The sequence below is a fragment of the Artibeus jamaicensis genome, unplaced genomic scaffold, assembly GCF_021234435.1.
Source record: "Artibeus jamaicensis isolate MK-2021 breed Jamaican fruit bat unplaced genomic scaffold, CSHL_Jam_final contig_240, whole genome shotgun sequence".
Classification (NCBI taxonomy): domain Eukaryota; kingdom Metazoa; phylum Chordata; class Mammalia; order Chiroptera; family Phyllostomidae; genus Artibeus; species Artibeus jamaicensis.
The window spans coordinates 15,289,407-15,361,495 of NW_026521506.1; the positions used below are offsets into that span (position 1 = coordinate 15,289,407).

General features: G+C 38.7%; 1 protein-coding gene and 1 pseudogene across 8 annotated transcripts; one reads left to right on the forward strand and one right to left on the reverse strand.

The window, feature by feature from the left end:
* Nucleotides 1-6,132: 6,132 nt before the first annotated feature.
* Nucleotides 6,133-31,611, reverse strand: MOSPD1 (motile sperm domain containing 1). 8 transcript variants are annotated; one of them, XM_053662362.1, is made up of 9 exons: nt 31,509-31,605; nt 30,756-30,881; nt 29,792-29,864; nt 21,087-21,229; nt 19,574-19,827; nt 19,388-19,463; nt 17,257-17,474; nt 12,328-12,489; nt 6,133-10,701 (listed from the first exon to the last, which is right to left on the reverse strand). In XM_053662362.1, exons 5-9 carry the CDS (start codon nt 19,725-19,727, stop codon nt 10,670-10,672), a joined length of 642 nt encoding a protein of 213 aa, XP_053518337.1. In that variant the 5' UTR covers nt 19,728-19,827; nt 21,087-21,229; nt 29,792-29,864; nt 30,756-30,881; nt 31,509-31,605; the 3' UTR covers nt 6,133-10,669. The 8 variants fall into 8 exon arrangements, with proteins under 8 accessions (XP_053518337.1, XP_053518339.1, XP_053518341.1 ...); XM_053662364.1 differs by lacking the exon at nt 21,087-21,229 and adding an exon at nt 31,254-31,297; XM_053662366.1 differs by lacking the exon at nt 30,756-30,881.
* A 34,382-nt stretch (nt 31,612-65,993) lies between these two features.
* On the forward strand, nt 65,994-66,107 carry LOC128626941 (uncharacterized; annotated as a pseudogene).
* Nucleotides 66,108-72,089: the final 5,982 nt, after the last annotated feature.

A 72,089-nucleotide genomic window follows, 5' to 3' on the forward strand; every position in this document is an offset into this window, starting at 1 on the left:
CTATTTTAAATAATTTCCTTTAGGCATGTTCTCTCAAAATGTTGGGGATTTAGGTGCTACTTAAAATCTTCAATCTATTTCACAATAACAAAGTTTTGAAGCCTCAGCATTCTGTTTCAATTTTCATGTTGAAACCCTGGATGTATCCTCTGGGCAGATGCTATATAGTTTTTTCACTCAATTGTTTGGTGAATTGAAAATATCTCATAGACACTCATTTCCAGTATCCCTTGAGAAGGCTGAAACTTTATATGCTGACTTTGTACAACTCCTTTGGAAGTGAACTCAGGTTGCAGAATTGTGCAGGACTAACAATTTTGAGGTGGCAGAAACACCTGCAGTGAGATAATTATAGCAATTGCCATGGCTCTTGCTGTGTGTTTCCTGTTTGCTAGCTCCTTTTTAGGGTGAATCATAATTGTTTTTTATGATGACAACTACCTCTTTACCTTGTCCTTGATTAAACTTTGTAATGCTTGTGGCCCCTTAGTAAGCTTGGTTCTTTCCTCACTACCCTATGTTCAGCTCCTTTAGTCATGGCAGGAAAAAGTTTTCTTCATGGTGGACAGATAACAATGGCACACACATCACAATTTCAAATATCTCCCTAGAAAGTCTTTCAAAGCAACTGTCTTTACATTGTAACCTCTTCTTGTGAACCCAACTCCTTTCTGTATATGAATCAAGCCCATCCATTAAGAGTCAAGTTAGGTACCTCCAACTCCTGCAGCATTTATGGGAAATGCCACACACTTCAGCATGGAATTGGACCAAAGGCTGTCTGAGTTCCAGGTTCTTTTCTGCCCCTTCCCCAACACCATCACACGCTCAGCTGTGGACTGTAAATAAAGACAGTGCAGAACCACAGTATACGATCACATGCCAAGCACTCAGTTCTTATTGACTACAGCTTGTCAAAATGCATCAGATTTTGAATTAAAGAGAAAGATTTAAATGAGTTCAATTAAGTAGGAAAATCTAATAGGAAGATCCAACTGTTTTATGATGCTGGGAATCTACTTTGGAAATTTTTGCAGAGGATCTTTTACAAAACTGGGAAATTACATAGAACAGAAAAGGAAAACAACTGCTAAGGGAAGAGATTAGTTACAAATTTAGTAATTGAGCCCTCAGTGGTGTGGCTCAGTGAATTGAGCACTAGCCTGTGAAGTGAAAGGTCACCAGTTTGATTCCCACTCAGGACACATGCCTGAGTTGCGGGGCAGGTTCCTTGTTGGGGGCATGTGAGAGGCAACCGATCCAAGTACTCTCACACATTGATGTTTCCCTCTCTTTCTCCCTCCCTTCCCCTCTCTCTAAACGTAAATAAATAAAATCTTTAAAAATTTTAGTCATTGATATGAAATAGTGCTATTCAGTCATCAAGAATTAACTCCTGAGATTGTACAGAAATTAATGGTTCCATACTGCTGGCTAGCACCTTTATGGTTTCATTATTTATACACTTAAATTTTTTATTCTTTTGGCGTTTATCTTGGTGAAATGCAGCAATCAAACTTCATTTTTTCCTAGATGGCTATCCAGTTGTTTTTGTGCTGTTTATTGACCACTGCTTTGAGAGGCAGCTCTATCATATACTAATTCCTGGGTGTATTTAGGTTTGTTTCTGTAGCTTTCAATTCTTTGCCATTGGTCTGTTCATGGGCAAGTGCCACACAATTGGCATTTTTGAGTTATATGTCTTAATTTCTGAAAAAATTTCTCCCTTTACTCTTCTTTTGAACAGTTTTCCTAGCTATGCCTATTTCTCCATATGAACTCTAGAATCAACTTACCTAAGTAAAAAACAAAAACATCTTATTGGAGGAATCATGTTAAATTCATATAACTTAGGAAAATGGATTATGTCAAGAATACACATAGTCAAGAATATCCCACATATCTTCTATTTGTTAAAGACTAGTTTTCTGTTAGAGGTGGGGGCTGATGTAGGCCTGCACGACCTGGGAAACCTGAGGGCCAGAGCACCCAGTGGACAACACAGACTATGCTGAAGAACCACCATCCTGTCCCTGCACAGCTGATCCTCCACAGAACACAGAGGTTGGTGGTCAGTGGTCACAGCCAGTCCTTGCAACTGACTGGCCTAGGTAAATGCCTCCCATTGATCTGCCAACAGGAATCAAAAGCTCAACTACATAAGGAGGGTGTACTCAACCCATATGAAAGGCACACCTCAAGTACCCAGCTTGGGTGATAGGGGAGGCTGTGCCAATGGACCCTATAGGACACTTACTACATTAGGCCACACTGCCAAGACACAGAGTCAAAGCAGCCTTACTTAATACATAGAAACAAACACAGGGAGGCTGCTGAAATGAGCAGACAAAGAAACATGGCCCAAATGAAAGAACAGATCAAATCTCCAGAAACAGAGCTAAACAAAATGGAGACAAGCAATCTTTCAGGTGCAGAGTTCAAAACACTGGTTATGAAGATGCTCAAGGAACTTTGTGAGGACCTCAGCAGCATAAAAAAGACCCAGTCCAAAACAAAGGATGAAGTAATTGATATGAAGAACAATTTACAGGGAAATGGCTTTAGAGTGGATAAAGCCAAGATTCAAATCGGGGATTTGAAACATAAGGAAGCAAAAAAACAACCAATCAGAACAAGAAAAAGAAAATAGAATACAAATAAAGGAGGATAGTATAAGCAGCCTCTGGGATAACTTCAAGCATTCCAATATTCGCTTCACAGGGGTGCGAGAAGGAGCAAGAAACTGGAAATCTATTTGAAAAAAATAATAAAAGAAAACTTTTCTAATCTGGTGAAGGAATAGACATGCAAGTCCAGGAAACATAGGGAATCCTAAACAGAATGAACCCAAAGAGGCCCACTCCAAGACACATCATAATTAAAATGCCCAAGGTTAAAGATAAAGAGAAAAGCTTAAATGCAGCAAGAGAAAGGAGGTTAGTTATCCGTAGGGGAGTTCCCATAAGACTATCAGATGATTTCTCAAAAGATACTTTGCAGACTAGAAGGGATTGGCAAGAAACACTGGAAGTCATGAAAAACAGGGACCTATACAGGCAGGATTGCTGTACCCAGCAAAGCTATTATTTAGAATCAAAGGGCAGATAAAGAGCTTCCCAGACAAGAAATAACTGAAGGAATTCATCATCACCAAACAGTTATTATATGAAATGTTAAAGAGAAAGAAAGATCAAAACTATGAATAAAATGGCAATAAATACATACCTGTCAACAATGGAATCTAAAAAATGAACTAAGCAAAGAACACAGATAGAATTATGAATATGGAGAATGTGGAAAATTATGAATATGGTTGCCTGATGGGAGAGGCATGTAGAGGAATGGGTGACAAGATTAGGGGATTAACAAGTACAAATAGGTAGTTACAGACTATCCATGGGGATGTTAAGAACTATATAGGAAATGGAGTAGCCAAAGAACTTACACGAATGACCCATGGACATGAACTAAGTGTGGGTATTGCCTGAGAAAGTAGGGGATGCTGGGCAGATCAGGGCAAAAGGGAAAATATTGGGACAACTAAAATAGCAAAATCAATGAAGTATAATAAAAAATAAAATATAAAACCTGTAAAAAAAGACTATGTTTGTGTTTATCAGGAGTGTCTTTTAGTTTAAAGGTTTGGGTACTTTTAATTTTTTTATTTTTATTTTTTGAATTGGATTTATTTTTTAATTTATTTTTTAAATTATTTTTCAACTACAGTATTCTTTCTTTTACTCCCTTCCAAGGCCACCCACCTGTGCCCCCCTTTCTTTTACTCCCTCCCCTTTCCACCCCCCTTAGTAGTTGTCCATGTGTCCTTCATGCTAGTTCCTGTAAATCCTTCTTTTTCCTAAAATTCCCTCACCTCTCCCACTTTTTAAAGTTTAAACCTAGGTTTTTAAAAATTTTTTGCTATTGTTTTATTAACTCTTCTAAGTGGAGTTTGTGTATATATATATTTATCCATGATTTATAACCTTGGAGTGGGGTAGGGTTTTCTACCTATGATTCAAAACACAAAAGTAATAAAAGATTAATAAATTCAACTACCCCAGGATAAACTTTGCATGCTAAAGACACCATAATCCAAGTCAAGAGAAAAATTATAAACTGAAAGGAAATTAAAAAAAAAATTTAAGCCCTGGCTGGTGTAGCTCAGTGGATTGAGTGCGGGCCTGCGAACCAGACGATCGCGGTTCGATTCCCAGTCAGGGCACATTTGTGGGTTGCAGGCCAGTTCCCAGCAGGGGCCAGTTCCCAGCAAGGGGTGCACCAGAAGCAACCATACATTGATATTTCTCTCCCTCTCTCCTTCCCTTCCCCTCTAAAGGTAAATAAATAAAAAATTCTTAAAAAAAAATTTAAACATTTTTTATTGTTGTTTAAATTCAGTTTTCTGCCTTTTCCTCCTACCCCTCCCCACCATGCCTGTCCTCCTCACCTCCCTCCTGTTTCCACCTCTGCCATCCTTGTTATTGTCCATGGGTCCTTTATGGTTCCTGCAAACCCTTTACCCTTCCCCCCCTATAATCCCCTCCCCTCTCCCTTCTGGTCACTGTCAGCCTGTTCTCAATCTCAGTGTCTTTTGTTATATTTTGCTTGCTTGTCCATTTTGTTGATTAGGTTCTTGTTAAAGGTGAAATCATATGGAATTTGTTTTTCACTGCCTGGCTTATTTCACTTAGCACGGATGGAACTGGAGAACATTATGCTGAGTGAAAGAAAATATTTGCAACTTACATTGCAAATAGCTCCTACAAGTCAATAAGAAAAAACTCACCCACCCACCAGAAAGAAGGGATTGAGGGGTGAAGGATGCAAATAAATAGCCCTATGAAAAGATATACTCAACCTCACTTATAAGTTAATAAAAATTAAAGGAATACTGAGATATGATTTCTTGTCTATCGGATTGGAAAACACATGGCTGGTGAGACTATAAAAGAACAGGCACCCATGCATTGCTGATAGAACTGGTCAGGAATGAACTGGTGAAATGCATTATACTACACACCATACAAGAAAATACTATGCAGCTGTAATAAGAATAATGAAGATACTCTTCAATTACTGATATAGTGTTAAGCAAACAACAACAAAACCTAGGTGCAATATTGTAAATAACAGGTACCACTTTTATATAGAAGCATAAAAATTTCCCCCACTATTCAAAACTATTCTCATTTTTATACTTTTAAGGAATCGCATCTCTATTAAACCTTTCTTACCCTGACCAGTATGGCTCAGTTGGTTTGCTGTCATCCTGCAAAAGTTCCCTGGTTCAATTCCCAGTCAGGATACATGCCTGGGTTGAGGTTCAGTCCCCATCAGGGTGCATATGAGATGCAACTGATTGATGTTTCTCTCCTTCTATTTCTCCTTCCCTACACCTCTCTTCCCCTGTCTTTAAAAAATAAAGTCTTTAAAAAAAATGACTCCTAAAAAAAACTTTGGTATGCTGAAATGGCGTCAAGCAAAGAAACAATTACCTTAGGACACATCTTGCTAACAGATGTAAGATAAATCACACATGCTTAGAGTTCAAATCTGTGGTGACTTGATGCTGACACACTTTGAGTGTAATTCCCAGGGAAGAGCTTGCTGGGCCTACTCTTGCTTCTCACGGTGTGCCCTGCAAAACAAACACTGAACACTATTTTTGCTTTTTGCCTATTTTCATGAAAGTGAAAATCCTCTTCAGATTTTTCAGTTAGGGGAAACAGGTACTGCATAAAACTTTTGTAAAAGAGAAGTGGTGTAAAGCAAACTTTCTAAACACAGGGTATACCAGTATATATGTAATTGGATAAAGAAATAAAAGCATATTTAACTAATAAAAGTGGTCACTTGAAGGGGCTGGCTGGAGAAGGAACTGCGTAAACAGGCATGGAGAGGAGTAATTTTTCACTATATACCTTTTTACTTCTGAAGAATATGAATTAATTATTAAATACTTTTTTAAATTAACTGCCTTGGTGAATTAAGAAAGTTAAGATATTTAAGCTCACATACTTCATTTATTTTTCCTATTTAACCCAGAGGAATAAGAGACAGCTTTAGAAATTAGGAGAGCTAAAACTGAGTTCCTCAGAGTAACCCCCCAAAATGTGTAAATCAATGTGAAACTTGAGTTTCCATTTTCTTTTATTTTTTAAAGTAATTGTTTTACAATGTGTTAACACATACATATGCACATGGGAGTGCACTTTCATGTGTGCACACACACACACACACACACACAGGACTTGAGATGAACAGAGAAACAAGGATAGCCTCCAAACAGGTGTTTTTTACAAAGTTCAAAATAGATTACATTAACATTTATGTACTTTCCAGTCATTACACGATGTACAGACATGATCCATTTAATGATTTATGCTCCCCAAATGGTTAAACCAATAAAGATTTTCTATGAAAAAGTATATGTAAAAAGCTTTTAGTTTAGAAGCAAAGTGCTGTTTCCAGCAAAAAGCAACCTCAGGGATACATTTTGTGTTTACATATACTTCTTGAGAATACCAGAGTAGCAGTGCATAATTTCATTCTTTAAAAAGATCTCAAAAATGAATTTCAAGACACTCTTGATGAATTGTGCTTGCTGATAAAAATCCTAAGTATGACAATAACAGTTAAAACTACATATATATGTAAAGAGATCAGAAGAGGCTCTAAAGAAATGTAAATAGTTGTGCTTCAGGGACTTTTTTCATAAAGTTGTTTTAATAATAAACATAAACTTAAAAAATGTCTCACTGCCTGATATAAAATAGACAAAGATACCAAGGATTTTCTATAGCTGGCTTAGGGTTTAAAGGTGAAAAATTATCTCCATATAAACCACCCAGCAACTGATAATTCCCAATCTGGGCTGGACATTTACAGTTAGGCAAAAGGCTGGGGAGAAAAGATTTTTTCTCCTATCAAAAGCATTATTCAGAGGTAAAGCCAGGGTGAACCAACTAACTAAACAAATGTCTACCTTCCTTTAGAGTCCTTAGACCAAATAGATCATATTACTTTTATGAGGTTTAAAATAACCACACATGCTTGGTGTTTAGACCACAATCTATTCTGTAATTCAGAAGATGAATTAAATATGCCCTGTCTTCTGTGAGTCCTAGGATAGCCATTATTCCTCAGTATTTTGTGTTTTAAAAAGCCTCCACACATTAACTGTGAAACTCATTTTAGAAACACCATGGCAACTGTTTATAATGATAAAGGCCACAGTATAATTTACATAGTAACAGTGATGTTCATAGCTGGGAAATAAATGCAATTATACTCTTAGGATGGTCAGTTTGCTATTTTAGGCCTTCAACTTTGAAGGACACATGAGCCTAACAATTAAAGTATATTTAATGTAAATTAGAAAAAAAGATGAAAAAATATTTTAATTGAAGTCTTTTGCACAATGGGTTTAAATATAAAGACTTTTTTATTGTTCAATTATAGTTGTCTCACTTTTATTCCCGCTGCTTTTCCCAGCCCTGTCTGCCCCCAACTCCCAGTCAATCCTCACCCTGTTGTCCTTGTCCATGGGTCCTTTATAGATGTTCGTTGACTTGCCCCTTCCCTTCTTTCCCCCATTATCCCCTCCCTTCTCCTTTCTGGTCATTGTCACTTCGTTCTTTATTTCCATTTCTCTGGTTCTATTTTCCTCACTTGTTTGTTTTGTTGATTAGGTTACACTTACAGGTGAGATCATATGATATTTGTCTTTCATTGCCTGGCTTACATCACTTAGCATAATGTTCTCCAGATCCATCTATGCTGTCTCAGAGAGGAGTTCCTTCTTTCTTTCTGCTGCATAGTATCCCATTTTGTGAATGTACCACAGCTTCTTGATCCACTCATTTACTGATGGGCACTCAGGCTGTTTCCAGCACTTAACTAATGTAAATAATGCTGCTAAGAACATTGGGGCACATACGTTCTTTTGAGTTGGTGTTTCAGGATTCTCAGAATATAACCCAGCAGGGGAATCAGAGTCAAAAGGCAGTCAGATTTTTAGTTTAGTTTTCTGAGGAAATTCCATACTGTTTCCCACAGTGGCTGCACCAGTTTTCATTCCTACCAATAGTGTACTAGGGTTCCCTTTTCTCTACATCCTCTCCAACACTTGTTGACTTGTTTATGGTCATTCTGAGCAGTGTGAAGTGGTATCTCATTGTGGTTTTAATTTGCATCTCTCTGATGGCTAGTGATATTGAGCATTCTTTCATGTCTTATGGACCCTCTGTATGTCCTCCTTGGAGAAGTGTTCAGTTTCTTTGCCCATTTGTCTTCCTTTTTTTCTTCAGTGTCCTGTAGTTTTCTGAGTACAGATCTTTTACCTCCTTGGTTAAGTTTATTACTAGGTATTTCACTTTACTTGTTGCTACAATAAATAGGATCTTTTCCTAATTTCTGTTTCTGATATTTCATTGTTGGTGTACAAAAATACCTTTAATTTCTGAATATTGACTTTGTATTCCACTGTTTCGCCAAATTTACTTGCTGGGTTGAGCAATTTTTTAGTGGATTCTATAGGGTTTTCTATGTACACTATCATGTCATCTGCAATCAATGACAGTTTCACTTCCTTCTTTCCAGTTTAGATACCTTTTATTTCTTTTTCTTGTCTGATCATTGTGGCTAGAACTTCCAATATCATGCTGAATAAATGTGATGACAGCAGACACCCTTGTCTTGTTCCTGATCCTAGGGGAATAGCCTTTAGTTTTTGCCTGTTGTGTATGATGTTAGCTGTAGGTTTCTCATATGCTCCCCCTACTCCCACTTTGCTAAGTGTTTTTATCATAAAAGGGTTCTGTACTTTCTCAAATGCTTTTTTGGCATCTATTGATAAGATCATGTGTTGTCTTTCATTTTGTTTATATGATGTATTCCATTTACTGATTTGAGAATATTGAACCATCCTTGCATCCCTGGGATGAATCCCACTTGATCATGGTGTATGATCTTTCTAATGTATTACTGGATATGGTTTGCCAATATTTTGTTGAGGATTTTAGCATCTGTGTTTATCAGCAATATTGGCCTGTAGTTTTCTTTCTTTGTTGTATCTTTATCTGGACTAGGGTGATGCTGGTTTCACATGAAGAGTTTGGGAATTTCCCCTCTTTTTAGATTTCTTGGAATAGTTTGAGAAGGATAGGAGTTAGCTCTTCCTTAAGTACTTTGTAAAATTCTTCTGTGAAACTGTCCTTTCCAAGGCTTTTGCGTATCAGGAGTTTTTTTATTACCCCTTCAATTTTCACTAGTTGTTATCAGTCTATTCAGGCTTCCTGCTTCTTCTTGACTCAGTTTTGAAGGATTATAGGTTTCTAGAAATTTGTTCATTTTCCTCAGATTTTCAAATTTATTGGCATATAGTTGTTCACAGTAATTTCTTACATTCCTTTGTATTTTTGTGGTATTAGTTATAACCTCTCCTCTTTCATTTCTGATTTTATTTGGTTCCTCTCTCTTTTTTTCTTGAGTCTGGTTAGAGACTTGTTGATTTGGTTTATCTTTTCAAAGAACCAGCTCCTGGATTTATCAATCCTTTGAATTGTTCTCTTAGTCTCTATGTAATTTAATTCTGCTCTGATCTTGGTTATTTCCTTCCTTCTGCTCACTCTGGGCTTTGTTTGTTATTGTTCCTCTAGTTCTTGTAGATGTAGGGTTAGGCCGCTTGAGATTTTTCCTTTTTTTTTTTAGGTAGGCCTCTATTGCTATAAACTTCCCTCTCAGGATTGCCTCCACTGTGTTCCATAGGTTCTAGGCTGTTGTGTGTTCACTTTCATTTGTTTCCAGAAACTTTCTGATTCTTCCTCGATCTCACTGTTAACCCATTTGTGGTTTAATAGCATGCTATTCAGTCTGCATGGATTTGATTGGTTGAGTTTTTTCCTTGAGGTTGGTTTCTAGTTTCAAGCCATTGTCATCTGAGAAAATGCTTAAAATGATTTCAATTTTTTTTGAATTTGTTGAAGGTTGTTTTGTGTCCTATCATGTGGTCTATCTTTTAAAATATTCCATATGTATTTGAAAATACACTTTTTGCTTCTTTGGGGTAGAAGCACAGAAGCTTCTTTGCTTCTTTATATATATCAGTTAAGTCCCTTTGATCTAGTTTATCGTTCAGTGCCACAATATCCTTGTTGATATTTTGTTTGGAAGATCTGTCCATTGTTCACAGTGGAGTGTTAAAATCCCCTATGATGAGTGTGTTGCTGTCTATATCTTTCTTGAAGCCCACCAAGATGTTCCTTATATGTTTGGGTGCCCCTATGTTGGGTGCATATATGTTTACAATGGTTATATACTCTTGATGGATTCTACCCTTCAGTATTATGAAGTGTCTTTCTCTGACTCTTTTTATGGCCTTTGTTTTGAAATTCATTTTGTCTGATATAAGTATTGCTACCCTGGCTTATAAAAAGAATTTCTTAAAAGAATGTCCTAGTCACTCAGAAGCATCCTGTTGTCTGTAACATAATGTCCTGGAGTCGTTTGCATAAAATTATAGAGTAATTTAAAATATATATTATACATTTATAATCACTGTAAATCATTCAATAGTTTGTACCATATTAATGGAGTGAAAGAGATAAAAGGCAGTCCACATTCATATTTTCAAGATAAATTTACTTCAGAAGTCAACTGAATTCCTTGCTCATGTTCTAAGTATAGCCATTGTGATAAGACCTGAAAGAAAAAAATGGAGAATTAAAAATACACATTTTATAAAATGTTTCATTCAATAAACAATTGTTTAGCCCTCAATGAGCAAACAAAATACAGTACATAAGCAGGTACTCTATCAATAACTTGAAGTCAATTCAAATTCAGTTGATATTATACAGATGAAATCCAATTGACAGCAAAGGGCAATTACTAGACAGACTTAATTAAATCATTAGTGCCTAAACATAGCTAATTTTTTAACCATCAAATATACCTCCCACCTTATCCAGTTTCATCAGCTATAATAGCAGACATGCCATTTTAAAGTGTCAGTAAAGCCAGTTGACTTCATCAACAAAAACACTGTGGGCCTATTTGCATCCCTGGGTCCTAGGGCCACAAATAGACAGAAGCATAGTATTCTTGATTGGCTTGTCTCTTTTGAAGAAACTCCAGACCTAAAATCATAAAAATTTAATAATATGCTTAGTCTTATATGAGTAGTTAAAAAAAGTGTGTGATGAAGCACAGAGAAGGAGAATAATCATGTAGGAATGGGGCAGTCAGAAAAGATACCCCAAAAGGTAAAGCTGTAATAAGACTGAAAGATATAGAACAATGAGATGGGTAGACATTCAGGTGAGGGGAGGGCAAAGGCAAGGGCATGAAGGTAAGACTGGGACTCTAGATGAGCTTTTTGTGGATCAACAAATGATCTAATGGCTCTAATCAAGGATTTATGTAAGGCAACAGCTAGACAACAGTAGCTCATAGAGGTCTCAAAAAGAGTACAGACAGCCTTAAATGTGAAACTATGGGATTATATTTTATTCTATGGACTGCGGGGAAGCACTGAAGGTTTTTGAGTAGGGAGTGGTGGTGGTGAAACCAAAACATAATGGAAAAAAGTCTGAGCAATATCATAGATAGTTTGAGGAGAAAAATAATGTAAGAGGACAGGAATAGGAAGAGACACAGACAGAAGGTAGAGAGACAATTTATTAATAGAAAACAATTTTGAAATTAGCATACCAAGGAATACTGAAAGAAAATACTGAAAAGAGATGGCATCTCAGAAGTTGTGAGAAACTATGAAGAGTCAATCATCACCAGAACCCCAATCCTTGACACATTAGGTAGGTACTGAATAGATATTCAGTTGTACTAATTATAAGGTTTCAAGTCAGGATGACTGAAAGAATGAGTGAACAGGAAAAAGGGGAACTGGTTTGAAGAGAAAGGTTCACAATATTAAACAAGGCTACATTGTTCATCTTTATCATGTGTACACTTTGTCTAAGTGTTTCCCTAGAATCAAGTTTTATAAGTAGAAATGGTGTATCATGGAATATATGCATTTCACACGTTTTATACCATTGTAAGTCATCAAAAAGAAAATAATTAAATAAATACAGTATTAGGTACTAGTTAAATAAATTGAAAAGAACTAAATGTGAGCCAAGAATTAAATCTTACAATGCACTTTACCTCAACATGCTTTTAAAGCAATCTTTTAATGTTTTTCTAAAAATAAAAACCACTACCACCACCATCACCTCACACACGTAAGACCATCACTAACTACCACCTGCAAGCCATAAAAATTGCCTGAACGTACACCCCCAAATGCATCTTTAAAACACTTACCTAAGATGTAAGCAGCCACTAATTTTTGATTCACACTTAAGTGGAGGTAAAGAGGCACCAGCGATTCCACATCCCCCAGTGTAGGAAGCATTAGAGCTGCAATGCACACCACTCCCAGGAAGACAGTTAGTAAACTAGGTCCTGAGGAGACAGTTCTATTTTCTGTGAAAAGACAAAAATCCCTGAGCTTGCGTCTAAAAACAACTTAGACAAAAGTTGTTTCACATATACTGTCCATGTCACCAGGATTCTGATTTTGTCTAAAGATAATTTCAAGGAATCCTTAGTATTTAGAGAAAGTCCAAAAAATTTATATAAATGCTTAAACTTTTTCAAAATAGAAGTAGCTTCTATGCAGCAGAGAGAAAGAAGGAGCTACTACCTTTTGCAACAACATGGATGGAACTGGAAAGCATTATGCTGAGTGAAATAGGCCAGGCATTGAAGGACAAATACCATATGGTCTCACCTTTGACAGGAAACTAAAGAATAAAACAAACAAGCAAACAGAATAAAAACAAAGACACTGAAATAGAGAACAAGTGGGCAGCGACCAGAGGGGAGAGGGAAGGGAACTTAAGGGGAAAAAGGGGGAGGGATTTTGAGGAACAAGTATGAAAGACACAGAGATGAGGACTGGGGCGGGAATGGGAGGGAGGGGGGAGACCGGGCGGGGGGGTGGTGGGATGGGAGAAATAGATAAAAAAAAATGTACTTGAAAAGTAACTAAATAAAATTTAATATTAAAAAAAAATAGAAGTAGCTTTTTTTCTGATTGTTGTAAAATCTGATAGAGAGATATAGAAATCATAAAGGTTCCTATGTAATCCCATCTTCTTGGAAATAACACTATTCACAGCTTGGCATAAATCTTTTCAGATTTTATTAATGACCATGTAAATATGTAAAATAAATTTTCATATAAATGAGATTATATTATAACTACTGTTCTAAACCTGTTTTTTTCTCTCACTTAGGAGTATATCTGAATCCTTAGGAATATATTTGAATCTCTTTCCATGTCAATATATAACCCCTATCATTCTGCCAAATCCTTGTAAATGCCTGCCTGGTATCCCATCTCACAAATATTCAAAATTTAATCAATCCCTAATTGATAGTCTTTTAGGTCATCTTCAATCTTTTATTATTATAAACAATAAGAGCCTAATTTCCTTAAGCCAGAGAGCACTGACTCAAACATTGCAATGACATACTTCATTAGTAACATAATTAAGATAAACCCAATAAGATTCAGCAACATCTTTTTAAAACATTGTTTAAATAACTTAGGCTATGGTATTTTATAAAGGTATGCTTTGCAGGTTTCTCTTAAATTACCATTAAATTTAAAAATATATACAAAATTATATTTGTGAATAGATAAAACCTGGAAAGTAACATGGGACATTTATATCAGCAGATATTTTTGTCCAAGGTGTTTTTTGGTTAAATTTTTATTTTATTGATTTTGAGAGAGAAGAGGAAGGGAGAAAGAGAGAGAGGAAAGGAGAGAGAGAGATTCCACTTATTTATGCATTCATTGGTTGATTCTTGTATGTGTCCTGACCATGAATGGAACCCACAACCTTTGTGTGTCAGGACAATGCTCTGCCCAACTGAGCTACCCAGCCAGGACCAGATATGTTAAGTGTATGGGATTATAGAGACTATATTCTTTAAGAGATTTATTGCTATATGTTTTTATACAATAAACTTGAGAAAAAATTCTCATTTTTACTGCCTCAATACATTTAAAAATCTGAATCTTTAATGAGTATAGCCTATGACCATTTTCCAGCTAGCTCAAAGAGACTCACATTTTTGTACCTGTAATATGTCTAATAAACACCTTTCAAGCTAAAGACATAAAAAATAATACCACTTCAAAGTCTCCCAAAAAATATAATCTCAATTTATTTCAACATTTTAGCTTAGAGAACCTTAATGAAAAACCTTAGCATGCATACTGGAAAACACACATAAGTAATTCCCTACAGTCCTGTGCAGAATTATGTTTTGGTCAACTACAGATGACACATATAACTGTAGTCCCATAAGATTATAATGGAGCTGAAAAACTCTATTGCCTAGTTATATTTTAGCCATCTTAGTGTCATAGTACAACACATTTCTCACATTTTTGTGGTGAATCTGGTGTAAACAAACTTACTGAGCTATCAGTCAAATAAAAGTATAGCACATATACTTGTGTACAGTATATAGTACATGATAATAACTATGTTAGTGGCTTCTGTATTTGCTATACTATATAGTTTTTATGATTATTTTACAGTATACTCTTCCTACTTATAGAGTTTGCTATAAAAAAGTATGCTGTGTTATGCAGGCAACAGCAGCCTCATAACATGTTTTGAAATGAGACCATAACAGGTCTCATGTTTTCCACATCACTTGATTGCATCATTTTCTCTTGTGCTTTATTTAATCTTGTGTTGTTTTGTGCAGTGACATACTGTACAGATTTGTAGCCTAGAAGCAATAGGCTGTACCACATGGCCTAGGTGTATAGTAGACTATATCACCTAGGTTTGTGTAATTGTACTCTATGATGTATGAACAACAAAATTATCTAATGACACATTTCTCAGAATGTATTCCAGTCATTAAGTGGCACATGACTGTTTTAAAATAATAAATAGAAGTTAAAAATATCATGTCAACACAGACTAAATTAGTCACAATTACACTTTATTAAAGAAGAAAACTTGACTCAATTCCAGATTAGAAACATTGGGTTAACAACCCTCAAACAGGACATGTTGGCCAAGACTGTATATGGGACTTTACTGTCGTTATTGCCCTTGTTCTAGAGTGTCCATAGCAGGGGAAACCTTGTAAGACAAAGAAAACAAACCTAAGAAACCCTATAAAATAAGAAGTCCAGACTTCCCAGTGTAGCCCATATACACATTTTCCATGTAACTACAGTCGGCCCTTCATATTCATGGGTTCCATATCTGCAGATTCAACAAACCATTGATTTACAGTTGGAGGATGTGGAGCCCATGGATACAAAGGGCTGAAAAATGGGCATTTTCAGATTTTAGTATTTGGGGCTGGAGAGGGAGGGGTCCTGGAGCCAATCACCCTTGGATACCAAGGGATGGATGATTGTACTCTGTGCAGAGAACATGATGGTGAACAAGACAAATAAGGGGACTGTTTTCATTGAGCTTCCTGACATGGATGGCTTAGAGAGATTTTTTCTAAAACAGAGATCACTAAGTGTCATTTCAATATCACCTATCTTCATTCATCTACCTACTCCAATTTTACAATTAGAAGAGTATTTTAATATACTTCAGATACCAAAGTTTCATTATAAAACTAAGAATAAAATGCTCAATTAATACATACTGTAATTAGCCTTTCAGGATAATTTTTCAACTAAATTCTAATACACTTAAAGAAAAAAGAAAAATTCCTGGCTGATGTAGTTCAGTGGATTGAGCACAGGCCTGTGAGCTGAAGGGTTGCTGGTTTGATTCCCAGTCAGGGCACATGCCTGAATTGCAGACCAGGTCCCCAGTTGGGGACACCTGAGAGACAACCACACAGTGATGTTTCTCTTCCTTTTTTTCTCTTTCCCTTCCCTTCTAAATAAATAAAATCTTATACACACACACACACACACACACACACACATAAGAAAAATACAACTAAACTTTTAACTATATATAATTATATATATATATAATCTTTTATATATATATAAAAGAAAAATACAACTAAACTTTTAACTCTTATTATTCTTGACTATTAAACTGGTCTGTTAAAATTAAAAAATGAGCTCCAATGAACTTAACATAAAAAAAAACCCAAATATTCATTACATGGCCTTTCTTGTTCTAGAGAAGGCATTTTAAAAGGGATTATCTTGAGTTTCATAAATATTGATAAGTCACTTACTATTGATCTAAGGTCAAAGTGACATTTGACAGAGGGTCTCTTTCAGCTTCAAAAGATGAAAAGCTGGTCCTGTCAGTCAATAATAGTTACTAAGAAGAAAACAATCTACTAGCTACTACCTGGTCCCTAGTTTTGGTATCACCAGAAAATCTGGGCTCTTTCTACATGGACTGAGAAGCCTTGACTATAGTAAATCAAAGAGGCATCACTCCCTGTGTTATTGAAATAAGCATGCTAAGATGAACAAACTGATATATAATAACAAGTAGACTTCATGTGGCAATGTCAAGGACAGTTACTATCACATTAATATATCACTATCAAAAGAAGTTTCCATGTTCTCTTATGGAAAATTTATCTTCCTTCTTTTATAATAGGGTTGAAGGGAGATAATGAGAAGTTAAGAGGGAGGGGGAAAAATATCCAAAGAGTTGAAGATGAGGATAGTGTCCATTTTAAAAGAATATATCATAACATTTCTGAATATCTAAGCAGGAAGGAAATGAGGAATGGAGAAGTATTCAATTAATAGCCCACAGGGGATATTATAATCTACTTAGTTTAATTAACTTCAACTTTAATGAGTTTTTTTTTTCAAAATAATTGTGAGCAGTTCACCAAGCTTGGCCTATTGCCAAACACAATCTCTCTTTCCTTCTTTGAACTAATTAAATGAGAAAGGATATAGGAAAGTCACAGAAAGAAAAGTATATAATCGCCAAATTGTGCTAGCATTATAAAGAACATTGTCAGGTTTTATAGGTTTAAATGTTATGGCAACATTTGCCTTCTCCTTACATCATCCTCTAGTCCTCTCTGAAAGTCCAGCTCTAGGTCTCAGGCTCGATTTTAGGTACCTGATCTCTAGGTTCTGTTTTGAAGTAGTTGATTAGGTTTAAAGTGACAGATTATTTTTCTAGTAATTATCTTAGCTCCCCGATTAAAGTTAGAAATGTGTAAGACCTCAAAAGGGCTTTAAAAACAAGCCAAAATTACCTGGTTGAAATGACTGCTCAAAAAATAAACTTTCACCCAATGGTTCCTTTATCCTTTTTTCCTCTTCTTCCTTTTGTTGCTCTTTTGCAGAAGGGAGAAGAGTAGCCACAACCTCTTTCCTTCCTAAAGCCTTCCTCTGGCTTTGCTCAGAAACTTGGAGACGAAATTTGTCTATTACACCATAGTGACAGGATCGAACATCTCTATGACGAATCACACTGAAAACATTCAAAAATGACAAATGCTGTTTAGGTTTCTGTGGGGCTGTCAAACAGAATTCAGCAAGAGATTTTATACAGTAAAAAAATATGAACTGACTATAGCCAAATACTCAAATATAGAAATTTGCTAATGAAGATAAAAATTACAGTAAGACCCAAAAAGAAATGGGTAATTCTGAAATATTTGATAAAAGTTCACACTCCAAAACATACAATAAAATTCTCAAGTAAAAGAATGACAAGTAAAGAAAATTCCTTTGGCAATGACATTTTTTCTAGATATCTGTGTGCAGGAACAGTTACTAAATAAAATGTATGAAACTGTTTCTTCCCCCACAAAAGTCTTATATATCTCTATTGCCTCTTATTTTTCAAGTAACAAACCTCACCATAGACTTAAAACTGAAATCCATGAATGAAGGTGAAAATAAGCATTTGCATAAGTAATCAATTCTGAGCAATCCAATTGAAAGCTAACAATACAGATCTGTATCTCTCTGAAGAGAAAAGAGTATAAAGTGCTTTCATTTTTATGCCTTATCTGCAATTCCATATATCCTACTTAATTTTTAATAGAGAACACAGAACAATTAGGTCTAAGGTAACACATTTATTTGACTAGAGACTACACTTCTTTAGAATAGTCCTTGCTTATTTTGTGTTGAATGAAAATCAAAAGAAATGTGCAAAAATATGGGAAGGACTGGGGGGTTGCACTGGCATGTGGGGGAAAGGGCAGAAAAGTGTACTTGAACAATAAAAATAATTTTTCAAAAAAGAAAGAAATGTGCAAAAACACATCCTTAAAAGAGACATAATTTTAAGTCTATTAGGCTTAAGTCTTTAAGGCTTTAAGTCTATTCAAAAGAAAATAAGAACAATTTAACAACAGCCAGAGGAAAGGGGGGAAGGGACAGAGGGGAGAAGGGTTTTCAGGAACTACTTACTACAAAGGATGCATGGGCAAAACCAAGGGGGAGGGTGGAAGCAAGGGAGGGAAGTGGGTTTGGATAGGGTGGGGGAGGGGTGGGGAGATAATACAGACAACTGTAATTGAACAACAATGAAATAATTAAAAAAAGAAAACACTTCTGCTCTCATTCTCACAGAAAATTTAAACAAATATAGTTTACTTGGTGGTTTAAATTAAGGGCAGGTCAATGGATCCACCTGGTCCCCATCAGTTCTAAAGTGAAAATTAAATTTAAACAGCTTGAAAAAACAATCATTTATCTGACACTCTAAGAAAAAATTGTCTGGAAGAGCTCAGATAATCTTTTACTTGCTTCCTGTTTGTATAGATTAATTTCCAAGCTTATTAAGCTGAATCATTTCAGATGAACATATATTACCTTCATTCTGAGAGTACAGTATTAGTTTCCCAAATGTCACTATAATAGCAATATTTTTCAAAGGAAGATAGTTTTTTATTATAGCTAATTTTTTAGTCATCATGTCCATGATGACTAAAAGCACAACAATGAGGAAATGTTCATGGAAACAGTAGTAACACACACATTGGTTGCAATATAATGAAGTGTTATTTAGTTGACCTGTTTAGAATCTCTTAGATACTTCTCAACAAGATTTTTTCTTTTTAATTACATATATTGGAGTGACAGTGAAAATTATATAGGCTTCAAGTGTATAACTATGATACATCATCTGTATATTGTATTGTGTGCCCACCACCCAAAGTCAAATCTTCTGTATATATTTGATCCCCTTTATGCTTTACTACCTGCACCCCTCAAGAATTTTGATAGACTAAAACTTTCAGCAAAAATAAAAGTATAATAAGTGCCTATGTGAGAACAGCTTCAAGAAAAAAAACATTTTTCAAGTTAAACATTTAAACACAAATATTAACACACTAAAACATGTTTTACCAGGTAGTGATTGGGACTTACATATCCACACAACACTGAGGCTTTACTGCACCTGCAGCATCAACGACAACATACTTATTTGGAGTAGTACACAAAACTGAAAGAAAAATTCACAATGACCATTAATGTTTTTTAAAAATTACTTTCTACAAGTAAAAATTTAGTAGGGACTAGTTAAAATCCATCAAATATACTTAAAAGACTCACCTTTGAACTTTAAGGCAAACTCATAGGGATTATATAGAGTCAACACTTGCTTATGTGTTGACTGGTCATCTGCATAAAATATTAGCTCCGTGGGAAACACAAAAACAGGAAGATTTCCTTCCACTAGCTCTAGCTGTCTTTTTTGTTGATGCATTGGCACTGAATCCCCCTTGCTGCAGCTTCTGTTTTAGAGTCTTAAATCTATTTTAGACTTTTCTTAAAGTTAGTTAAAAATTCCAAAGCATTTTGGCAATCTAGAAAGAGAAAAAGAAAACTGAATGATACCTGTTTACATTTCTTGTCCCACCACAAAAAGAATGCATTAAAATAGGCCCCCAAATAATTTAAACATGTCTTTTGACTTTTCCTCCTGGCTTATTTATAAAGCTTTTACCAAACTATGCCAAGAAATGTATATATGTTCCTTTCACATTCAAGATTTCAACCTATGATAAATAACACTAATACCTGAATGAAGGAATAAAGGCTTTCTACCTCAAATTCATCACCCCCTTTCAAAAAGATGAGATCAAAGAGATACCACTCTTTTTAAACACCTTTTAAAAAGTCTGGTTTTTTTAAAATAAGGTTTTAAAAAGAGATTTTATTTAGAGAGGGGAAGGGAGGGAGAAAGAGTGGGAGAAAAACATCAATGTGTGGTTGTCTGTCATGCACCCCTTGTTGGGGACCTGGCCTACAACCCAGGCATGTACCCTGATTGGGAATTGAACCAGCGACCCTTTGGTTCACAGGCTGACGCTTAATCCACTGAACCATACCAGCCAGGACTAAACCTCAGTTTTTAAAAAAGCAGAATAAATTAAGTACTGTCACCACCAATTGTATGTGAGCCAATCAGAATTTTTAAAAATTAAAAAATATAAAACTAAGTTTCCATGATTTATACAAAAAAATGAGAATCATTTTCACACTCATTTCAACAATACTTTATTTAATGCCTTCAGACAGCATGGATGGGAGATTTCTTTTACTCTCTTTTCTATTCAAACCCAAGATAAGCAAAAATGTCTGAAAGGGAAGCCAAATATCCAAACTTGCTAAGCAATCCATGGAGTTTTCTATGAAAATTCAAAGTCAGTAAGTAGGCCTTGGCATGCAAGTGGCAATGTGCCTCCCTTCCTACGTCAAGTGCACAGACTTTGTGAGAGCTATTTTCTTCCAACTTCAAAGATCTTTCTGGATTCCTTCTGGGATTCTTGAATATGTTCCAGACAGCTGTAACTGGCAGAAGTCTGACTGTCTGATAAGTGCAATATTTCTGTATTTCTTTCCTAATTAATTTTAGGCAACAACTTTTATTTAGCTAACAACCTAAGTGTGACTTTTAATAAAATCAAGTAATATGCTAAAGTTAAACATACATTCACAGAAAATGTCTGATTTTCACCCTGTAGATTACACCTTTAAAATAGACCATAAAACATTTAATACTTTGCATTCAAGTTTCCATACAAAGATAAATGTAACAAATAATTAAAATTTTTGGTTTTACCAGCTATCGGGGTGTATGAGCTCTGAATCTTATTAACGCCTTTCCAACTTCTATCAAATAGGATACTATATAGTCATGTATGCAAATGTTTATCCTTTTCTTTCAGCTGAAAGCCTATTACAGGCCTGGCATTATGTCAGGAGCTGCACAAAAACACAAAGATAAATAATGCACAGGCCTTGTTCTCAAGAAACTCAAGTCTCATTGATAAAACAAAATAAATATTGAAGCTACCTCTATTATAATGCATACTGGTGTATATGAAATACTGGAGAATTAGAAGAGTACATGAATAATTCTACCTGGAAGAGAAGCTAGGAGATGGAATTTGAGATAGTCCCTAAGGAAAAGAAGGATACATGCCCTGACTGGTGTAGCTCAGTGGGTTGGGCGTCATCCTGAGAACCAAAAGATCACCAGTTCCATTCCAGTCAGGGCGCATACCTGGCTTGAGGCCCGGTCCCCTGTTGGGGGGATGTGAGAGGAAAGGGGAGAGAGGGAGAGAGGGAGAGAGGGAGAGAGGGAGAGAGGGAGAGAGGGAGAGAGGGAGAGAGGGAGAGAGGGAGAAGGAGAAAGAAAAAAGAAAAGAAAAGAAGGATACAGACTTCTGTCTTGGAGAGGTTTGGTAGGAAGCACATTTAGACCTAGGAGACAACAATATAAGCAAAGGCACAGAAACATGAAAGTAAGGTAAAATGTTGAAAAGGTTGTAATCCACAGGATCTCCCAGATCATCATGGTAATTTATATCCATATATTTCATAGCATGCATGTAGCTCATAAAAGTGTTGCTTTTTTCCCACTGAATTACTCTAGGGCAGGCAATGTTCTAAATATTTGTTATTATTATTAAATTAGGAAGAGACCATACTAAGAAAAAAAATATCAGCAAGCTTCCTAGTCCAGTATTCTTTCCACTATATCAAAGTACCTGTCCATTTCAATAAAATACAACTAAGATTATTCTGAAAAGCATCTTATTAAATAATTCTATTTTTGAGCTTTTATTTGTCCTGAAATTTCTTTCTTTTTCTAAAACCTATATGCATTTGTGTTTGAATAATTTGCTCTCAGATGTTTGGCATCTTATTTTTTCAATAGAAAATAATAAGCTATATAATTACTTCCTTAGTAAGCTTGGCTATTAGGAATAGAACATCCAAACTTGGCGTCACTACATAAAATTCAACATCTCATTCTCAAAATGATAGAATGAGAATTTAGCTTATGATAAAAGGTGGAATTTCTGATTTGTAGAAGATAGTTTAGTCAATAAATGTTGATAAAGCTGGTTCTCCCTCTAGAGAAAAAAGTTAAATTTATCCCTCATGCCTTATAAAACTCCAAAATTTTATTAAGGTAAATTACAAATGGTTCAAAGCTTTAAATCAAGAAATAAAACCATAAAACATGAGAAACCATGGGGAATATTTTCTTTTTTATAATCTTAGGTTTTCTAATAACCAGAAACCAAAAAATACTAGTAAATTCAACTACATAAAAACTTTTAAAATTCCATATGGCAAAATACTTTCTAAGCAAAGCCAAAAGAACATTTTCAATTCATATCATAGGCAATTTCTAGTTTTATTACTATATATCAAGGTCCTACAAAACATTATAAAATGATACCTCAATATGAAAATGAGCAAACACTATAATATTTTATATAAGGATATACAGATTGCTCTTAACCTTATAAAAGGTTGTATAACTTCACTCACAAGAGAAATACAAACTAAATTTATACTGAAATATGTTTTTATCTGTCAGATTAGCAAAAATCAAAAAGTTTGATAGCACATGGTTGGAGCAATCAGGCATGTTCTTAACATTGCTAGTATGGATATAAACTGGCATATCCACTATACCAGCAAAAATTAAATGCACATACCCTCAACTCTAGAGATTCTACTTCCAGAAATTTATCTGATATAAATATTCCCGATGTGAAAGTATGTGAAAAATTTTTTTGTTTTTGCTTTTTTTTCCCCAGCACTGAGGATTAAAGTGTATGTGAGGCACATAGAATGAAGCTTGGCACTCAATAAGAGCTAGTGTGTCAATAGCAAAAGACTAGAAAAAGCCCATAGGTCCACTAATAGTGACTTATTAAATAAGATATAGCCATTTGTTGGGATAACATATCTGTCAAGAAGAAAGAAGTTATTTGTACAGTGTGCATTTGGACTTATTTTCAAGAGTAGCACTGAGTGAGAAAATCAAGGTGTTATGCTGAGTGTATAGTATGTTGCCATTTGTATGGAAAAAAGGAGAAAAGAAAATGTAGATCTATTTTCTTGGATATGGTAAAATACCTGTGGAAGGGTAGCCAGAGTCACGCCTGGAAGTACATTGAGTGGCCAGGGACAGGGCTTGGAGAGCTTTCTCCCAATACCCTCCAGTATCTTTTGAATTCTGAATGCTATGAGTAACTATTCAAAAGTGTTTTTTAAAGATTTTATTTATTTTTTAGACAGGGGAAGGGAGGGAGATAGAGAAAGAGAGAAACACCAATATGAAGTTGCCTCTCACATGCCCCCCACTGGGGACCTGGCCACCAACCCAGGCATGTGCCCTGACTGGGAGTCAAACCAGCAACCCTTTGGTTCGCAGGCCGGCACTCAATCCACTGAGCTGTATTCAGCCAGGACTCAAAATTTTGTTTTTTTAAGTTTGGAAAGTTTGAATTAAACAACAACTCTGCTAGGGCCTAATTTGCAAAAGGTGCCAGGTTTATAAGGGACACATGGACAAAGCCAAAGGGGGTGGATTCGAGGGTGAGAGGCAGGGATGGGATGGAGGGGCATGGTGGCTGGAAAATGGAGACAACTATACTTGAACAACAAAAAATTATAAAAATAAAATAAAATGAAATGAAAATGTGGCAAATTTGAAGCAACGTAGAAATGATGTGTGAAAAAAATCTGTTAATTGCATTTCCAATTTACGATCCTTTCATAAATTTGAAAACCTTAAAGCAGTGTGTAAAATAGAATGATTCCAATCATTTAAAATAATTTTACATGCAACAAACTCATTGCAATGAGAAAATAAAGTTTTATTTGACTTGCAAACTTAGGAAAATGTAAAATTTTTTAAAATTTTTTATTTATTTATCTTTAGAAGGGAAGGGAAAGAGAGAGGGAGAGAAATATCAATGTATGGTTGCCTCTCATGGGTCCCCTGCTAAGAACTGGCCCCTGCTAGGAACTGGCCTGCAACCCAGGCATGTGCCCTGACTGGGAATTGAACCACGATCTTTTGGTTCGCAGGCCCGCGCTCAATCCACTGAGCTTATACCAGCCAGGGCAGAAAATGTAAAATTTTTTTGTTATAAAGGAGTATAAGATGTTTTATAAATCTAACCAGGAAGTTAAAATTAAGGAGAAGTTAGTCATCACAGGTCAGAGTAGAAATTTTATAAGCTTTATATATTGGCTTAGTATAAATTTTATTCTATTTTTAAGCTTTACTCTACTTTTGAAGCTTTCTCTTTACCAGCTGAATATGGACACATTCTCCCATGCATCTTAGACTGTCTATCTCCTGGTCACCGTAAGGCTTGAATCATTTTTGGACAGTTTATTATTTCTTTTCACATCCCTGTTTCCATTCCTCACTTATCTTGGCTAAGATATAAGTTGCCTCCTAAACTCCAACCATTGTAAATTAGGGAGGAATTAGCACCAGGTCATCAGGGCAATATTAGAGACTCTGCCAAAAAAAACTTGATGAAGCTAAAACCTGCCTTTAAGTGATGGTTTTCTGAAGACTAACACTTTCTCCTTGTTCCAGTCCATATCGCAAAATGATAAGGTGCAAAAATTCTGAGCAGAGATTACATACTAAGCCAGTAAAACCTTAATTTGTTTATAAGGTTGCTTTAATAAAAGCATACACAAAGTCAAGAATTTTAGCTCCTGACCCTTCTCATTTTACTGCTGAGGAAAGCAGGTGCTCAGTAAGGGACTTACCAGGGTATTAGTGGCAACACTCCTGTATCCAGACTCACCCTTCCCTACAGTAACCATCTGCTTTGTGTCTCAGTTTAAAAGTCCTGCTCCCTGATGCTGACATCCATGCATGTACCCATCTCTAGAATATTTCCCTGCTTTTCCAGAGTGTTCCCAAAGATGATCCAAAAATTCAAGCCTTGATACCTGTTTTTCCTTTTCAGTTTTACAAGAAAAAGATCAAGAGAAAATTCCACTTACTAGGTTGTGTACAATTCCTTTTCTTTATTATTAAAGAATAGCTATAGCCCTGGCTAGTGTAGCTCAGTGGATTGAGTATGGGCCTGCAAACCAGAGGATCGCAGTTGGATTCCCAGTCAGGGCACATGCCTGGGTTGCAGGCCAGTTCCCAGCAGGGGATACATGAGAGGCAACCATACATTGATATTTCTCTCCCTCTCTCCTTCCCTTCCCCTCCAAAGATAAATAAAATCTTAAAAAAAAAGAATAGCTATGACTATCAGTAACCATTAGGCATTAATAACCAAGGGTTATTTTATTTGTTCTCTCTAGACACCAAAATTTTCTTCATTCTTCAAAGGCAAGTTCAAATTCCCTCTCCTTGCAGATTTCTTCTACTACCCTGATTTACATGGATCTCACTAATTTTATTATTTTGAATGTACTTATTATATGGGTTGGTTATTTTGACATTTGTTTTTGGGGGACTAATTTTGACTCCCCAGACTTCAGGCATAGTGCCATGTTGTTTTTCTGTGGATTTTTTTTTCTATCCTTCATATACCCAAGCTTAGTGTTAGGCTATTAGCAGACAGTGAGCTTCAGTTAACCTACAGGAGTCTACTAATAATTGACTCCTTTATCAAGGAACACTGTCCCTCCCTGCAGCTGAACATACTTAGTCCAAAGATAGACAAAGGATCCCAACTACAGGAGCAGTAAATCTGTAGGAGCTACTTGCCATAGGTTGTGGTAAGAGGTGAAAAAACAATCATCACTCCCAGCCACCCCTCTACCCACTCCTTCCCTTTCTTCCTTCCATTTCCCTCAGGTCATCTCCTCTGGTTTTTCAGTGCCCAACTGGGCCAGTAGTGTTTAGAAATCTGAGGCTCCAACAGACTACCATACCCTCAACCTTTCAATGAAATAGTGGAGCTAGGAGCTGGTGCTACACAAAACTATCTTGCCCTTTTTCTTCCACACTAAAGGCAATCCTGAATGAAATTTGAAAGAAAATCCTTATGTATGTACACCACCTTGTGACCAGTTTGCATTACTTTCCCACACACACGCACAAAAAAAGCTTAAACGCCTTGAAATCCTCACTTTCTACCATCAGTCCAGAGAGACCAGCACTCCAAAAGTGTGATTATTTTATATTTCCCTCACTTTGGACTGACCAGAGGAAGGAAAAGATGAGACTCTGAGGTAAGCAAGGGAGTTTCAATATATTTACCACCATGGTTTCAAAACTTGGAGACTATTAAAGACCACAGAAACCACTTTAAAAGCATATTGTCATTTGCCCCTCCTTTTTTGAGAAGAGGAGGCTGTAAGAAAATCAAATGAAGTAAGTGAAACTTAGGTATTCTTGTATTGATGTGGCTCAAAGTTTAAAACTGTTAGGAATGATTTGAAGTACAGACTTCTCCATACGTTACTGGCCCATCATCTTGGCTTCAGAGCACCAGCTGCTTACTACCTGTCCCTGGCTCTTCTGTTTACTCTGATTAGGATGTTCCTAGCTCCACCTCCAGGTCTTCTCCCTTTTATCTGAGCACAAGGATTATCTTAGTTCTCCATACTTGGTGCAGTCCTTGCCAATGGCCAACTAAACACAAAATAGTTAAGAGCAGTAAGTTCTTTTGCTTTACTCTCAATGGTATTAAAACTTCTCTTTCCTTCCCATTTCATAAACTCAGTTCTCTTTCTCTTTGAATGTCCAGTATTGTCTGTTGGGATTTTTAATGGCCAGTATGTTCCTAAAGTCAACTCTTTCACAAGTAATGTTATAATATTCACTTTATTATTATTTTAAGTGGTTCAATGCTCAATATTAGGCAATTTTTGTGTTTATACATTTCCTAGGTTTTTGTGGGTACAATTTGATATCTTACTCATGTATTGACTGCTATAAATGATATATAGTGATAGGCTACTAAATATTCAAGATGTAAATTTGAGTGCTGCATGCTTTAAGCATTTAAAAAATAAGGATGCCCTCCAGTAATATATTTTTAAAAAGTATTTCCTTTACCCTGGCTGCTGTTGCTCAGTGAATTGGGTGCAGCCCTATGAACCAAAAGGTCAATAGTTTGATTCCCAGTCAGGGTACATGCCTGGGTTACAGGCTAGGTCCCGACTTGGGGACATGAGAGAGGCAACTGATTGACATATATCAAGGTTTCTCTCCCTTTCTCCCTCCCTTCCTGTCTAAAAATGAACAAATAAAATGTTTGAATGAAAACATTTCCTTTAAGCTAGTTATTTCCAACATTTGTTTTACAATATCCCAATGTCTTCACTTATTTCAAGATGTATGTGCAATTCTTAAAGCAAAAGCCATATTAATTCATTATATGAAATATATCTGTTGCACACTAGACATTTTACAATCATAAATTCATTTAACAAACATTTACTGAGCACTTATATACCAGGCACTGTGCTAAGGAATGTGGAGAAAAGATGGAAACATTGTCTTGCCCTTCAAAACTCCATCCAACATGAAAACAGATACACATAATAGTTAGGATATAATGTGGCAAGTGTTAAAATGCTGGTAGATATAAAATGCTCAAAAAGAAAGTGATGGCCTGCCTTAAATACGAGTTTGTAGTAGGTGTGGGGGGGTGAATTATAGGAAGGATATGTGTAGGGACATGAAAGGGACACTTAAATGAGCTTTGGCATTGTATATGGTTAAAAAATAGAATGTATGGTGAAGTGGCAAGAGATAAGGTGGGAAAGGTAAGCCGGAGGCAGATGGAGATAAATCTTTTAAGCCAAGTTCAGGGGTTTAAGACTTTATTCTGAATGCCAGTGTTTCTCGATATGTGGTGCTGGACCAGGAACAGCAGTTGCACCTGGGAACTTGTTAGAAATAAATGCAAGTTCTTGGGTCCTACCCTAGACCTACTGAATCAGAAATTGTGGATTTGGGGCTTTCCAGTTGATTCTAATGCATCCCACACTTTGATAACCATTGCTGCAGGCAATGGAGAACCTCCAAAGGATTTTAAGCGGGGAACTAACTGGATAAAATCTGAAGTAAGAAACTGGTTACCACTGACTAGTCAAGCACAGCACTCGTAGTCATAGTAAGAAGAAAAGAAAAGAAAAAAAAAACTACTGAATGAGTGTGGCATACAGAAATGATGAGGCCTAGTCTAAGAAAGTAGGAGTAGAGAGGAAACAGATTTTAGAGATGTTTTCCAGGTGGCCCAAGTTCTATCATGAGACTAGGACAGATGTATACAAAGGTGTGATTGTAACAGTTTTTATATAAAAGCACACTGTACTATTGTTGAATGTACTAACCACTAGATGTTTTAAGAAAGAAATGGTCCACACAGACCACAGAATAAGGGAAGGTCAACAGCAATTTCTATGTGATCCCATTGTGTCAAGAGTAAAGAGTGCCCAGGCTTGTCCATGAGTCTGGTCTGCTTGGCTGATCTACTTCTCACTATAACTTAGTAAACTGGCATTCATTAATACAGAAATCTTTCATGAGTATGGTGTCAATCAATCCTTGAGACTGGTAAATAATTTCTGGATGTGCTGGCAAAATTAAATTTCAAACCCTATGGCCTGGCTGGTGTAGCTCAGTGGATTGAGCATGGGCCTGTGAAGCAAAGGGTCACCAGTTCGATTCCCAGTAATGGCACATGCCTGGGTGCAGGCCAGGTCCCCAGTAGGGGACACATGAGAGGCAACCACACATTGATGTTTTTTAAAAAATCAAATAAACAAACAAACAAATAAATTTCAAACCCTAAAAAGCTTAAAAAAAAGACATTGGTTCTGGTGATCTAACCAAGGTACTACCGAGGTGAAGCCCTGCTAGAGACACCTTCTTTTTATTCCAACTTCACCACTGACCACATAGCCCACTTATTTCAGGAAAAACTTGGACTTTTTCTGAAAGAATCAGACTTTGTACTATGCTGTGAAGGTCATGAAAGTCAGGTGAGGCTGTTATTTCTAGTTTTGGAGGCAGGATTTTGCTGAGGCAATCTTCTATTTCCTGATGGAGAGGAGAATGAAAAAGAGAGGTACAGATCAACCTATTGGGCTAATTTATCTCATGAGATTTTTTTCAGAGTGTGATTTCTATTTCTGTCAGGTCTCTGAACACTTCTTGTTACTTACTGCATGTTTTTTTAATTGATACCAATATTTTGACTTGTTTGACCATCTTATTTTGGCCAAGAATAGTTCCCAACCAAAAACCACACTATTTTATGGAATTGGAGAACTGTAAAAGACCCGAGAGTTTAGAACAAAAACTTTCGTATTACAGATAAGGAAAATGGAGGGCCTCCAAGAGTAAATCAGTTAATCTGTTTATTGTAGAGCTCCAGTCTCCAGAATGTTACAAGGTTACAAAACAAGATTAAGAGCAGCACAGATAATCTGCTCCTTTGAGTTTTAGACAAGATTTTAAATTTCTCTATTTTCCATCTTAAACTTTTTAAAACAGAAAAAGAATAGCAAATTACTTACTTTATTGGGATGGACAAGCTTTTCTTGTAGTTTCTTGTTTTAGGTTTTCAGGAATTGGAGTTAAATGTAAATGCTCCATAAGAAAAAAAATTAAAATATTTGGGGAGAAAAGGTGCATGAATCATTTAAGGGGAGAAACACGCATTATTTTATAACCTATTTGTTCTATCTTCCATCTTTGTCAATAAAGGGGTAACTACTGCGAATATCATGCATTATATTTTTGGTGCATTATATTTAATTATGTATTACATGTAAAGGAATTCTATCATAACTACCCTTCACAGATTTGAAAAGCTACATATTTTCAAATGTCCTGGTATTTGAGTAAACCTCTTATCCTGAGAGTTTTAGAAATGCTTCAAAAACTAGTTTAAACTTACGTCCTGTTCGGGTTTATAAACACGAACAACCTGAAAGGCACATTTTACCCTGTTTCCAAACTTCCCACTGCTTTATACTAAATACACCATAATCTGAAAGTTGGTGTCCACTCTCTATACAATATCCTACATATAGCACCTTATAGTCAGAGAGATTTTCCAGAGCCTATAGGAAATGTCAATAAGATTTTCACCATCGAGAATATATTAAACCCCATTTGTTCCCTGCCTGAAAAAGTAGACCTTTTTCTTGTCTGGAATTCACATTAAGAATGTAATGCATTCATAAAGAACAAGACTGCTTTTTAGGCAAGATCCAAAGGACCCAATTTTTCAGGTTTGCATCGATCTTATTTCCTTTCAAAGGTCAAATATCTGGGACTGTTTTCATCTAATATTTGCCCTCTTGTTCACCAACATGAAAGGTCTCTTTGAGTCTACTGGTGCAGAAATGTTGCTGTAGTCCGGAGAGGACCGATGTCAGTTACTTTACCCAGAAGGGGAAACCGCAGAACATTGATTAAGGGAAGGAGGGCAGGGGCGGGAGTATCACACAGTGGGTCCTAGGACTTCAGCTCTACCTGATTGGGTCGGGCCCAGCCTTTCCAGTCCCCATCCCTACACCGGCCGGCTCCACGTGAAACCGATCATGTGAGCCTGTTTACAGCCGAGCAGCTGGTGCAACCATCAGGATCCGTCCGGAGGTCCTGGAAGGGGGCAGCATACAGGCCACATACCTCCTACACCCCCCACCATTATTCCAAGAAGGCGGTAGCTGTCCCTCCCTGCCTCTCCACCCCACTCTTCATCTCCCTCCAGCCACCCCGATACTCCACGTTCCAGCCCCGCCGATTTCCAGTTGCTCAATAAGGGGGACCAGCAGGGCTGTAGGAAGGAGGAAATGCGAGGACAGTGTCACCCCGAACAGAGAGTCAACCTCCGTCCCGCAGTCCTCTTGAAAACATCCGCCGAAGAGTTGTCCCCGGAGTCGCATCCCCGGGGTAACCGAACTCTGTCAGGCAGACACAGTGAGGATCCACAGCCTGCTGCCTCCGCCCAGGAACGAGAGACACACTTACTGGCTCGCCAGACCCTGGGCTGGGATCCGCGTATGGCAGAGCAACTGACAGAAATGGAACAGAAAGGACCCCTTCTGATTCCTTCTCTCCACTTCCCACCCGCATCCCGGCGCCTCGGAGCCCTGCTGTCAGTCACCGAGACAAGCTCGGGGTGTGGGGACTGCTCGTTCTGTCCACAGGGTCTCTCAGCACTGTAACTTCCCTATTTTTCCGAAGTCGGAGGAAGTGGGAGACAGGACGGTAGGGGACTCTCACCTCGGCAACACTGGCTCCTCGGAAAGCAGCTGCGACTGCTCCTCCGGTTCTTTGTCAGCGTCTCTAGGCTGCACTGCCTGCTGGGATACCGGAGGACTCAAATACCACCTCTCTCCGCCCTCGTGGATGAGAGCTGCTATTGGGGGTGGGTGGGAAAAGGGAGAAGAGGCGGAGCAAGGGGCGGGCCTGGAGCCGAGGGCGGGGCCTCTATACTGCCACCTGGCCCCCAGGGTTTCTTCCTTCTCCGCACTCCAAACTTCTTCCCTCCTGTCTCTGCCCCTCCCTCCCCTCCCCTCCCCTCCCTCCCCTCCCCTCCCCTCCCCTCCCTCCCCTCCCTCCCCTCCCCCTCTCCTCTTCCTTCCTCTCCCAACGCTTCTTGAGACTGGGGACTCTTAGAGTTGTGCCACCTGCCTTTGCATTTGTCAGGCAGCCACCCTTGAGTCCTCCGCCTTCTTACTCCCCTGCACACTCACAGATCCAGTGAGTACAAAGACTAGTTGATTCCACCTCTGAGATATGTCTTACTGGCCACCTTTCTCCACTCTATTATCCTCAGTCCTGCAGGCTCTGTTTAGGCCCCATGACCTTTGGCTCAGTTACACTACTGTTTGGACTCTCTTGCCTTTATCTACCCCATCTCCCAGACAACAGCCAGAGGGATTTATCTAAGATATGTAGGTGACTGTGTTACTCTTCTGCTTAAAACCTTTCGATGTCTCAGCAGTACCTACATCCACTGGCATGGTATATAAGTCCTACTGTAATTCTTTTCTGATTCACCCAATACTCTAACCCAATAAACTGGCCATCCGTGAAAGACAGAAGGGTCTGGGACAACTCAACTAAGTGCTGGTTACCTCAAATCCCACCAGCTTCTTGTATAGAGACCACAGAGTCAGTAAGACTCACAGGCCCCTTAGAGTATCCTTAAAGATAGAATTTTCAAAATTAAATTGTAATGATGTTCATAAGGGAGGAAGGTGCAGCTGTCACAGGTCCCTTCCCCACAAGTATAAGGCCCAAAGAATTCTCCCCAGTTGCCCACCTGAGCAATGGGCTGCCAGCAGATCTTCCTTGGGCTCAGGCTTCTGATGCCTTTGCTCACAGATTCCCTCCATTTATAATGCCCATCTCTGTCTTGGGAATACTATCTATCTTTAAAGGCCCAGGGGAAATAGTATGTCCTGAGAAAACCTTCCAGAATCTCCCATGAGAACTATTTTTTAGCTCTTTATTATTACTCTATTATAGTTGTCCCAATTTTTCCCTCTTTACCCCCTCCACCCAGCCCAACCCCTGCTTCCACAGTCAGTTCCCACACCATTGGCCATGTGCATGGGTCTTTTATATGTGTTCTTTGACTAGTCATTTCCCTTTCTTCCACCATTATTCCCCACCCACCTCCTCTATGGTTTCCACATTTCCATGCTTCTGGTTCCATTTTGCTCATTAGTTTATTTTGTTCATTAGCTTCCTCTTATAAGTGAAACTATATGGCATTTGTCTTTCTGTTTGACTTATTTCACTTCTTAATGTAATACCCTTTGGGCTCTTGCAAATGGCAAAATTTCATTCTTTTTATGACTGCATATATCCCATTCTTTATCCATTCATTTATTGGCAGACACCTAAGTTTGCTTCCATATGTTGGCTATTGTAACTAATACTGCAATAAACATAGGGGTGCATATATCTTTTCAAATTAGTGTTCTTTCTTCTTCAGATAAATACTCAGAAGTGGAGTTGCTGGGTCCTATGGTATATCTACTTTTAGTTTTTGAGGAATCTCCATTCTGTTTTCCACAGTGGCTGCACCAACTTGCAACCACACCAAGAGTGCACAAGAGTTCTTTTTCTCCACATCCTCACCAATACATTTTATTTGTTGACTTTAACTTTATTTTTTATTATTTTTAAAGATTTTATTTATGTATTTATTTTTAGAGAGAGGAGAAGAAAGGGAGAAAGAGAGGGAGAGAAACATAGATGTGCAAAAGAAACAATGATTAGTTGCCTCTCCCAGGACTCCACCTGGGTACCTGGGCTGTAATCCTGACCTGGAATCAAATGGGTGACCTTTCTGTTTGTGGGATGATGCCCAACCCACTGAGCCACACCAGTCAAAGGCTACTTGTTGACTTTTTGATAATAGCCATGCTGACAGGTATAAGGTGCTGATATCTCATTGTACTTTTGATTAGCATTTCCCGGATGATTAGTGATGTTGAGCATCTTTTCATGTCTGTTGGCCATCTGTATGTCTTCTTTGGAGAAATGTCTCTTTGTGTCCTCTGCCCATTTTTGGATTGGATTGTTTATTTTTGTTGTTGTTGTTATTGAGTTGTATAAGTTCTTTTGTATATTTTGGAAATCAACTCCTTATTGGACATGAGAATATATTCTTCAATTCAGTTGGTTGTGGTATTGGGAAATCTGGACAGACATGCAAAAAAATGAAACTGGATCACTCGTTTTATACCATATGCAAAAATAAACTCAAAATACATTAAAGACTTATATGTAAGGCCTGAAAACCATAAAACCCATAGTGGGAAAAACATAGGTGGTAAACTGATATCAGCCTGAGTAATATCTTTTTTTATATGTCCCCTTGAACAAGAGAAGCTAAAGTTAAAATAAACAAATGGAACTTCTATTAACTACTGCTCAATCAGCATAGAACATTGCTTATTCTGCTTTGCAATTTTTCCTGACTTACATAATCACTAGTCATATAAATGTCTTCCTTTCTCTTCTACCTAGACTATGAATTACTCAGCTGCTAACACCAATACCTAATCCAGAAAAGATGCCAATACAATTGGATGAAATGAAATCCTTCGACTCCACAGCATCTGAGGCCCTAAATAAGCCCAGAAAGAATATTAGGCCATGCCTTGTACAACTATACTCTCTTCCCTAGGTCACCTCCATCTTGACCCAGCCAATGTCACTTTGCAAACACAAACTGGTTAGGCAGCAAGAGCATTGCGAAAGGACCAAAGCTTGTACTTCCCTTGCAGGTCAGACTGGTTTGTGGTACAGTATGTGGTTGTGGAAAATGTAACCCATACAGTTCACATGAGAATACAGTGTAGTAAAATTTCCTGGTGCTATAGAAAATAACTGAGTTTCCACATGCAGACACAACTCCTGCCTGTGGGAGGTTTTGGACTCCTTCTCGCCCAGGCTACCCTTGGACTCCATAACCCCTCAAACCTTGTATTCTGTATTATAAGGTATTCTTTCTTGCAAAGTATGCATCTTGATTTGTGTTGTTCTTGCATCATTTAATTGTATTTATTTTCTCTCGAATTATACTACAAACTATACCCTGGCAGGGTTTCCTCATCCCTGAAATGGGGACAAGAATCCTTGGCCTACACTTTTAACAGTTTAGCAGCCTTTTAAAAGATTCTAAGGTGGTAATATTTACACAATGTGTGATGATGTAACTATAGGATGCTCTACAAATGTAATGTCTGTTTGATTATTACAATTTTTAAAAACCTTTACACTCTATTACTTAGGTATGTGCATTTGAGATTCCACATTTGGAATCAAAACCTTTATTGCAAATTTCTGGGCATAATGTTTTAAATCATGGTTTCCCAAATTTGCCAGAAGATAAGAATCACTGGGAGATCTTGTTAAAAACACATTTCTAGAATCTACCCTAGACCTACTGAATTAAAAAAAAATCCAGATAAGATTCTGCTCTAACAATTTTAAAGTGTGGACTTGTCTGCACTTTATTCTCTGTCTGTGCTACCAATTCTCTGACACCAGCTGCATATCCTACAATTCAACTAGATTTTTTCATTTTCATTTTATTTTTCAATTACAGTTTACATCCAACATTATTTTATATTAGTTTCAGGTCTGCAGCGAAGTGCCCCCCCCCTATATTTTCTGTACCCACCTGGCACAGTTATTGCAATATTATTGTCTATATTCCCTATACTGTACTTTATATCCCTGTGACTATTTTGTAAGTATCAATTTCTACTTAGTTCCTTAGCCTTTTCACCCAGTCCCCAACTTTCCTCCCCTCTGGCAACCATCAGACTGTCCTCTGTATCTATTGGTATGTTTCTACTTTGTTCATTTATTTTGTTCTCTGGATTCCACATATAAGTGAAACTATATGATATTTATCTTTCTTTGACTTATTTCACTTAGCATAATACCCTCTAGGTCCATCCATGACCATCACAGGGGTAAGGTTTCATTCTTTTTATGCTCAAGTACTATTCCAATGTAAATGTACCACAATTTCTTTAACCACCTGCCTATTGATGGGTACTTGGTCTGTTTCCACTGCTTGCCTACAGTAAATCACAATGCAATAAACACAGAGGGGCATATATTCTTTCAAGTTAGTGTTTTGGGTTTCTTCAGATATATACCCAGAAGTGGATTCACTGAGTCAAATTCAACTCCATTTTGACAATATCCACACTGAGATAACATCAGTCCCCACAGGTAAAGGGCTCAGTCCCATAACACCGTTCTCCACTTCATATGCCAATCACAAGTCCAGGTTGTTACCTGTGCTGTACTTCTGAACTACTGACTATAAATTAGAGGTTCCCACAATTCCCTCTTTATTCCCAAATAAACCAGTGAGTTTGGTTTATTTGCTGAAGTGGCTCACAGGATTTAGGAAACCAGTTTACTCACTAGACTACTGGTTTATAGCCAAGGATATTAAAGTATATGAATCAACATCCAGAAAAAGAGACAAATAGGTGAAGTCTGAAACAAAGGAGCTTCTGTCCCTATGGATTTTGAAGCCCAGCATGGCAGCATGAGAAAGAATTCTGGTTCACCAACCTGGAAGCTCTCTAAACTTTGTCTTTTGGGGTTTTTATGGAGGCTTTATTACATATGCATGATTGATGAAATCATTAACCACTGGTGATTGATACAACCTCCTGGCCCCTTAACCTTCCCCAGAAGTCAGGGGTGGGGTGGGAGCAAGAGTTCCAACCCTCCAATTACATGGTTGGTTCAACCAGGGACTTGGCAACCAATGCCCCTATCCTTAGGTGGGGTACAAAAGTCACCTCATTACCATAAATTTGGGTAGTTGAAAGGGGTCATAAGTGGATAAAACTATGGGACATTTATACAATGGAATATTACTCAGCCATAAAAAAGAAGAATAAGAAAATCTTACTCTTTGTGACAGCATGGATGGACCTGAAGAACATTATGCTAAGTGAAATAAGTCAGTCAGAGAAAGACAAATACCATATGATTTCACTCATATGTGGAGTCTAATGAACAAACTGAACTAATGATACAGAGATATCTGATCAGATCACTAGGGAGGAGTAGGAAGGGGCCTCCAGAGGAGGTTGCCCTAGGAAATGGTAAACAGTCTAGGACGGGATTGGCTGAGAAGCTGAATGCCTCCAGAGCACATGGAATTACGAGCTGGAGAATTAAAACAAAAAGAGGGCAGAGGAGGGGCTCTCTGAGACTCTCTTCTTCATGGATGCCTGGATAATGGTGCTGCAGCTGCCTGTGTTTCCCAACTGATGGAATTTTGTTTGGGAATGAACTCAGGACACAGTGTAGGATCAGGCTGGTCTGGTAGAGGGTGGCAGGGTTATTCTTCTCTGGGTGTTCTAGAGGGGATGGGCTCTGAGGCAGAAGCCTGCCATTCTTCCAAAATTGTGTAGCTTTTGTATCTTACGTTGTTTTAGTTTGTAAACTAATCCTATAAAATAAGATAATTAAAAACTAATGGTAGAGCCCTGGCGAGTATAGCTCAGTGGATTGAGTGCGGGCCTGCGAACCAGAGGATCATGGTTCAATTCCCAGTCAGGGCACATGCCTGGGTTGCAGGCCAGTTCCCAGCAGGGGACCCATGAGAGGCAACCATACATTGATGTTTCTCTTCTTCTCTCCTTCCCTTCTCCTCTAAAGATAAATATATATAATCTTTTAAAAAAAGAAAAAGTTAAAAAGAAAAACATAATGGTAGGGGTGGGGAGCATGATAGGAGAACTCAGGTGTTAAACAGTTTAGTTTTACTTGATAAGTGTAAGTGATTAAAGCTGTAACTAAAGCGTTAAAGAGTTTATGCCCTGGCTGGTATGCTATGGCTCAGTGGATTGAATGCCAGCCTTGGAACCAAAGGATCACCAGTTTGATTCCCAGTCAGGGCACATGTGTAGGCTGCAGGCCAGGTCCCCAGTAGGGGACATGTCAAAGGCAACCACACACTCTTCTTCTCTTTCTCCTTCCCTTCCCCTTTGTCTAAAAATAAATAAATAAAATATATTTCTTTAAGTAAAAAAAAAAGAAGAGTTAAAGAGGTTAGCCTTAATTGATAAGCTTAAGTGACTAATGTGGAAAACTGTTATTCCAAAATTGTGTAACTTTTGAATAAATACTCAAAATCACCATATCTTTACCTCAGGAATTTTGCCTAGAGGGTGGCATTGGCACTGGTCATCTTGGGATTAAGACTTAGAGAGAAGATATGGCTTATAGCCTTTATAAAGGCATGCTACTTTGGAACTGAGCTTACTTTGGGAAGGGCCTTCTGAGAAGAGTGGGGGATATTGCCTAGTTGTCCCATTACCTCGAGTCAAAGGCTGGGACTGGTACATGTGGCTAACATAGGGCTGAACACCAGCAAGCCTTCAGCAGAATTCTTATCTGCTGACAATCCAGACACATCACAAGTCTAGGCATATGAAGGCATTAAAGGGCATAAATTTAATTCTAGACTATTCAGACATATGGCATTGCTATACCATATGGGAAGCCTTTGCCCAGGAGCTTCTCTCCTTTTTATTTTTACTATTTTGGTAAAAAGTAATAGCAATCATAACTGCAGGTGGCAGAACAGATAAGGGAAGCAGTTTTAATTACCTAGAGTACTTTTTGCAAAACTAGGAACTGATTTCCATTGAACCACTAACTATCTCTATGACCTTTGTTTATTGTGGACCTCGAAATTTGCCCACCTGTATAGTGAGGTTGCTGGACTGCAATGAGTCTGTGGTAGGTCTAGCCAGAAGTTTCTGTTCATGGTCTTGGAAATAGACTTTCTATTGTCCTAACTCCCAGCCCAAACTTACTGAAAGAACCACAGAAAAAATTATTCTGTACTTTTTCTTCCTATACCACACTACATATATTGTAACTATAAATTATTAAGATAACAGTTAAAACCATTTTTGAATTGCCTACTAGATGGCAACACCATGTATGAATTAATTTGTTTTATTATTTAAATAGTATACACATTTTCCATGTTCCAGGAGCTTGAGGAGGCCTGAATGACACCAAGAGGAGCCTATACCTTAATGACCCTGTGAACAGAGCTAAGAATGGTCTTTACCTTCTGTTTTGACAATCAGAGCACCTATACTCTTTACACCTGTTAGATTACAACGCTGTTACACAAGGCTCTCTATTCACTACAGAAAATTGACTAAGACAAGGATATGGTCTTAGGCATAGGATTAAGGGGAAAGAAGCCAAAGTCAGGAATTCCTTTTGAATTTAGAAGACAATTGTGGAATAAGGCATATGGGCCTCAATGGTTTACTGTGAGGAGTACGGAATCATGAACTATCAAAACAAGCTAAACTTCTCTGAACTTAGTTAGATTCTTCTTCTATAAATCTGTACTTCAGACAATATGTCCTTCTCTGAACATAATGCATGTTTGTAAAGAGACTAGAATGTAGAAGGTATTCAGTACATACTAATTATTATTAAGAATATGAGACCTGATTTTAAAAAAGAAATAAACACCATGGGCCACTGAGACTAGGCAATTTTCTTGTAACAAGTCATGGGGAGTCCATACTACCTAATGATGATATAGCCCAGATACTGACTTGAATCACCCCAAATTTCAGCTCATATTTCAGTACTCTCTGGAGGATTTTCATGATTTCACAGTCTCATACTTCAGTGCCTCCATGCTCCCAGACATTCATTCATGCCATTTTGGTTCTGTAATGCATTAAGCTCAAATGAGTGTTGCCATTTCCCACAAGAAATCCAGACACACTCAAGATTTTCTAAACTGGGTACCTTTACTGAAAATTTTAAGGATTTTCATGGAGTTCCTACATGGTGCCCTGGGTAGCTTTCTGATATCTTGCTGTCTTTATGCTTTCACTCTGTTTCTTTCCCAAGTTTGTACTCCCTGTGACTCAACCCTTCATGATTAACTCCTTGGCTTCTCTAACAAATGGAAGACCAATCTCAAACTTTCTATCTAGTAATCCAGTAGGTGATCAATAAAATATATGTAAAGCTTAAAATGGCACTAAGACTTTTAAGACACCCTGTTTCAGGGAACATGTCAAAGGGCAGCCCTAAAATTTCATTAAGCATCCAAGATCTACAACTCGGCACACTCACCTACTGCTCTACTCACTTCATGGACACATTTGGAAGGCAGACTGAACTAATATACTTGAAAACAATGTTTTTATTTTTATTTTAATATATTTTATTGATTATGCTATTACAGTTGTCCCATTTTTTCTCCCCCTCTATCCCCACCCCTCTCCCTCCACTATTAGCCCACCTAAGTTCATGTCCATGGATAGTCCATGTAAATTCTTCAGCTTCTCCATTTCCTACACTACTCTCAACCACCCCCCATTCATCTTGTACCTACCAATTATGCTTCTTATTCCATGTACCTTTTCCCCCACTCTCCTTCTATCCCCTCCCCACTGATAACTCTCCATATGATCTCCATTTCTGTGATTCTGTTCCTGTTCTAGTTGTTTTCTTAGTTTGTTTTTGTTTTTAGTTTCAGTTGTTGATAGGTGTGGGTTTGTTGTCATTTTACTGTTCATAGTTTTGATATTCTTTTTCTTAGATAAATCCCTTTAACATTTCATATAATAAGGGCTTGGTGATAATGAACTCCTTTAACATGACCTTATCTGGGAAGCACTTTATCTGCCCTTCCATTTTATTTTTTTAAAGATTTTATTTATTTATCTTTAGAGGGGAAGAGAAGGAAAGAGGGAGAGAATATCAATGTATGGTTGCCTCTCATGGGTCCCCCACTGGGAACTGGCCTGCAACTCAGGCATGTGCCCCGACTGGGAATGAAACTGTGATCCTCTGGTTCATAGGCCCATGCTCAATCCACTGAGGTACACCAGACAGGGCTGCCCTTCCATTTTAAATGATAGCTTTGCTAGAGTAATCTTGAATATAGGTCCTTGCTTTTTGTGACTTGGAATACTTCTTCCCAGCCCTTTCATGCCTGCACAGTTTTTTCAAGAAATCAGCTGATAGTCTTACAGGAATTCCTTGGTAGGTAACTGTCTCCTTTTCTCTTGCTGCTTTTAGGATTCTCTCCTTGTCTTTAATATTGGGTGATGTAATTATGATGTACCTTGGTGTGTGCTTCCTTGGGTCCAACTTTTTCGGGACTCTTTGAGCTTCCTGGACTTTCTGAAAGTCTATTTCCTTTGCCAGATTGGGGAAGTTCTCCTTCACTATTTTTTCAAGTAAGTTTCAATTTGTTGCTCTTCCTCTTCTGGCACCCCTATGATTCAGATGTTGGAACATTTAAAGTTGTCCCAGAGGTTCCAGGCCTCTCCTTAGTTTTTGCATTCTTGTTTCTTCATAATGTTCCGATTGAATGATTATTTCTTCCTTCTGTTCCAGATCGTTAATTTCAGTCCCAATTTCCTTTCTGTCACTGTTGCTTCCCTGTATATTTTCTTTATTTCAGTTTTCATAGCCTTCACTTCTTCCTCTATTTTGCAACTATACTCAACCATTTCTGTGAGTATCCGATTACCAGTGTTTTGAACTCTGCATCTGATAGGTTGACTATCTCTTCATCACTTAGTTCTATTTTTGGAACTTTGATCTGTTCTTTCACTTGGGCCATGTTTCTTTGTCTTCTCATTTCAGCAGCCTCCCTGTGTTTATTTCTATGTATTAGGTAGAGCTGCTTTGACTCTGTGTCTTGGTAGTGTGGCCTAATGTAGTAGGTGTCCTATACGGTCCAGTGGCACAGCCTCCCCTATCACCTAAGCTAAGTACTCAAGGTGTGCCCTTCTTGTTCGCTAAGTATACCCTCCTCTTGTCCTTGAGACTCAGCTGCTGTTGGCAAATCAATGGGAGGGATTTAACCAGGCCAGTCAGCTGCAAGGTCTGGCTATGACCACTGAACATCAACTGATGTTCTCCGTGGAGGGTCAGCTGTGTCAGGGCAGGGTGGTGGTGCTCAGACATGGCCTATAGCTATCCCCTTGGTGGGCAGTCTCTGGTCTTTCCTCAGGTGGTACAGGCCAAGGTTAGCCCTCACCTGTGTCTTGCTCAGGGCCACCCTGCATGACCTATTAAGCAATCTGAGATGGTTGCTCATTGTTGTGGGCCTGGAACTTCCTAGGAGAAGCCAAGCTGTTAATGTAGTCTGGCTGCTGCTAGTGCTGAGCCTGGAGATCACTGAGGCCAGCTGTTTTATGTTTGATAGGATTTAGGAAGTTGTGAAGTATTACCCAAGATCTGCCATTCATATGGTATAGCAGCTTGGATAGGCCCGTAAGTTGGTGGGATGGAGACTCTGGGGATCTCCAAGGCAGGGCAAACAGTGTTAGCCAAGTTGATGGAGTCTCAGATGTGGCAACATCTTGCCAGCTGTGTGGGTGGAATGTTTAGAAAAGGGACAATGACCTCTGTTTGCCTTGATGACAGACCAGTTTCTTCCTCTGTGCTGCTAGTGCCTTTCAAGCTGCTACCCCAGTGTTGGAGCTCAGAGGGAGTTAGTTTGAGTAGGTAAGTCTGTGTATGGGTTCTTTAAGAAGAACTGCTTGGGGTTCTTCCACCAATTCAATGTACACTGGGTTTTGCAGCTAGAAGTTGTGGTGACTTGTCTTCCTGGCACTGGATCCCTAGGCTGGGGGCCCTGATGTAGAGCTGGGACTCCCTAGTTCCAGAGATATCCCTCCCAAATTTTTATCCACCACATGTGGGTGAGTGACCATCCCGTTCTGTGTCTGTGCCTCTCCTATCTGTCTAGATGGATGTGATTTCTTTTTTTTAGTATATTTTATTGATTATGCTATTCCAGTTTTCCCAATTCCCCCCCTTTATCCCCCTCCATGCCCCAACCCTCCAGCATCCCCCCCAGTTCATGTCTATGGGTTATACATATAAGTTCTTTGAATCCTCTGTTTCTTATACCATTTTTATCTCTCCTCATCTATTTTTTGCCTATTAATTATACTTCTTCTTCCCTGTACCTTTCCCCTACTATTCCTCCCTTCCCCCTCACCACTGAAATCCCTCCATGTGATGTCTATTTCTCTGATTCTGTTCTTGTTCTAGTTGTTTGCTTATTTTTGTTTTTGTTGTTTTCTTTTAGGTTCATTTGTTGATAGTTGTGAATTTGTTTTCATTTTACTTTTCATATTTTTATCTTCTTTTTCCTAGATAAGTCCCTTTAACATTTCATAATAAGGGCATAAGGGCTTGGTGATGATGAACTCCTTTAACTTGGCCTTATCTGGGAAGCACTTTATCTGCCCTTCCATTGTAAATGATAGCTTTGCTTGATAGAGTAATCTTGGATGTAGGTCCTTGCCTTTCATGCCTTCAAATAATTTCCAGCCCCTTCTTGCCTACAAGGTTTCTTTTAAGAAATCAGCTATAATTCGGATGTTGGAACGTTTAAAGATGTCCTGGAAGTTCCTAAGACTCTCCTCATTTTTTTGAATTCTTGCTTCTTCACTCTTTTCTGTTTGGCCATTATTTGCTTTCTTCTGGTCCACTCCATTGATTTGAGTCCCAGTTTCCTTTTCATCGCTACTGGTTTCCTGTGCAATTCCAACAAACTCACAGTTATTAACAACCACACCTAAAACAAAAGCAAACTAAAAGGACAGCTAGATCAGGAGTGGAAACATAGAAATGAAGATCTCAAGGAGGGTTAGCAACAGGGGAGTGGGAGGAGGAGAAGGGGGGAGAAGGTACAGAAAGTAAGTAACATAGACAGTAGATAGAAAATAGATGGGGGGCAAGAATAGTATGGGAAATACAGAATCTAAAGAACTTGAGACACATGGTCATAAACTAAAGGGGGGTAATGGTGGGGATGGGGGGTAGGGTGGAGGGGAATGAAGGGGGGAATAGAACAACTGTAACAGCATAATCAATAAAAAATAAATTAAAAAAAGTAATCAGCTGACAGTCATATGGGAATTCCTTGGTAGGTAACTATCTTCTTTTCTCTTGCTGCTTTTAAGATTCTCTCCTTATCTTTAATCTTGGGTAGCTTAATTATGATGTGCCTTGGTGTGTTCCTCTTTGGGTCCAACTTCTTTGGGACTTTCTGCCTTCCTGGACTTCCTGGAAGTCTATTTCCTTCACCAGACTGGGGAAGTTTTCCTTCATTATTTGTTTGAATAAGTTTTCAATTTCTTACTCTTCCTCTTCGCCTTCTGGTACCCCTATAATTTGGATATTGAAACACTTCAGGTTATCCCAGAGGTTCATAAATCCCCCTTCACTTTTTTGAATTTTTGTTTCTTCATTCCGTTCCAGTTGGATGTTTATTTTTTCCTTTTGTTCCAAAACGTTGCTTTGACTCCTGGTTTCCTTCCTGTCACTGTTGGTTCCCTGAATATTTTGCTTTAGTTCATTTTGGGTATCTTTCACTTGTTTTTTTTTTTTTCTTTTTTCAACCAAGCTCAATCAGATCTGTGAGCATTTTGATTACTAGGGCTTTAAATTCTCCATTAGGTTGTCTATCTTCTCATTGCTTAGTTCTTTTTCTGAAGTTTTTCTCTGTTCTTTCATTTGGGCCATATATCTTTGTCTTGGTGCACCTGATAAGTTGGAAGGGGGTGTGACCTTAGGTATTCCCCCTGGGCAGCACAACCACCTTTGCTCTGCTGTGGTACTACCTGTGGGGGAGGGGCTAGAGAGGGAACAATGCAGCTCACCTGCTTGTCTGTAGCACCCTTTCCAACAAAATCTTGTGTGAGGCTGGCAGCTTCTCCCACCACAGCAACCCCCACTGTCGTCCAAAGTCAGCTCTGAGTCTCAGCTTTGCCTTCAGCCAGCCCTGCCCATGCAGTCCACCACCTTGCCTTGGTTTTTCTGAGTTGGCCCAGCTTTTGAAGTCTGCCACCTGACCAGTCTGGTTGATTTTTTTTAAATTCCTTGGTTGTCGGAGTTCCATGCAGTTTGATTTTCTGGCACTTCTGGTTGTTTATTGATTTTAGATTGGCTGGTATCCTCCTTTTGGTTGTGTGAGGAAGCAAAGGGCTTCTACCTACACCTCCATCTTGGCCAGAACTCCTCATTTTCTACAAGTAGAATGGTGTTTTTCAAAAGCAAATATCATGCCACCACTCTGTTTAAAACCCATCAATAGCTTTTCATCCCTCCTGGATAAAAAAAATAAAACTATAACTCTCCCTCTTAACTTTTATCTGGACTTCTACATTCTGTCACACAGCTCATAATTCCAATCCCCTCATCCTTCCCTACTTTTTCCCCTTAACATTTATGTGCTTCTAAGAGTCTATATATTTATTATGACTATTTTTTATTCTCTGTCTTCCCCTTCTAGAATAATACCCTCTCCATGAGGGAAGGCATCTTTGTTTTATACACAGGTATATCCCTGTTATGGACTGAACTGTGTTCTCTCCCCCTCCTGTAAATAACTGTGTTTTGAGGGAAGGCCTTTAAAGAGGCAATTAAGTTAAAATGAGGTCATGTGAGTGGACCCTAATCCGATATGACTGGTGTTCTTATAAGAAGAGGAAATTAGGGCACAGACATGCACAGAAGGAAGATAATGTGAAGACACAGGGAGAAGATGGCCATCAACAAACCAAGGAGAGAGGCCTCAGAAGGAACCAACCCTGCCAAAACCTTGACTTCCAACTTCTAGCCTCTATAAATGTGAGAAATTAAATTTATGTTGTTTAAACTCCCTAGTCTGTGGTACTGTGTTATGGTAGCCCTACCGAATGAATTCAATCCCAAAGACCTAAAACTGCTCCTGGCACATACTAAGCACTCAGAAAATATTTACTAAAAGAATAGGTGAATGTGAGGCCCTGCATGATCTGGTCTCTGCTGACTTTTCTTATCTCATCTCCTGCTACTTGTCCCTTTGATCTCTCAACTGATTCGAATAGAACTGTCCTGAATTCTTCAAACATGTCATACCCTTCCACCCACTCCAGAAACTTTATACATTTTTCTCTCTGTTTGGAGTGCTCTTGGTCCCCAGCCCACTACCCCTCCCCACTCCCACATCAGCACCACAATTACCCACTGTTAATTCTTCAGATCTTAAATTCAATTTAAAAATATTTTTAAAACAGACTGAAATTTAATGAATCTACAACAAACTGCATGCATTTAAAGTGTACAAACTGGTAAGTTTCAACATAAGTATACACACACCCATGAAACCAACACCACAATCAAGATAATGAACACATGAATCACCCCCCCAAAATGTTCTCATGACTTTGTTTAGTTCCCATCTCTCCTCCTTACCCTACTCTCCAATCAACCCCTGATATGATCTATGTCACTAAAGATTAAATTGCATTTTTAAATCACTTTATTGAGGTATGATTGACATGTAAAAAGCTGTACGTATTTAATATAGTTAGCATTTTTAGAGTTTTACATAAATGAACTGTTTTTATTTTGGTCTGGCTTCTTTGACTCAGAATAATTATCTTGAGATTCATCAATGGTGTTGTATGTGTAAACAGTTCATTCCTTTTATATGGATGGACCACAGTTTGCTTATCCATTCACCACTTGATGAAGACTTGGGCATCTATACTTTGCAGCTATTACAAATAAATCTGCTATGAGCATTTGTGTACAATATTAATCCTAATATTTTCTCTAGGAAATATTTTCTGTCTCCCAGATTAAGTTAGGCCCTCCACTTCTGCTCTCCCATGTATTCATTTCTTCACTCTCTGTAAGTGTATATTCACTTAGTGCAAATCTTCTGTTAGTTTGGAAGAATGACTTTGGTAAATCAATCAGAAGAGAGAGAGACCTACCATGAAACAAGAATAAAATTTTTTCTAGAGTGGGATGGGAATAAGAGGAAGGAGAAAACAAAACCTTTGGACCTCTCTGTTATAATTTGACAAATACATGGTATTGAACCATTTATAGTATATTGGGCTTTTTTGAGAGATTGGAAAGATAAGATCAAATTTAACTATAGTTTCTTTTCTTAATATTTTTTGAAGATTTTATTTATTTACTCATTTTTAGAGAAGGGAAGGGAGAAGGAAAGAGAGGGAGAGAAACATCAACGTGTAGTTGCCTCTTGAATGTCCCCTACTGGAGACCTGGCCCACAACCCCAGGCATGTGCCCTGGCTGGGAATTGAACTGGCAACCCTTTGGTTCTCACACTGGTGCTCAGTCCATTGAGCCACACCATCCAAGGTGGGTGTACTTTATTTTTAAACAAAGGGTCTAATGGTGTGATTTCTGCTTATTATGAGGTTATACCTTTTATATAACTTTCCTATATTCTTTATCCAAATATCTATTAGCTAAAACCCTCTACTCAAACTATTCTCCCCATATTCTCCCCTCTGAGACAAAAAAAACCCACCTCTTCTCATTATTCCAATCTGCTCCTCTCAGAGCACTCTTACCTCTTTCATGACTTGCTGCTAGATTTAATCCAGCAGCTCAGGAGCTCCCAACCTAATGGAGGTGAGAGACCTACCCAGCAGTCTGGCTTAAGTTCCAGGCATACAGAGGCCTGTTTCCAATCCTGCCCCTTCTAAAAATACACCAACCATTAGCAGGTGGCTAGGCTATTTTCAACCTTGGGGGCCTCAGGAATCAAGGGATTCATGCCAGGCCAGGAAGCAAAACAGCAAGCACTTCTTGGTGGGCTTCAGATAAAAACAGCTGTCTGTGGCATGGGTTCAAATAATTCTCAATTATCTACTGGCATTGCCAATTGTTTCCTTTTTAAGGATCATATATTCTGTTTCCAGCCTAAAACATAAACTGGGGACAGCATATGCAGATATTGGTAGGGTAAGGTAGGAGGACAGAGAAATAGTTTTTTTCAACTTGCCCAACTTTGTGTAGTTCTTGAGTTACAGGGGAGCTCTGAAATAAGTTACAGAGGAGTTCTGAAGTTTCTCTACAATTTTGGGCTTAAGCATCATGCATGTCTAGAAAGTGGGTCACACTGCCTCTCTCTGCTGGCAAAATTAAAGTACTAATAATTATCATTCCTCTTTTATATAAGAGGAAACCTGAGAACAGAAGAAGTTGTAACTAGAAAGTGACAAAGCCAGAGACAAGATACATCATCTGTAGGACTCCAAAGCTTATTCTCTTAATTGTTAGTGTTTCCAAAACTGCAGTTCTTGAGTTGTCTCCCAGGATCGTATTAAGTAGATGACCACTTTATAACCACATATTGTTATGCAATTTCAACATCGGAATTTGCTTTTCTATTTACAATCATAATAGTATGAAGAGCACTGTTTTAATTGTTTTGGACCCAAAACAAAAAATCAGAGGTGGACCTAATGCATGAATGATATATTTGCTCCAAATGAAAGCAGATAATATCATAGTTAATTCAGAAGAAGGGTTTTAATAATGCACATACCAATATTGAGGAAAGTGATTTAGTTTCAGGAAAACAGCATCATCCAGTATATTAAATTAATGTTAGTGATTTGAATTTCATTGATTTTATAGTTTTGTTTGCATTTAATATGCAAAATCAGTCTGGTTTTACAGTTGTTTAATTACTATAAACATAAGAGTTTGTGTCTCATTTTATGTTAACACATATTTAAGAAATATTATAATAAAAGATCAATGTTGAGTATTTGAAGTACTTTTTTTCCAATAGAAAATATCCACACATTGCTCATATTTGAGAAACTGCTGTGCAGGGATTGAAGATAATATCATATTGTCTTTGAAGATACTATCACTGTAAACAGCTGCATGACTTCCCAGAGGTTCTTGTTACTGAAATTTTGTTTTTGTTGTTGTTATTACCTTGGAGATACCTCAAGGGTTCAAGGTGACCCTGGCCTCTCTTCAATCACTGGTGCACATATGCAATAAAGCTGTGGGTCTTCTGCATTCCTTAACTATTCAGTCTAGCTCCTATATCTTAGTAATTTGTTTTATGTTATTGCTTATAGCTTGTTCGTATTATTTTCTCAGTTGTTTTTCCAAATAAAAATGATGCACTAGCATGGCTTGTGACAAGAAAAAGGTCAAGGAAGAGTACTTATTTCACTTCCTCTAGGTTGCATGTTACTTCCTTTCTCTTGACTTTTTTAGAATTTTATTTATTCATCTTTAGAGGGGAAGGGAAGGAGGGAGGGAGAGAAATATCAATGTATGGTTGCCTCTCCCGGGTTCCCTGCTGGGAACTGGCCTGCAATCCAGGCATGTGCCCTGACTGGGAATCAAACCACAACACTTTGGTTCGCAGGCCCGTGCTCAGTCCACTGAGCTACACCAGCCAAGTCCTTTTTTCTTTACTTCTATTTCTCTTTGAGCCTGGAAGAAGTTATGAACTTGAGCAAAAAGTGGTATAGAATGATTTTCTACTCCCTACTCTCCCTAAAAAGAAAGAATGGAACCAAATTAATGCTTCTTAAGAAAAAACGTTTGAGGCAATGCAGACCGAATCTCCATTTCTGGCTTTGCAATTTATAAACTATACAATATTAAGCTAATAATAATCCTGCTGACCCTCAGTTTTCCTATATGTAAAATGGGGATCATATAATATTTCCAACCTCATAGAGTTGCAGTGAAGATTAAAGTAAATGAGATCATACATGAATATCATTTAGATAGTGCCTGTCACAATGGAAGTGCTCAAGAAAGAGTCATTATTATGTTCTAATCTTTCCCCAAGTAGCACTACACAAATGTTTTAACTTAATTCCCTCTGATGACAGCCTATTTTATTTTCTCTGTCCTCATTCTTTTAGAGTAGACACATGGGAAAATGCTTAAAATATAATGTTAAATCACAAAAAAGAAAAGGTAAGGGGGGATAAAAGTGCATGTACACAGACAGAGCTTGCAACTAGGGCTGCAATAATCTTACTGCTGCATGTCCAGTCCCTAGACAGTGACTGCCTGATACATGGTATGGCCTAAAAATACCTGTGGACTGAATTAATGAACTAGGGAAAAACCTGAATGTACCTGAATGAGGACTGAAAGAAGCATCTGAGAATGAAAAATATTGGGATTGGGTTGGAGCAGAATCAGTCTCTCTCTCTCCCTCTCTCCTTCCTTCTTTCTCTCCTTCCTCTCTCTCCCTCCTTTCTTTCTTTTCTTCCTTTTCTCTCCACACTTCCTTCCTTTCCTTCTCTTTCTGAAAAAATTTTAATATTATGTTTACAATTAAAACATGGGAAAAGAAATACATTCTTTTTGCCTTACAGAAAAATGCACATTAAATAGTTCAGTAAGCACAACAAAGTAACCACACATATATTATTAAATTATAATCCACACTAAGCAGCCTTTACTGGAAAATGTTCCTTGGTCCTTTTATTGTGCTCTAAGGAGGAAACATTGAAAATATCTTGAAGCATTCATGCTCGTCAAATAAACATAAAAGAAAGATGTGGTTTGACAATGGGTGAGACGTCATTCATGCTTCAACATGTGAACCTAATAGAGCTGTCATAGAGAGCTTGACAAGTAAATTTATCTGAATTTTTTTAAAAAATATTTACTTTATAGTGTATAGACCATGAACCTTACTCCAAGCTTTTGTATTTATACTTGAAGTTTTGGATGTACCTTGAAAGAGTTAAACTTCATTTTACAAATAAGAAAACTAAGCCCAGTTTTGGGATGTAACTTGCCAAAGATCACATTTATATTTCTACCTCTCAACATCTTCATCGCAATCATTCTCTACACTTGCACAGCCTTTAGAGTTTTTCAAGTGTTTTGACACAGCTTCTGGTGTCTCTGTTACTCCACATATAAATCAGGGATAATTATAGACACCACCTGATTCAAGAGTATTGTATGAATTAAATGAGATAACTTAGTCTTCAGGAGATTTTAGCTTCTAGTGATATCTTTATTGTGATAATTACTATCTCGTGAAGTCTTTCCACAACTTTCAAATAGGCAACAATAGGCTATCATTTCCCCCTGTAAGCATACAGAAAGGCAGAGAGTTAAGTGGCTCATTTGGCTTTAAGTAGCCCAGTCACACCTGAACTCATATTCTGTCACCTAGTGAGTTTGATTGGGGACTCAAGAGTTGGAAAATTTTAGTGTAAGGTAAAAGGTTATAAGCCCAGCAAGTAATGTATATGGTTAAAGCTTTTGTTTCAGAAACTACAGATAAGACCCATCCTGGCTCGTGGGAAAACAGCTGACCTCCCAGGGCACTGCTAAAGATTACCGCCTGGGGACAAGTTGGAGGCGTCTGGACCTTTGTGTTCCAGGAAGAGACAGATGACTACCGCCTCTGGGAACAGCTAACTGCCTGGGACAGGAATATTGCAGCTTCTTTCACCTAATCCTCCCTGAAATCCAAAGCCCTCACCACACCTTGTTTATTCCCTGTTAGTCTGGGCTGGAAAAAGAAGGGAAGATGGTCTGTTAGGGTATGAACCCACCATCTTCTCAGATCAATGGCCATCTGAATAAAGCACCCATAAAGATTCAATCACTGTCATTGCTTATTGGGTTTGGCAGTGACAGGCAGCCCGAACACCCAGTGTCTTTTCTAGTGCATTGGCCAATACCTTCAATATCCTTTCAAACAGTAAAATTCTGTAGTTTTTATAGAAAAGAATCTCATGGTCAAGTTTTTAAAAACTTTCCATCTCTTCTGTCTCAGAAAACAAGAAAGTAGTAAAGGGTAGGGTTCACAGTAGATGATCCTGAAGCAAGCCAGCTTTCTAACACTAATAAATCAGTGGTGTCCCATATACTGCATATAATTAAAACCAATTCAACTGTGTGTTCATGCCGTTCCTCCCTCCCATCCCAATACAGGAAAGTAAAAGAAACACAAAGAGCAATTTCACTTGCCATTTCATTCAGTAAGTATATGCTATAGGATGAGCATGAAAAAGAAGTAAATCAGTTGGACAGGATATACACAAAAGCACAGATAGTGTACTTTATGGGAAATTTGTAGGGATTTTCAGGAATAATTTTAAGGTGATTTTGTCTTTTTTAAAACTTTTGTTGTTGTTGTTCAAGTACAGTTTTCTCCATTTCCCCCACCACTCCCCCCTGCCAGCCATCCACACTTCCCACCCTTGATCTTACCATCCTTTGGTTTTGTCCATGTGTCCTTTATACATGTTCCTGAAAACCCTTCTCCCTGCCCCCCCCATTATCCCCTCCCACCTCCCCTCTGGTTACTATCAGTTTGTTCTTTATTTCACTGTCTCTGGTTATGTTATAGAAAACAACCCAGCCGCTTTCGGGTGTATGAAATGGAACTTTATTTTACGCGCACAGACTCAGAGGAGTCAGTCTCCAAATTCTGGGCCCCAATCAGTGGGGAACAATTGTTTATAAAAGTGAGAGGCAGTCTGCAACTCGGATGGTTGTTCCTGGCACAAAAGCAAGAAAGTGGAACTGCTGATAAGAATTAATAAGAATTTCTTTGTTCTTACTCCTCAGTTACTTAGTTACTTGCTCTCCCTGATCCTGTTGACTCAGCTGTGAGCCCCCTCCTGGGCAGGCCACTACATCCCCCCTTTTTGATGCTTGACAGTGCTGTTGACTGCTCTAGCATCACTTTATGGTTATTCTTGTACATCAGGGGGCTGTTGTAATTTCTGATAACAGTATTGCTGGAGGGACAGGATCCTGGCAATTGCCCTGAAGGTAACTGTTGCTTCTAAGTTCTGGACTATGATCCGCAGGGTACAGGGGCAGAATTAGGGGTCCTAGAAAGGGAAATAGCCACTGGAGCCAGGCTTGAGGATGTATTCCTCAATTTCTCTAATTCTAACTTTGTTTCTTTGGTGCGGCGGTTTATACTCTCTCTGATTTCTTTAAGTTTCTTAGCTATTATCCCTGACTGATTTATATAGTAGCAACATTCCTTTCCTAGGAACATACAGGTCCCCCCTTTCCCTGGATTCAAAGCATTAATGAGGTTTCTTTTTTTTCTGCTCCTGTGATTTACTATCAGGGAGGGGTTCTGATACCACTCTTTCCTTCTGGAATTATATAAAGGACAATGGACGAAGGTCTCATCTTCTTTGTAACTACTTCCAGTGGGACACAGACGTCGTCCTACCTACCTTTGGGTCAGGGGTACCCTGAAAGAGGAGGGGGGTGCAGCATGGAGGGAGTCCTTCCTGCAAGGGGAAGGACCTTACAGGCCCTGATCAGTTGGCTGTCACCAGGAAGTCGCAGGCTTGGTGTCCAAAGGCTGGCATTACTGGACCATTGGCCTTCTGGTCAGGTCATATTCTGGAGGTGACAGATTGGGCAAGAAATTGGAAGCACAATTAAATCATTACTATTAAATGACAAAGGCAGGGACTTCAGTAAAGAATGGCTTATCTAGTGGAAGGTGTACAAGGCATGCTATACCTATCCCAGACTCTTGTGGCCCACTATACTTCACTTGGGCTGAGGGGAATACATTAGGATTTCCCTCCTTTTAGATTTCTGAGCCCTTTCTGTCCAAGCTATCAAGACAGAAAAGGGAAAATCAGTTCTAAAGTGAAGCCCATAGACTGCCTCAACCCTTTATCAACTTAACTACTTAGTTCAATCAAACCATTGAGTCTCAGGGGGCGATGACAAAGATGGGCTCCTTAAGTGAGGCCTATGTTGCAACCAATCACTCATAGGCATAGGCAGGTCATAGGCAAACGCCCTATGAAAACAGAAGAACACATAGGTTAATTCACACAACAATCTCTAAACCAGTCTCTGTGCCTGTGAGACTGTCTTTTGAGAAGACATTCCATTTCAAGGTCCTTCCTGTAATGACATTTACAGTAGCAATTTGATAGGTCCTTTGCACCTGTACATTGTACATCTTTGGTGATATCACAAACCTGGTTTCAACTCTTAAATGAAAATAAACTTTCAGGACAGTTAGCTGAGTCATTCTGATGTCCAATACTGAGCATTGTGATTATCCTTGAATTATAATTTTTCTCCTTAAGATCACCCTCACTGTTATTACAGGGACTACTTTGGGTCCCACTTTTGATTTTGGCTGTTCATTTGCATAAACACACCAAGAGCAGCCTGGATCACTTCTGATCCTTAAGTCCGCTTTGCTGGAACTCACACAGGGAACCCTTAGATTGACTTCTCAGTCCGCCCCTTGGGGCACAGAAGCAGAACCACACATCTGTCATCTGGCTTTGCCTGTACCAGTTATTTCATTCAAATCCTTGAGCCTCCATTGTGCTTACAGGTTCCTTTTTAGCCATCTTTCAGAAAAGCAACCTTCATTCCTTCCCTGGAAAGACTGGCACGAACTGCACAACCAACCAAAGTACCAGGCTTTTCTCATGGGCTTTCACTAGCTTTACAAGTCAATCCCAGGGCTTTCTGGTAACGACCAGAACCCATACATGCCTCCTTCAGGCATGACATTCCAGTCAAAGTCTTGGTTAACAAAACCACTCCTAAAGACTGGTCTTACTGGTTTTATGCAAAGAAACCTTACGTCATCATTCATTCCTTCAGAATGCCAAATTCTGGAGGGATCAGGTAGGGAGAAAAATACAAAGCGTGATGGAAAATCCTTTTCCTTCTAATACCCACAAAGATTGCATCTCCATGCCTTATACTTTCCATTACTAACCCCACAAAATTCCTTTCCAAAACTTTCGCAAATTTCTACATTTCACACACTTACTTTATTTACCCATCTTATACTTTCCCTTGTTGACTTTCCTATGAAGTATGAAGTTTCAGACTTTTCTGGAATCCTCAATTTCCTTTCTCAGAGCAGATACAGAGCAAAATCTGAAACACAGAGTTCTGAAACAATACACAGGTAGAGGCATTCTCTTGCACCAATGCGTCCACTGGTGCCTCACAGGGACATGCTCCTTCAGGCCCGGTCTCATGGCAGAGACATGCTGCTTTGCCTCAGGCTGAAACCCTTATCAGCCCCAAATGACCCTTCCTGGGTCCCGGGTGGCAAAGGCATCCTCCCCAACTGGCTACAGTGACCTTCACTAGGTCTTACAATACAGGTTTGGAGACATGCTCCTTCAGGCCTGGTCTCTTGGCAGAGACATGCTGCTTTGCCTCAGGCTGAAACCCTTATCAGCCCAAAATGACCCTTCCTGGGTCCCGGGTGGCAAAGGCATCCTCCCCAACCGGCTACAGTGACCTTTTATAGGTCTTCAGGTACACAGGGTTTTTGATCAGAAACAACGAATGGCAGAGAAATTTGCTCTTTTCCCACAAAACCAGAAAACAAGTAGTTGAGGTTTCCTTTACTCTAGATTTAAAACTTTTATATCATATATATATATATATATATATATATATATATATATATATATATATTCATCTAGATTTACCCGTTATTCTCTTTTATTCTTGGTTCTTTTCCCACAAGGGAAGGACTATACTTAAACTCAGTACTGAAACCCAGTATGTGGCAGCCAAAAGTCCCTAGCACTATAGGTATCTTCTATTAAAAATCCCTAGATTTGCAGGGACGTCTTGCAGCTTTCTGATGCTTAGACATTGCAAACACCCTATAAATCAGATGGTCACTCTTGGACCTCAGTTTATGCCCTTTAAAACCAGAGCTATTCCTATCAGAACCAGTTACACAGAGAACCTGACTGCTGCAGTGTCCACACAGCAGCAGCATACAGCTCATAATCAGAAAAGAAGCCTTAGCCAGTTCCAAGATGGCAGCACCCATGAATGCTTTGTCTTCCATGGTGGGGCACTCAAGTGGCTCATCCATTTTACCCAAAATGGCAGAACCCTGACTCTGGTTCTGTCCACTCTGGTTCTGTAGCCACTTTCGGGTGTACGGAGTGGAACTTTATTTTACGCACTCGGACTCAGAAGAGTCAGTCTCCAAATTCTGGGCCCCAATCAGTGGGGAACAATTGTCTATAAGGGTGAGGGGCAGTCTGCCAGGACCTTTGCTTCTGGCGCAAAAGCAAGAAAGAGGAACTGCTGATAAGAGTTAATAAGAATTTCTTTGTTCTTACTCCTCAGTTACTTAGTTACTTGCTCTCCCTGATCCTGTTGACTCAGCTTTGAGTCCTCTCCTGGGCAGGCTATTAGCCATTCATCCTATTGATTCAGCGCCTAGCTCCCCTCCTGGGCAGGCCACTATAGTTATATTTTGCTTGCTTGTTTGTTTAGTTGATCAGGTGATTTTGTCTTGACATGCTGACTTTATAATTTAACTTTCACACCTGCTATTGCTCCTGATAGCTACTACCCTTTACTGAGTATTACTACATGCTAAAGTTCTAAGTGTGCTATGTCATTTAATTATCATAAAAATTCTATGAGGTAAGTACTTAATTATCCCCATTTTAAGTGGGAATTTATAATAGTAGTAATAGTAATAATACTAATAATAGTCACAACTTCTTGAATGTATAACAGGTCAGAGAACTCACTTGTCCAAAGTCTTAATAGTCTTAAGCATCAAATGCAGAAGTAGAGCTCATACTGGTAAGGCTACACAGACATCACTCACAAAATGTCAAAGGCACTGACAAGTGATTTCTTATTGGTCATCATATCTCTATGGGAACTTGTGTCTAAAAGCCCTAGAACGTCATTAAGACTACACATTTACTTGAGAACAGCATTTACATCCTGGTCAAGACTAAAACAGTTTGCCTGTTACCCCAATAGTAGTTGAATTGAATTGTTTTCTCTAAAACTATTTATATGGCACATTTTAAAAAGATTTTTGTAAGGCAGCTATTGTTTTCCTATTAATGAAAGTCTGTTCAACTGAAGCAATGCCTAAAGGACATGTGGACAAAACCAAGGGGGTTGAAAGCAAGGGAAGGAGGTGGATTTGGCTGGGGTGCGGGGGAGTGGTGGGGTATGAATGCAGACAACTGTAATTGAATGACAATAAAATATTTTTTAAAAAGATATTCTCCAGTTATGTAGAAGTGACATTATAGATCATTCTTAAATGTAAAAAAATAATTTTCAAATTAAATATTTTTGCCAAACTTGTAAAAAAAAGCATATAACTTTGGAAACTCTGAGAAGAGTTTGTTCATGACCTTTAAACTAATTTCCATTCCTCTGTGGAGGAGGCCAGTTTCTGTGCTAAAGCTCTGAGTGTCCATAAACCCCTCCCCCTACTCTCTACGGTCCTTATCTTTCTTTTCCTAAAATTGTGACTACATCCATTGATCTCTAATTGTATAAATTGAAATACCCCTGTATTCTCTTAAATATTTGGATAATTCCAATTCCTATAAGTGACTACTTTTTATTTTATTAGTTACTCATTCTAAGTATTGCCTATGATATGAAGATCAAAACTTTCAGAGATTTTCCAGATTTGAGGGTTGCTGTTTTTAACAGTGATACACTTATGCCACCAAATATGGAACAAGTTGTAGGTCTAAAAAACAAAAGCAGGACTTTTATGAATGATTGTAAAAGCTGCTTTGAAAATATTTTCTTTTATGAGCTTTTTATTACAGATGAAATCTATTTCATACTTTCTATATCTTCCTGAAAATCTAATTTAACTTTCTGTGTCCTTCATATCATTGTACTTTCTAATCATGTCTTTATTTATACAATGAATTTCTCATTTTCTGATTCCCTTTCTGGCCGTGTGTATGTAATATATTCTCTCATCTCTGTGGGAGTACTAAATAAGGAAACTTTTTAAAGATACTTTTTGATCCTTTGAATGCTTTGATCTGGTTTCTTCAGGATCAGATATTTCTTTGTTCATCTTGGACTTCTTTTATGTTACTGTTTCCTTCAAATACTTGGCATTCCTTTGTTGATCGTTTATGCTTATATCTAGAGGACTTTGATGAATAGGAGAAATAGCTTTGCCTTTGTATAGAACTATTTCTTCAAAATTATCTTCCTTGAAAAGATTGCCTGACTGAAACCTCTGTATAAGTAGATGGGTCCCCTAATAAACAGACTTCTTTTTGTGTACTGGGCAGAGAAGCCAGCTCAGGTCACCCTCCCAGCACCCCCATTGCTAATGCAAGGAGGACTTCATTCTTATGTATTTTACCCCTGGATGCTTCTTCCTGTTTTCCCTGTAGGTCTGCTGCGGAGCACAAAAGTAAATCCCAGGCTCTGTTCTACTCTGTCCCTTATCTCCATATTCAATTTACCCAAGGTAAATTTTCTACTTTGTTAAGAGAACAGCTCCTGGGATGGGTGCTGGTTACAAATGCTGCTGCTGCTTATACCTAGGAAACCTAGCTGTGCCACCTCGACTTCCATCCTTTAACCCACCCTACTCTCTGTACCAGTCAATTTCAAGACTTATGAGCTAGTCCTATGAGTCTTTTGAGGGTGGTGGCCATATTTCATTCACTATTGTGGCTTCATAACCTAGAAACAGTATCTGACACAGAGTAGGTACGCACGAAGTACTTTATTTCATGACTGAATGACAAGTACACAGGGACCAGATTATGAACAGACTTGGTGCCGTGTTATCTTATCCTGAAGAAAATAAGAAGCCATTGAAGTTTTTTGTTTGTGTGTTTGTTTGTCTGTTTTGAGCAAGAGAATGTCATAATTCGATCTGTGGTTTTGAAAGATCATTTTGACTGCAGAAATGGCAATGGGAAATCCTAGAGACCAGTTAGAGGACTGTTTCAATTATCCAAATGAGAAGCAATGATGAACACTCAAAATTTGTGTCAATAGGGATAGAGAGAAGGGGGTTCATTACAGCAAGTATTTATTAAGCACTTAGTAAGTGACAGAATTAGTTCTAGATGCTGGTGCTACAGCAGTGAAGAAAAAAATTCTACTCATGGAGCTCATGTTCTAGTGAGAGGAGAAAGAAAAAAGGGTAGAGGGTGGGTAAAAAAAGGTGAAAGGGGATATAGTCAATAATATTGTGATAAATTTACACAATGACAGATTAATAGTCCTAGTGTGGTGATCACATTGTAAGGTATGTAGATGTAGAATCATTAGATTGTACTACTGAAATCAGTATAATATTGTGTATCAACTATACTTACTTTTTAAAAATTAAATTTAAAAAATTAAAAACAAGCAAAGAAATTTCATATATGATGTATGTGAGGTCATGATAAATGCTAAGAAGAAAAATGAAGCAGAATAAAGAGATGGAAAGAAACAGACATGGAGTGGGGCAGAGATATGCAATTTCTCATATGGTAATCAGTGAAGGAATAGAGCAGAAACCTCAAAGAAATAAAATATCCATAAAGAAATCTTGGGAAAGAACATTCAAAAACAGAAGGAAAAGTAAATTAAAAGGCCCGGAAGTATATAGGAACTATTTATAATTTTGATTCAATGTGCCATTCACTAATGAGAAGCTGACCTTAGGTAGGTTGAGTTAGCTGTGGTTCTATAATCTCAGCCCCAAAACAAATGTTCACTTTCCATGTAGAACAACCAGTAAAAGAAGAAATTATGAGGAGATAATACTGGCTAAATAGGTTAAGAACCTCTTGTAGAGGCACAAGGACATTGGCCAGGGAGCCAGTATCCCTCTGGAAACAGATCATGTGAAGAGAGAGGTTCTTTCAGATGTCTTTGGCAGTAACATTAAGGAAGACAAAATAATGGACTTCCAAAGATGTCCATTTCGTAATCCCCAGCATCTGTGAATATGCTGTTATTTCTCAGGGAAGAATTAAGGTTGTAGATAGAACTAAGACTGTTAGTCAGCTGAGGTCAAGATGAGGAGGTGATCCTGGTCAGTCCAAAGTAATCACAAGCAAGCTTATAAGTGAAAGAGGGTGTCAGGAAAGTCTGTGTTGGAGTGATTTGATGTGAGAAAGGCTCAATCTATCATTGCTGCCTTTGAAAATGGAGAAAGATGGTTAGAAGCCAAGAAATGTGGTAGACTCTAGAAAATGAAAAAAGCAAGGAAATAGGTTCTGCCCTGGAGCTCCCATAAGAGAATGAAGCCCTGTACCTGAATTGAATCAGCAAAAGTAGATCTACTGAGGAAAATCAGAACACCAATGGCCTTTCTCCTTCTGACTTCAACACTTTCATCAGTAAAATGGTGGATATTTAGCAGGTCAATGATATTCAAACATTTTTTAGTCACTGTGATAGTTAACTTTATGTGTGAACTTGACTAGGACACAGAGTGCCGAGATACTTAATCAAACATTATTTTGGGTGTCTGTAAGAATTTTTTGGATGGATTAATATTTAAATTGGTAGGCTGAGTAAAGCAGATTGTCCTTCCTAATATGGGTAGGCCTAATCCAATCAGTCGAAGGCCTAAATAAAACAAAAAAGGATGACCCTTTCCAAATAAGAGACAATTATTTCTACCTGATGGTCTTCAAAGTGTAGCATTGAATTTTTTTTTATCTTTAGACTCAAACTGAATTATCCAGTCTTCCTGTGTCTCAAACCTGCTGGCCTTTGGACTGTAAGTATATTATTGGCTCTCCTGATTCTCAGGTCTTTGCACTCAGACTAACACTAAATCATTAGCAATTCTGGGTCTCCACCTTGCCAATCTACCTTGTACATCTTTGAACTTACCAACTTCCATTAAATATCTATTTGCTCTTTGTCTCCATCCCTCAACACAGGGCTTCTAGAACTCTTCTAAATTTGTAAGTGTTAAGAACAGTAGGAGTATCTTTTGTTGTAATGAGGCAAAATGTGGGTTTGGGGGGTGCACTCTAGGATAGTTACTAGATGGGGGCTGACCACCAGGAAGACAAAGCCATGATCAGAAGATTGGAATTTTCAGCCCCACCCTCCATTCTCTAGAGAGAGGACAGGGGCTGAAAAAGGAGTTAATAATTTATCATAACTACACCATGAAGCCTCCTCGAAGTCCCAATATGAGGTTCAAGGAGCTTCCAGGTGGGTAAACACATCTTTGTACCAGATGGGTGACACACCCAACTCGACAGAGACAGAAGCTCCTGCACTTGGGATCTTCCAAAAGCTTTCTCAATATATCTCTTCATCTGGCTGTTCATTTATACCCTTTATCATATCCTTTATTAAACTGATAACATAAGTGTTGCCCTTACATCTGTGGGTCACTGTAGCAAATTAATGAAACTTAAGGAGGAGGTCATGAAAACCTCCTATTTTTTAATTTTTGACCCTGATAAGATAAACTTTATTTTTTTAAATATATATATATATATTTTTTTAAAGATTTTATTTATTTATCTGTAGAGGGGAAGGGAAGGAGAGAGGGAGAGAAACATTAATGTATGGTTGCTTTTTGTGTGTCCCCTGCTGGGAACTGGCCTGCAGGGAACCAGCCTGCAACACAGGCATGTGCCCTGACTGGGAATCGAACCCCGATTGTCTGGTTCGCAGGCCCGCACTCAATCCACTGAGCTATACCAGCCAGGGCTTAAATATATTTTATTGATTATGCTATTACAGTTGTCCCATTTTTTTTCTCCCCTCTATTCCTCTCTGCCCTGCAACCCCCTCCCACCAGAACCCAACCTCCTTAGTTTGTGTCCATGGGTCACACATATAAGTTCTTTGGCTTCTCCACTTCCTATACTATCCTTGACCTCCCCCTGTCTATTTTGTATCTACCATTTATGCTTCTTATTCCCTGTACCTTTTTCCCCCACTGTCTCCTTCATCCCCTCCCTGCTGACAATCCTCCATGTAATCTCCATTTCTGTGATTCTGTTCCTGTTCTAGTTGTTTGCTTAGTTTGTTTTTGTTTCTTTTTTGGTTCAGTTGTTGATAGTTGTGAGTTTGTCGCTTTACTGTTTGTATGTTTTATCATCTTTTTCTTAGATAAGTCCCTTTAACATTTTATATAATAAGGGCTTGGTTATGATGAACTCCTTTAATTTGGCCTTATCTGGGAAGCACTGTATCTGCCCTTCCATTCTAAATGATAGCTTTGCTGAATAGAGTAATCTTGGATATAGGTCCTTGCCTTTCATGACTTGGAGTACTTCTTTCCAGCCCCTTCTTGCCTGCAAGGTTTCTTTTGAGAAATCAGCTGACAGTCCTATGGGAACTCCTTGGTAGGTAACTGTCTTTTTTTCTTTTGCTGCTTTTAAGATTCTCTCCTTGTATTTAATCTTGAGTAATGTAACTATGATATGCCTTGGTGTGTGCTTCCTTGGGTCCAACTTCTTTGGGACTTTCTGAGCTTCTTGGACTTCCTGGAAGTCTATTTCTTTTGCCAGATGGTGAAATTCTCCTTCATTATTTTTTCAAGTAAGTTTTCAATTCTGTGCTCTTCCTTTTCTCCTTCTGACACCCCTATGATTTTAGTGTTGGAACATTTAAAGTTGTCCCAGAGGTTTCTAAGCCTCTCCTCATTTATTTGAATTCCTGTTTCTTCATTCTGTTCCAGTTGAATGTTTATTTCTTACATCTGCTCAGTTCCCTTCCCTTCACTGTTGGTCCCCTGTATATTTTTCTTTATTTCACTTTTCAAAGCCTTCACTTCTTCCTCTATTTTGCAACCATACTCAACTATTTCTGAGCATCCTGATTACCAGTGTTTTGAACTGTGCATCTGATAGATGGGGTATTTCTTCATTGCTCAGTGTTATTTTTGGAGCATTGATCTGTCTTTCATTTGGGCCATATATTTTTGTCTCAGTATGGTTGTTACATAGTAAGGGGCAGAGCCTTAGCTATTCACCAGGGTGGGGCAATCTATGGCACTGCACATTAGTGCTATACATTGGGGAGGGATCAGGGATGGAACAATGCTGCTTGCTCAGCTCTCAGCTGGCTTTCAATCACTTCCCCCACTACCCAGAAGCAAATTTTACCCTTCTGGTGCTGATTCCTGGGTGGATGGGCTTGTGTACATTCTAGGACCCTGTGGGTCTCTCTAACAAACTCTCTTCTGAAGTTGGCAGTTTCTCCAGCTATTTCAACCCCCCCCTCCGTTTATCCACATGCAAATGTAGGACCACCTGATTTGCCAGTTGGTACCTCACCCACCTGATCCTCCAGTAGTTGCCTTGCCCTGGCTGCCCATCTCTGCCCCTCCTACTGGTCTCAATGAATGTTTCTTTTTTAACTCCTTTGGTTGTCATACTTCCATACAGTTCATTTTTTCTAGCAGTTCTGATTATTTTGAGGTTTTAAATTACTTGTTTTCCTTCTTTGGTTTGTGTGAGGAAGCAAAGTGTATCTACCTACACCTCCATCTTGGCCAGAAGTCCAAAGCCTCCTATTTATACACTCTCAGTCAGAAGCACAGGTAACAAGCTCAACTTGCAATTTTTGTGTCTGAATTGGGGCTGATGAGCAATCTTGTGATTGAGCCCTTAACCTGTGATTTTGACACCCAGCTGGTGTCAGTCACAGAGTATTGCTTGGTGGAGAATCGCCCTCATCTTGTATCAGATTGTCATGAGTGTTCTATGGGATAGTTAAAGCACAGAAAGGGAACTATAGGTTTTTCCAATTCATTCTATCTGTCTGTCTCTCATCCTCACTAATACAGTTACTAAAACCCAATATAAATAACAGATAAAAGTGAAAATGCTTCAGCATTAACAAGGTGGAATGAGCTGAGAGCCCCATAAACTCAAAGTCCTTTCTCCCTCTGGGCTCCAGGGTTTTTTTTTGTGTGTGTGTGTGGTTTTTTTTTACATTTCTATTTTATTTTTTTATTTAATTATTTTTCAAGTACAGTTTTCTGTCTTTTTACTCTCATCCCAGCCCACTTCCCCCAGTGCTCCCCACCTCCCTCCCATTTCCACCCCTTTTAGATTTTGTCCATGTGTCCTTTATACTTGTTCTTGTAAATCCTTCCCCTTTCCCCATGAAATTCCCTCCCCTCTCCCCTCTGGTCCTTGTCTGCCTGTTCTGTATTTTAGTGTCTTTGGTTATATTTTGCTTGCTTGTTTAGGATCCTGTTAAAGGTGAGATCATATGGTATTTATGCTGACTGAAATAAGCCAGGCGGTGACAGACAAACACATTTCTAGAGACGAGAACTTCTTGGTGAGAATAAATGATTAAAATACTAATGTTTTTGTAATCATCTATTTAAGAAATATCAGATTCCTGATGTTTCCTTCCTGAGGCCTTTTCTAACTGGTTTATAAGCATTGTACTCGAAGTGAGTTGAATGCCAGTCAAAAGAGTTATGAATAATTCTTTAAATTAGAAAAGTACAAAAACAAATCAAAAGACCTTAGAAGTCCTTTAGATGTCTTTTCAGGAGAAAAAAATCAGAACTTATCTCAGAGAGAAATCCATAATCACAATCTTAATTGCTGTGGGAAGTCAGGGTAAAAGAGAAGAAAGATAGGGTTATTATATTTCTTTTTTTAAATTTTTTTCTTTTCTTTATTTATTTTTTAAATTAATTTTATTTAGTTATTTTTCAAGTACAGTTTTTTGTCTATTTTTCCCATCCCAGCCTCCCCCGCCCCTTGCTCCCCACCTCCCTCCCATTTCCACCCCCTTAGTTCTCGTCCCTGTGTCCTTCCTATTTGTTCCTCCAAATCCCTCCCCCTTTTTTGTGTGTGTGTTTTTTAAAAGATTTTATTTATTTATTTATTTATAGACAGAGGAAAAGGGAGGGAGAAACAGAGGGTGAGAAACTTCAATGTGCAGTTGCCTCTCACAAGGCCCCCACTGGGGACCTGGCCCACAACCCAGGCATGTGCCCTGACTGGGAATTGAGCCAGTGACCCTCTTGTTCACAGGCTGGCACTCAATCCACTGAGCCACACCAGCCAGGGCTGGGCTCCAGAATTTTGATGAAAACCACTTATCTATAGATATCACCTACCTCTTAAGTTTGATAAATTTATTTGTTTTTCTCTTAATGAAGGGTATAAATTAAAAAGTACAAGTGTTCCAGTATATCTTCTTCATTCTTTCTTATAACTGAGTAGTATTCTAACATATGGATGTACCATTTGAAAGTAGAAGGAGATTTTGGATGCTTCCAATTTTTGGCTATTATGAATAATTCTACTACTTCATTCTCCTGCTAAAAAAATTTGTGACTTATAATTGCCTACATTAGGGATCTCTATTCTGGGGTTCATGAATTCCAAGGGAGTTAACTTCCTGAAATTATATTAAAAATGCTATTTTATAACAGCCTATTTTCATTGGTTCCCATTCTGGGAAGAATTAATATGCTCAAAGTCACTGCAAATAAATGGCCTGACCTCTTGCTCCATTTCTCTGTATGAATAGCAAATATTCTTTCTGCTTCCTGCTTATGCAACCAGGTCAGGGCTTCTCCTGCCTGTGACTAAATGACTAATTTCATCAAATTTAGGAGAAAAGAGTAAGAAGTACATTTCGGTCTTGGGGTTATACTATGTTTTCCAACACAACTTTGTTATTAACAAAGTTCAGACATTCTGATTCACGAGTATATTTCTCTATTGGTTCGGATTTCATAGGGAAAATGTAATTAATTCACATCCTTGACCCTTCACACATATATTCATTAAGCACCCAAAGGATTCAATCATAACATGCAAACATACATACACCTCTTTAGAACCTACAGGATAAAGTCCACAGCCCTTCATCTGGAATTTGAGTTTTTCCTGAACCTGCCTCTCCATACTTACCCCTAGTGCTTTCCCTAACAAACCATGTATTCCAGTCAGAGTAATCCACCAATCTTTATTCCAGGCATTGGCTCTGTACCTAGCTATTTACTCTTTCTGAGGTGCTCTCTCCAATCCTCTCTGCCAGTCCAAATCTTACCCATATTTCTTTTTAAATTTTTATTGAATTTATTGGAGTGACATTGGTTAATAAAATTATATAGGTTTCAGGTATACAATTCTTTTTTCTTTTTTAATTGGTTTCAAGTATACAATTCTATAGTACATCATCTGTACATTGTGGTGTGTGTGATTTCACTTATATGTGGAATCTAATGACCAAAATAAACAAACAAACCCGACTCATATTTCAAATACAAGGTCCTTTCAAAGCAACATCCTAATCTGAAAACTGTCCTTGCCAGTCTAGATAGAGTCTGAATTTATTTATCATCTGTAGCATAAGTTAAGGTTAAGTTTTTCTTTGCCTATACATCTATTCTCCCCACAGTTAGATTTGTGAGTCCCTGGAGAGCTTAGATCACATCAACTCTTCATCTCCTCAAAGCTTACCAAGAGTTAAAATAACAATAAATATTTGTGGCTAAAATTTATTTTGTTTTATTTCTCTATTCAGAGCACTGGTTTCCTGGGCTCATGGTTTTAAGGGCATTAACTTGCCCATTATTCACCATAAATAATAGCAATAGAGTATATTATAAAATATATTTACAACCTTTGTGCAGTGGTAATATCGTAGCCAATGAGTTTTATACCAGGTACAATTATTGCTAACTGAAAAATGTATTTACAGCTTCCATTTATGAGATGCTTACTCTCTGCCAGGCACTATCCTTATTGGGATTAACTCATAGACTCCTTAGGCAAACCCTTTTAGAAATGCAGAAATTAAGATTTAGAAAGCTGAGGTAATGTATTCAAGGTGCATCAACAGCCAGTGGACCAGGCCAGGACTAAACCCAGGTCTGTCTGAAGTTCAAAATCACCATTTCTCAACTTTGGCAGCACAACAAAAGCACCCGAGGAAACTTTAAAAAACATTGACAACACTGGGTTGCAGCCTTGTCATTGGAAGTTTTAAAGGCTCCCTAGGTGATGCAAATGTGCACCCAGGGCTGGGCTTTTAATTGTGACATTCCACTGTCTCTAGTGTGGGAAATAGTGTCAGTGAAGGTGAGGTGGTGAGAACATCTGTTTGCTAAGTTAATTCAGTTCAAGCAAGAACTTGGAGCCAAAAGTGTGTTATTAGGAGAAAAATCAAGTTCTCCTCGGGATGCCAAACACATACTGGGGTTTGTATGGATGTAGACAGGAGGTTAAGCAAATTATATGGGAATCTCAAATGATAGGGTGATATCCATCTTCTACAGAATGCTTGCCCACACCATGTGGTCACTCATTTACTCTATTAACAGCTATTCAAAAGCCTCCTTTTTGAAATGTCAAGGGTCTAGAGCTTGAAATGTTTATATAAAATATGTAAAAGTTTCTAATGGAAATAAGGAAGCATATGCCATACATAAGGCCTTATCAGCTGCTATCCTGAGTCAGTAGTAAGCTAAAAACAAGTCTCTTTGTCCTGCTTATTTCACTGTATCCTCTGTGCTGAGTGCAGGGCTTCTGGGAATGAGAATAAGTGAGTCTGGCTCAATATGACCTCATGCCTCTCTGCAGGGACATCAGGAAGACAATCCTGTAAGCACAGAACAAAGTACCAACCTAGCCAATCTTCTGGGAGGTTCTACACAGGCTTTCTTAGAGGTCAGCAACTTGACCTTGGAGGTCCTCTCAGGAGGGGTTCTCCCCCTCCACCTTGGCTCTAAACTTTCAGGGACCCAGAGCTGGAATGCTGAAGCAGACTCCCCCTTTGCCTGATGCCCACATAAATAACAACATCACTAGACTGTGCAGTAATGGTGCTATACTAGGGAGCCACAGGTAACAGGACAGTCCAGGGAAGGTAGCAATGGAGTGACTAAATATGTAAGTAGATAACTTTGTGACTATGACATTGCTGGCAGATCACCAACAGAGCTGGCCCTTAATGGGAACAGCAGCTACCATTTATTAAATACTGTGTGCCAGGCACTAAGCTGTTTACCTAGTGATAAGATACTATTAGATGCCCAAATACACTTTCCCATTTTTCCCTTTTATTAAAGTATAATTTAGGTTCAATAAAAGTATTTACTTTTAGGTGCACAGTTCAATGAGTTTTATCACAAAAATCACCACCAGAATAAGATATAGGACTTCCACCAAGATGGAGGCATAGGTGGATGTGCCGTGCCTTCTCATACAACCAAGATTAGAGAAAACTAAATATTAGCAACAGAAAACACAGCCAGAACACGGAAAATTGAACTTTTCGGAAGTCCGTTAACAACAAATTCTTCAGCCTGACCGGTAAGGGGTGAAACCAGCGGCTGGCGGAGCAGGGTTGCACAGGAGGTCTCGGTCAGACGGACTAAGGCCTGCAGAATCCAGGCGCAGGGTCGGACCTAGTGAGCGACCGAGCGAGCGACCAGGCGAGCGACCGCGGGGGAGACAGCGGGGCAGCGGGGCTGCATGTTGACTGAGGTCGTGCATTTGTGCGCGGGTGGACAGGCGAGGGAGTGGGCGGTTGGACCGAGCCGGCAGGTCCCCACGGCAAGCGGCAGTGGAGGGCGCCGCCATTTCCCTGCTCTGACCCCACCTCCACATACAGCGTCATAACCCAGCGACTCTGAGTAGCCCGGCCCAGGTGAACCACCTAAGGCGCTGCTCCTCCACACGCAGCTGTGAGAAACAGCAGAGAGGGCCGCCATTTCCCCGCTCTGACCACGCCCCCACATACAGCCTCACAACCCAGCGACCTGGGAGTCCAAGGCACCACTTCTCGGACTTAAAGGGCCAGAACAGACCAAGAATGGCGCAGGAGGATCTCAGAGCCCCAGAGCCAATAGATCTAAGCGATGAAGAAATAGCAAAACTCACAGACGCACAGTTTAAAACATTGGTGATCAGGATCCTCACAGAACTGGTTGATTATAGCCACAAATTAGACAAACATATGAAGGCGAAACTAATTGAAATGAATGGAATTGCACAGGACACCAATAACAATGAAAAGGAAACTGAGACTCAAATCAATGGAGTGGACCAGAAGAAAGCAAATAATGGCCAAACAGAAAAGAGTCAAGAAGCAAGAATTCAAAGAAATGAGGAGAGTCTTAGGAACCTCCAGGACATCTTTAAATGTTCCAACATCCGAATTATAGGGGTACCAGAAGGGGGAAAGGCACAGCCACCAGTGAAAAACTTATTTGAACAAATAATAAAGGAGAACTTCCCCAATCTGGCAAAGGAAATAGACTTCCAGGAAATCCAGGAAGCTCAGAGAGTACCAAAGAAGTTGGACCCAAGAAGGAACACACCAAGGCACATCATAATTACATTAGCCAAAATTAAAATGAAGGAGAGAATCCTAGAAGCAGCAAGAGCTAAGGGGACAGTCACCTATAAAGGAGTCCCCATCAGACTGTCAGCGGATTTCTCAAAAGAGACCTTACAGGCAAGAAGGGGCTGGAAAGAGGTATTCCAAGTCATGAAATCTAAAGACCTACATCCAAGATTGCTCTATCCAGCAAAACTTTCATTTAAAATGGAAGGACAGATAAAGTGCTTCTCAGATAAGATCAAATTCAAGTTCATCATCACCAAGCCCTTATTATATGAAATGTTAAAGGGACTTATCTAAGAAAAAGAAGTTAAAGAAACATGAACATTCAAAGGACAACAAACTCACAGTTATTAACAACCACACCTAAAACGAAAGCAAACTAAAAGGACAGCTAGATCAGGAGTGGAAACATAGAAATGAAGATCTCAAGGAGGGTTAGCAACAGGGGAGTGGGAGGAGGAGAAGGGGGGAGAAGGTACAGAAAGTAAGTAACATAGACAGTAGATAGAAAATAGATGGGGGGCAAGAATAGCATGGGAAATATAGAATCTAAAGGACTTGAGACACATGGTCATAAACTAAAGGGGGGTAATGGTGGGGATGAGGGGTAGGGTGGAGGGGAATGAAGGGGGGAATAGAACAACTGTAACAGCATAATCAATAAAAAATTAAAAAAATAAGATATAAAACATTTCCATCACCCCCAAAAGTCTCTTCATATTCTTTCAGTCAATCCCCTAACCCCAAATTTGAGCCCCTAGCAACCACTAATCTGGTTTCTGTCTCTACAGCTTACCTTTTCTCTCGGAACTGCAGCTAAGAAAATGATACTCAATACCCCATACTCTAAGTTCAGAAGACCAGACTCTTAGGCCCAGATACCAGCCAACAGATATTGCCCTGGAAAAACCAGCTGCCCGGTTGGTAAAAGAGGTCTAGTCTGAGGATGTGCAATGTTTCCCTTCCCCAAGGCAAGAGAGCTGGAGATCTGGGGGACTTCATGTGGAGAGATGGAAAGGACAGGGCCATCAATTTTCTGTTTCTTCAGGAGTAGATAAGATATATGTGGTCCTGGCTGGTGTGGACCAGTGAATTAAGCACCAGCCTGAGAACCAAAAGCTCACCAGTTTTATTCCCAGTCAGGGCACATGCCTGGGCTGCAGGCCAGTTCTCCAGTAGGGGGTGCACAAGAGGCAACCACGCATTGATGTTTCTCTCCCTCTCTTTCTCCCTCCTTTCCCTTCTCTTTAAAAATAAATAAATAAATTATATATATATATATATATATATATATATTCATGCATATATGTATATATGGCATATGTCTGCAAGTCTGGGGAAATTCCCAAAATGATAATAAGATTGAGGCCCATGAGCTTGCCAGAAACTATCACAATGTGCAGGCAAAAAGTTTTATATCTCAGTGGAATATGGTATTATGCCTTCATCAGTGATACAGCAGAGTTGGGGGATAAAGTGAAACAATTTTATGTATATATCCCCAATGAATTAAGACAACTCAATAAACTTGTTACACTTGCACTGTAATAAGTGAAAGTGTAATAAGTTAATTTTCACTTTTTAGGATTCCATTAATCCTAAAATATCCTATAAGGTAGATACTCTTATTATTCCTATTTTACAGATGATGGAATTGAAGATAAGAGAGGGTAAGTAATGTGTTCCAGGTCACACAGAAGGTTCTGCCACAGAAGTGACAGAACCATGACTTGAACCCAGGTCTGCTTGACTCTAAAACCTATGTTCCTTCCTATACATTGGGCTTCCTTATGTGTGTGTGTCAGGGAGAGAAGGGAGAAGACATCATTTTCTAGTAGCAGTTATATTCCAGTAGAGACTCCAGGGTGTCCACCAAAATTGTTAGGTCCCTGTACTGACCTTCCTCCCCCTTTACCAAGGGCTTGGTTCCTCAGAATAGCACTGCGACGGTTCTAATTCATTCCCTGCTCTAAGGTTCTGTCAATATGCTTCTTGTATCTTCAGGTTGGAAATCCTCAACCCACACTGTCCACACAGCCAAACCTAAAGCTGCCACCTTATCTGGGACTCTAAAAGTATATCTGTCCCTCAGTGCCTGTTGCTGCTCCTCATGTGAAGACTCCAGCTCATTTCTCAGATCCTCAGTCTGTGTGGCCTCACTGCAGTCAACTTCACCTTGCCCTGAGATCTGACATAAATGCTTTCCACAATGTTTTCACATCAGTATGAAGGTATAACTCAGTATTATTGAGTTGGTAGGTTAAAAAAATCATGTGCTACTCAGTTTATGTACAGAACAAAACTCTGTTCCATGATAGAAAACAATAATCTTAAACAGATGGTAACTATAGCCCTAGAAGAGAAAGAAATCTCTGCCCTAAGCTTCTTCCTAAGTCCCTGCTGCATGGGTTATTATTTACTAAAGTATTTACAGAATTCCATTAATGTCAGTACTAAAATTCCTTTCTTAAGAGCATTCTTCTAACAAATAGCCAACATTCAGCATTCATTTATGAAGACTTTAAACCAAGAGCAACACCATCCTTTAAACTCACCCAGTTTCACAGGTGTTGACATCTTCCTCTTTTTAAAAGGGTGCTGTTCCCATAATGAAGGCTCCACCCTCATGAGCTAATCTAACCCTAATTACCTCCCAAAGGCCCCACTTCTAGATACCATTACATTGGAGATTTGGGGAACTTCAACATATAAATTTGGGTGAGACACAAACATCCAGTCCATAGCAGCTTCTTTGTCATCCATTACATGTGAGTGCTGGCCTTCGTGAATAACCAGCTTTCTTCAACACCCTTTTTAGTATAACTAAAGGTAAATGGACATTGGCACCCTTAGGGAAGCACTGGGGGAATATTTATTATACATACTTACACTGGCATTATGGAGTTCTTCTCCACAGGCACCCAGCCTTTTTTTTAATTAGATTGGAAACTGAATGAAGGATCATGATTTTCCATTACAGTGGCTGACATCAGCCTTTTGCTTCCCAACTATAAATTTGTAGAGTATAGAAGTCAACTGTCACCCTAGTTGGTTGTCCATCTTTCTTGTCCCTAAGAATACAATGCATATTAACCCTTGCTAGGGACTTCTACAGGTCACGGCATTCAGGTTGCTACTCTAGCCTTGTGGGGTTTTTTTTCTTTTTTAAATTGTTGTTCAAGTATAGTTGTGTCCATTTCCCCCCATCACTGCCTTCCACCCCAGCCATCCCCACCTCCCACCCCTCCTTGTTTTTGTCCATGGGTCCTTTATACATGTTCCTAAAAACCCTTTTCCCTTTTCCTCCCACTATCCCCGCCCAGTTCCCCTCTGGTTACTTTCAGTTCTTAATTTCAATGTCTCTGGT

What these genes read in the sequence shown, in the direction of transcription:
- MOSPD1 (XM_037135546.2), bottom strand. Translation starts at nt 19,727, where the DNA reads ATGCATCAACAAAAAAGACAGCTAGAGCTAGTGGAAGGAAATCTTCCT. An exon ending in CCTCAGTGTTGTGTGGATAT is followed by an intron (nt 17,475 to 19,387) that starts GTAAGTCCCAAT and finishes GAATGTTTTCAG; the next exon opens with TGTGATTCGTCATAGAGATG. An exon ending in TGAGCAGTCATTTCAACCAG is followed by an intron (nt 12,490 to 17,256) that starts GTAATTTTGGCT and finishes GTCTTTTCACAG; the next exon opens with AAAATAGAACTGTCTCCTCA.